At 46.2% G+C, this 72,089-nt stretch overlaps 1 protein-coding gene across 4 annotated transcripts; it reads right to left on the reverse strand.

The window, feature by feature from the left end:
- Positions 1–19,853: 19,853 nt before the first annotated feature.
- LOC146199554 (neuropeptide receptor 15-like) lies at positions 19,854–49,547 on the reverse strand. Of its 4 annotated transcripts, none has more exons than XM_084595072.1 (5): positions 49,435–49,547; positions 44,976–45,680; positions 27,633–27,879; positions 24,687–24,860; positions 19,854–21,709 (listed from the first exon to the last, which is right to left on the reverse strand). In XM_084595072.1, the coding sequence occupies exons 2-5, from the start codon at positions 45,383–45,385 to the stop codon at positions 21,407–21,409; spliced, it is 1,134 nt and encodes a 377-aa protein (XP_084451198.1). In that variant the 5' UTR covers positions 45,386–45,680; positions 49,435–49,547; the 3' UTR covers positions 19,854–21,406. The 4 variants fall into 4 exon arrangements, with proteins under 4 accessions (XP_084451198.1, XP_084451199.1, XP_084451196.1 ...); XM_084595073.1 differs by lacking the exon at positions 49,435–49,547 and adding an exon at positions 49,091–49,401; XM_084595070.1 differs by lacking the exon at positions 49,435–49,547 and adding an exon at positions 48,835–49,401.
- Positions 49,548–72,089: the final 22,542 nt, after the last annotated feature.

The following is a 72,089-nucleotide window of genomic DNA, read 5'->3' on the forward strand; positions in this document are numbered from 1 at the left end:
AATGGCTGGGGCCGCAAATTCGTAGTGCTGGCGGTCACCTTATGACGCCGATCGGACGATGCACTGCCCGAGTAACCATCGCCGATTCAGCCTTTGTAGCCGTTTTTGTTATCCTGCCGCACTGCTGCAAGGACCTCATACTCGGCATGGACTTTTTACGTGAGCATGGGGCCATTATTAATGTTCCTCGCCATACTGTCACCTTTTCGACGCCTGCAACGGCGACCGCTGACTCCGAACGACGCCACGCACCTTTGCGCATCGTTGACGCGGATGTATCTATGCCGCCACGTTCGTCTGCTCTCGTCACAGTCAGGTGCGACGACCAGTCCTGTGCTGCCGGCGTTGCCGAACATAACACAGAGCTTCTGTTATATCATGGAGTCTGTGTTGCACGCGGTATAGTTCATCTGACTAATGGTCTAGCTCACGTGCTGATTACGAACTTCGGGAACGAACGGCAACGCATCGCTAAAGGCACCACGGTAGCCTACTTTGAAGGTGTCGCAGAAGCAGCCCCCGACTGCTTTGTTCTTGAGACCAACACGTCTGCCAGCCAAACGCCCAACTTCGACCCTGATGTGAATCCCGCTCTATCACCGGCAGAGAAGGACATAGTCGTCGGGCTACTCTTTCAGTTTCAAGACTGCTTCTCATCCGCCTCCGCGGTTAAACAGACGCCCTTCACCAAGCACCGCATAATAACCGACGACCGCACCCGACCAGTCCGACAGAACCCCTACCGAGTGTCACCGCGGGAACGCGAAGTCATTGCTCAACAGGTAGACGAGATGTTAAATGACGGTGTCATACAGCCATCGAGGAGTCCCTGGGCTTCGCCTGTGTGGCCCAAATGGCAGATGTGTCTAGTCTACCTGGACGACGTTGTTGTGTTTTCACCAACGTTCGAGGAACACCTCCAACGTCTCTCCGCTGTGCTAAGGGCTATCAGGTCTGCCGGCCTCACGTTAAAACCACAAAAGTGTCACTTTGGCTATGAAGAGCTCCTGTTCTTGGGCCACGTCGTCTGCCATCGAGGAGTTCGTCCCGATCCCGCTAAAACAACATCCGTCACCAAATTCCCTACTCTATGTAACAAGAAGACAGTTCGCCGTTTCTTGGGCCTCTGCGCCTATTACCGCATTGTTATTGAAAACTTTTCGCGCATTGCCGCTCCGTTGACACGTCTCACCCGGGATGATGTCACCTTCACCTGGACGGACGAAGAGCAAAAGGCATTCGACGAGTTACGGCACCGCTTGCAGACAACACCTGTGCTTGCCCATTTCGATGCGAATGCCAAGACTCTGGTCCACACAGATCTCAGCAACGTGGGTCTAGGCGCTGTACTCGTCCAGTGGCAAGACGGTGCCGAGCGAGTTATCACATACGCCAGCCGGACTTTGTCCCGTACCGAATCGAACTATTCCACCACCGAAAAAGAATGTCTGGCTGTTGTATGGGCGGTGATGAAATTTCGATCCTATCTTATGGCCGGCACTTTCGGGTTGTGAGTGACCATCACTCTTTGTGCTGGTTAACGAACTTGCGAGACCTCTCCGGACGCCTTGCACGATGGGGTTTACGGCTACAGGAGTTCGACATGACCATCGTGTATAAATCTGGACGTCAGCACAACGACGCCGACTGCTTGTCCCGTTCACCTGTCGAGGCTGCGCGGGAAGACGAAGAACCAGACTTCCCCCTTATCGCAGCCGTCGATGCGCTCACTGTTTCGCAGCAGCAACGTGACGACCCGGCTCTCGCACCACTTATCAATTTTCTGGAAACGCACTATACAGAAGTTCCCCGTCTCTTCGCCAGAACGCATTCATCGTTTTGCATGCGAAATAATGTTTTATACAAGATCAACTTCGCTCCGACGTGAAGAGATTACCTCCTCGTCGTACCACAGTCTCTTCGCGAAGAAATCTTACAGGCATGTCATGACGAGCCCACCGCGGGTCACCTGGGGTATGCTCGAACTCTGGCCCGAATTAAAAAGAGTTATTACTGGCCAAACCTTGCGGCCGCAGTACGACATTACGTGAGGACATGCCATGATTTCCAGCGACGGAAAACACCGCCTGTGAAACCGGCCGGTTTACAGCATCCTGTTCAAGTGCCAAGATACCCATTCGAACAAGTTGGCATGGATCTGTTGGGTCCTTTTCCAATTTCTGATTCGGGCAACAGGTGGATAATTGTCGCTACAGATTACCTCACGCGTTACGCTGAAACGAAGGCTCTCCAGCGCGGTACAGCAATCGAGGCAGCGAAATTTTTCATCGAACGCATCGTCCTGAGGCACTGCGCCCCGACAGTTATAATAACGGACCGAGGCACTGCTTTCACTGCCAAGCTACTGGAATCTATCATGCAACTAAGCGGCACTACCCATCGCAGGTCAACCGCCTACCATCCACAAACTAATGGCTTAACATAACGTCTGAACAAAAATCTCGCCGACATGATGTCCATGTACGTGGATGTTGAACATCGGTCGTGGGATAACGTCCTGCCGTACGTCACGTTTGCGTACAACACGACGCAGCAGGAAACTACGCAAATGACGCCGTTCTCCTTATTGTATGGCCGCGAAGTTTCGACAATGCTCGAAGCCATGTTGCCCCACGACGGCCGTGACCTCGAAGTTGGCGCAGAGGAGTTCACTCAACGCGCAGAAGCGCGACAACTGGCGAGGGCACGCATCCGGAACCAGCAAGGTCGAGACGCCCAGCGTTACGATCACCGCCACCGTGTAGTGACTTTCGAACCGGGCGATAGAGTGTGGCTTTGGACTCCGATTCGACGTCGGGGACTATCCGAAAAACTTCTGAAGCAGTACTTTGGCCCATACAAAGTGCTCTGTCAGCTGAGCGACGTCACGTACGAAGTGCTTCCGGACGGCTTTTCTTCTGCTCGTCGCCAGCAGAAATCCGAGGTTGTCCATGTCGTGCGCATGAAGCCGTACTTTTCGCGAGCAAATTAGCCCACCGCCTACCGCATGTTTCTTGCTTTATTTTTTTTATCTCTGCTTTCGAATTCATCAAGGTGACATTTATTTTTTTTTAGAGAGGGGGGTAATGTAGCGTGTGCAACAGCAGCCGCTAGGCGGCTGCTCATCGAGAGTCTCGTGCACGGACTCGAAGAAGTGCCCCGTGGCGTTCGAGAAGAAGCTGAATTTAGCTGCCGTCTCTCGGTGCTCCGACCCTGCTCTTCTGCGCCTGCTAGCTCAACCCCCCATTAAAACCCAACCTTCTGGTTACGGGCCTAAACGGCTACGTGACAATATGAACATAGTGCTTTGTTTTTTCGCGCAAAGTGCTAAGAGTCGTTCTTGGCAAAGCATGCACCTTTGTTGCTTTGCTAACTCGTTGTGAGTCTCATTTAGCCTACATTGGGTAGCAGTGGCATCGCATTTCAGGCATAAAATATTATTTTCCTAAAGCGTTCAAGTGACGATGTATTCTGTGCTCAGCGCTATGAATATTCCTCTTTTGCGTTCCTTGAAACACGGTAGGTAATGGAGAAAAAAAAAAAACTCGAATCTTCCTATTTACAACTGTAGTTCGGCATTGTTTCAAGCCTTTCTAATTTTTGGTTTACCATGACTGATTTTCGTGCCAGTTGAACGTGTTCGGATAAACAGAGTTTGTTCCAGCGTAGGCACACGCAAGCGGTGGAGCTCTGGACACGACTGTCCAATGCGACATTTCAGTAGTGCATATATGCTCACAGGCATGAAGCGACTTTTTAAGTTTCAAATGTTCAAAATAGAGTCAAATCGATTGTAGCCGGAAACCCAGAGTAGACACTCTATCAGGCGTTGTGTTCGCCGTCACATAGTATGGCGGCGTTACGTGTAAAAAAAGGATCTATTAAAAGACCTTAAGGGGTATCACGCGCATTAGATAAATTCTCTACAAATAGGACGGTTACACATTCTTTCACATTCGAGGATTACTCTTCATCCCGAGTCTAGAGAACTGTTCCATTCGTTCGTGCTCCGGTTGATAGAGGCATGGCAAATACGCAGTAGGCGTTCGAAAAGATTGCGTACATCTTAAATTCTGCCTACCGTAACGTATTGATTAGCAGGCCATGCCCCACAAATTAAGAGCGAATCACTGTCTAGAATCTATAATCACACTGTTATAAACGTTCACCTCATTACATTTCTGTGAACCAATTCAGGGGTTCCAAGTCAAGGCAGCGAAATTGCGAGGAAATAAGTATGCTGCCGTATGATATGGCATGGCACAGTATGGTAGCTTAGCAACGTTTGTTCCTGAACTAGTTGGTTCATATATTTAAGGTGGAATTCTTTTCGGTCCAACCCACAAGGGGAAGGAAAAGTGACCAGAACTGCGTTATTTCCTATGTCACTCTTCGGGCTGCACATAGCGTTTCTCGCACTGTCTTCTTTTGGCTCTTGTAGTAGAGAACCCAGCCAGTCATAAAATAGGCCTACGTTTTGCTATAGCTCATATCGAATGATACGGTTGATTCTTTTGTTATGGCCCAAGATGGCTTGAAAACTCCCAACAGCCACCTTTGGCCACGTCAAGCGAATCCACCGCATTATTCCTTCGGAGCTTTGGCGCCAGGCGAGCCTATTTTATGACTTGCTGCGTGTCCTATGCTACCAGGACAGCCAAGAAGAATAAGCAGCAAGCAGAACGCTCGCTGCACTCCGACAACTTGCAGCGGCAACTAAGAAGTTCTGGTTGGCACCTGCCTTGTCCCTTTCGTGTTGCGCTAAAAGGATTCCACCTTTAAAAAAATGGCACACTGTGGTACGCTTCGAAATCTTATGCCATGGTATGGTATTGTATATTACGGCGCATTTTGATCTCTGATGGCACGGTATTATATATCAGGCATAATGTGCAAAAGGCGCACGTGCTGCTGGGCTAGGAAGATGGCCCCGTAGCGCTCCGCATCCGCATTGTGACCCAGCGCTGCCAGTTGCCTTGGCGGTATCGATGACTCCGAGTAAGACGTCGATGAGATGAGCAAAAGGGGTTTTATTACAAAAGCAATATTACTGCAGGTTCAGAGCCTTCAGCGTGGCGCGGCCTCACCCACGTGACGCTGTGACGTCACACCCCACGTGACACTAGGGTGAGAGCTGGGTTACCAACTCAAGCGGTCGGCGTAGCGCAGTCGTAGCCATGGCGCAGCGCGTGACGTCACACCCCACGTGACACAAAAGCTGTCGGCGTGGCGCGCTAGAGGCGCAGCTGGTGCCCACGCTATACGTGACGTCAGGCACGTTCATACGACTTTGTTAAAGCGGAGATTTATATGTGGGCTGGCAGGAGCTACCAACATGGGTCTCTCGTTTCACATGGGACAGTTATGTCAGAATTAACCTGCTAGGAACCTGGCATTGACGTTACCCTTATAGGACACTATTGCACGTTCATACAGGGTTGATTAAAGCGGCGCTTTATTTGTGGGCTAATGATGAAGAAGAACGCTCGGTCACCCGCAGCTAATGCTTTCGCTCAATATTTGGTTCAGCAGCGTTGAACCCTTGTAATATTTTACACCACTAACAGGGAAATGTACAGAAAAAGATCAAGCGTAGCAGCGGAAAGCCACTTGAAGTACACGACTGTTCGCGCAAAGCGACTACCGGCGGGACTCCGCTGCCAACCACCACCCAGCTGTCCTCGCGATCAGCAGTCGACGGACGCTCATGGATGTCTCTCTATCCAAGCAGCAACGCTAGTGTTACGGCCGGAAAACGGTTCTCACTCAAAGTACGCACTACAGCACTTGTCAGCAGCTGGAGATATTCTGGCAGGGAGCGCGCAGGTCACCCGCTTCGACCGCAAGGAAATTGACGCCTCAAAGTCTGGAAGCTTGCCGCATGTTGGGACACATCGCTTGACAATGTTTCTTTCCAGAGCGCATCCGCCTTGCGGCGAAGCACCGGTGCTTGTCTAGGGGGTGTCGACCTAATAAGAATTTGGGCGGCTAGCCGAGCACAATTATCAGCATGAATGCTTGTAGTTAAAGGTTCCAAACTGATTTAGACCGCCAGTAGGTTTTTTTCTGTACGGTAACATCATACAACAATAAAACGATTAAGATTTCAACTCCATCGAAATCCGGCCGACGGGGCCGAGATTCGGTCCGCAGAATCAGGCGCCCCCGAGATTCGGGACCTCGGGTTTGCAGTAGAGCATCATGGCCCCTGAATCACTTTAGCTGGTAACTTATCAAGAAAACAAAGTTCATAAGCGCCGCCTGACTTAGCCAAATGTTTCTTCTCACACTTGCACCTTTCCTTTAATAAGAGGACCAGTTCTGACTCCCAAACAGCAAAACTACATCGGACTCCGTACTTGGTGGCCCTGGAGCAGCCCGGCAACACTTGAAAACACTGCCGCTTTTCATGATTGCCTACCAGCACTTGCATATTAAAACATAGAGGACGTCTCAACGGCGTCGTACTATTTCATCAAGTGCTTTACGAAAAGCAATCATTTATATGCAAGATATGTTTCACTGAAGCAACACAGCTTTCTTTGCTATAGCCATGCAAATGTACGGATTTCACTAATACCAGCAAACTGGCAAATGAGTTCTTCTAGCAAAATGACCAGTTGTACGGTTTTTATGTACTTTTTTATTATTCCAGATAGGCGACTGGTTACTGCCAGATTTGCATCTAGCCACCAATAATGGATCATTATTCCGGATTAAAAAAGCATGATTACTTTTCCTGCAGTGGCTTAGCATATTGTGGTCATTTCGCGATCGCAGCGACGTTCAGTCTGCCACTTCTCTGCGATCAATTTTCCCACATCACCTTCTGTGGTTCCCCATAACAGGAGCGGCGACAACCATTGCGTACCGCAGTGCACCGCAGTGCACCGAAAAACTGTTCACTTGAAAAATAATGGCGGGCATCCGTGAAATGCCTGCAGGCGCTCAGCATTGAAAATTTTCATTTTTCGCGTAAAGGTTCAAATTTGGTCACTGAGAAAGACGGAACGTATAGTCTAAGTTGTTATAGCCTTAGAACAACATGTCAATAGTAAGAATTGTGGTAACTGTACGCGGGGTATGAATACAACCTAAATAACATGGGCCGAGTGTTGATGACTCGTTTTTTCTTTCAATATGCTTTGGTCTTACAATGTTCGATTTTATGGCCAAGGTTTTACTTTCCCTTTGGCCACCCATGACGATTCGATTTTGTCTGTACGTGATGTTTCTGCAACTCCAGACCATTAACTATACACCCCGTCCCTCATCACAGCAACCTCGCTGCTATTTCGCTATCACAATATTTCTCTGTAAGCAAAACCATAAACTCACAGGAGGCGTGCAGGTCGAGGAGATGGATCTCCGCGGCCCTTTCTTCAAACTTATAGCGCTCACCTTGTGCAGCTCGGGCTAGGTCGATGTTTTCTTCTGCACTTCGATTGAATACGATGACGCCGGCAAATCTCAATGTGTTTTCATCCCTCTCATTATGAATTCCACCTGTCGGCAAAACTCGATCAGTTGTTGCGATTGGCGCATAAAAAACCATATGCGCGGCTAAACTGCACAACCTATCGTTGAACCTTCTAGTTGTACCTACTTTAAAAATATATAACGTCACTTCCTATGCAGCAGAAAGTGATCCAGGTTAAAGGAGAGAGATGTGCAAAACGTGACAGTGTTGAACTTTCCTAAATACTCGCTGTTACTGAAATTATCCGGACATCACTCACGATCCACCCTTGAAAAGTAAGCACATGATGAACTTCCCTAAGAGGAATTTTAAGGAACTCACTGCAGTGCCCCAAAGTCTAGTTTGCTGTCTACCGCAGTCATGGCCGAGTCGTTTGAGCGCCCGTCTCGGCTTCGGGATGTGGTCAGTTCGAAACCCGCTGCCGGACACCCACCGGTAAAATGGGTACAAGCGTCCTCCGGCCTGGTGCCCGGCTCTCTCAGGGGTGTGCGTTTGGAAGAGGCTCTGCTAACCCTGCTGTGCTCCTTCGAGGGCTTAAAGTTTCGAACAAACTAATGACCTTCAAAGGTTGGGTTCACAGGTCGGGTTTCCAGCATGGCTGACGTAGGGCTAAGAAAAAAAGGGCCACATATTGGGCTTTTGCCGCACAAGGCGGAAATAGTGCTGTCCGTTGGCGGAACTGATCACTGCCGTATCGGAGCAACTATTTGAGACCTATGACCCCTTTCCCAAACATTTCACCCCAGAAGAGCCGAGTACCAGGCCGGGGGAAATCGTGTACCCATTGGAAACCGGTGGGTACCCGGCGGCACTGGGGATCGAACCCCGTACCTTCCGAAAGCGAGGCGGATGCTCTACCACAAGGCCACGTTTCTTTTTCTTTTTTATTGCCTGGTCTTGACCAGAAAACCAAATATACAAAAATCACTCAAATGCTGTTTACAGACGCTATTTACATATGACACGCTAAAATTCACGCATACACAACAAAGGCTCTAGCCTTGAGAGCCACTCGGGAGGTTATGCTGTAGCTTTCTGGATTGCCAAATACCTGTCCACGCTTTCCCGAAAATAATTCTGGAAGGCCGTGCATCTTCATAGCAATGGTAACCTGCCATTCTTGAGCGCCATATACAGTGGAGGCCCATGAGCATAATTATATAAAATTGTATCCCATCCTCACTTTGAACGCATATGTACCGAATGCCGTGCGGGTCTAGCGGAAAATCATTCATAACGTTCTTTGCAATACGTCCTAAAAATATACTCCTTCCCAACAGTGTAAAAAAACATTGTCTATGGCTTCAGGCTTCCTGCATATTAAACAGTGTGATCCCCAGGGTGTGAATAATCCCTTTTCTCCAAAACTGTTTTCACCGGCATGGTTCCGATGTGCAATTTAAAAAAGAAGGTTTTTGCTCCTGACGTCAGCTGCATTCTTTTTACCGTTTTTAAAACATCTGCATATGGGCCTCCATCGTACATGGCTCTGTAAAAAGGCACGGAGAACATAATGTCACACAATGCACGATATAATTTCTTTCGTTTTACTGTAGACAAATAATCCCTTGACAAACGCGCTGAAAGGAACCGAACACTTGCTATGACTTCTCTATAAAAGCCCTTAATTCCTGCGGAAAAGTCTTCCGTTGAAACCACGTACTCCGGTAGCAGCCGCCTCAGCCTGACTTGGCATACGTTTCGTAAGAACGGGTCGGTTGTGTCTCTAAAAAGCAAAAAAAACGACTGACCAGCTGTCGCAAAACCAGGTGGGCCAATCCTAGCCCACCATCTTTTACTCGTCTGAACAAGTTAGTCCGATTCCACCGCTCCCATTCAGATTATCAGACAAATACAGCGAAATTCCTGTGCTGTTTCTGAATATTTAACCGAGAACAGTGCAACACCTGCATAATATACCAGAGCTTACTGATAAAGAACAAATTGCAAAATGTGGCCCTTGCAAAAATAGATAGGTTGGTCCCTCTCCACTTTTCAACTTCGGTGAACACAAGCCCACCGTTCACCACTTCTTATTTATTATTGTACTACCTGCAAAATTAATTGCCCAATGCATTATGCAAGGAAGGCATCTGCATTATCAGAAGGAGATTCGCAATCCTCAGCACGGATCTACTTACAGTACAATACGAGTTATCTTGCGTTCTGCAGGATGAAATGGAGAAACAAAGAAGCAAGCTAGACAATTCTGATAAACAAATCGGCGCAAGCATGATAAAGCAAGCGTAATAGCTCCGTAAATTCATACGACACTATATCTTTAGGAACAATTTTCTATTTCACCTTATCCAGAAAAATAGGAAGGTTCAAATAATCTCCCATATTATGGTATGCTCTGCTTAGTAGCGATTGTTCTCGCCATCAGTATAATTTTTTACTAGTGATCTTGTTGTTATTGTTAGTGCTGAATAAGAAGATTATTAGGATCTTCTTCAGCACGCGGTTCGTAAATCATACCTTGTACACGAACTTCTGTACAATCGTATATTATATGATCCACTATGTATGCCACCTCTACATGCGTCCGGTGTTTTATTCACTATGTCCTCGGAATGACCACTTGTAGGCAAGTTCTATTCCAAAAATAATGCCAGGTTGCAAAATGCAGGAAAGAAGTCTTTCCTCACAAAAATTGTCATTGATAACAATGAATAAGAAAGGTATTTACACATTTAGAAATAGTCAGGTGACTGTATATTCAGCCCTACGTTGCCTCATGGAGTCTGTTGTCTGATCGAAAATATTTCTTACTCCGATTGTTAAATTGCACACCTCAATAAAATGTATAATACATTTCCGCGTTCACAGACCACCGTCAGGTTTTTGATTGCAGAAACACTTGGAAAGTGCATAGGAAGGTCTTTTTCAGTTTCACTTGTCGAACAACTTATTGTGCTACGCTGGGGTGAGCTTTGTGCAGGTCCTTAGTGCTTTGTTTCAGTACATCATACGCTGAGCTTAAACCTTGGACGAATCAATTGGTTTACTTAGTTCCCCCAGGTCGTATACGGTACATTTATTACATCTTTGGTGTAGTGTTATTTGTTTGCCAATAAAATATATTTCTTGCTTAATTTCGAACTTCTTGCATACCATGGATGAAAGCCTCTCAAACAGTGCCTAATAAAAAAAAAACTCATTTATTTATAGGAAGGGAAAGGCGCGGTAATTGTCTCACTTGTTTTCTGTGGATACAGCAAACGCGCCGTAAGGGAAGGGAGGAAGATGGGAGTGAAAGTGGAAAGAGAGAAAGAGGAGCCGTAGTGGAGGGCTACGGAGTAATTTCGACCACCTGGGGATCTTTAACGTGCGCTGACATCGCACAGCGCACGGACGCCTCTTCGTTTCGCCTCCATCGAAACGCAGCCGCCGAGGTCGGGTTCGAACCCGGATACTCCGTCACAGTGGTCGGGCGTCTTACCACTGCACCGCTCCGGCGGGGCGATAGGACTTAATATTGAGGGCGCATCCAAAAAGAAGAGCAACAGGCAGGAGCACGTTTGTAAAACTGGATTACGTTTATCATTCAGTTTTTTTTATTAAAAGGGTCCAAAACTAAGTACTGCTTATTTGCTTTCTTATGTTTTTATTTGTAGCCTTCGCAGCTGCTCTTTATGATGAAATGCGGGGCGAATAGAGCCAGTGAAAGTGATAGCCTACTGTGATGCGAGGTGCCGCCATTCAACATAACGTGATGTGCCGGCGCTCGAGTTTCAGTGATTTAAGTAAAAAAACGAGTGAACTTAATGTATCCACGACTACTTCTGGGCACTTCACATGCATTCCATTTTACGGCGGCACTTGAGAGTGCTAGTACTGGCTGTCGACACTCATTTTGTGCCCCTTTGTGCTCGAGGCAATATAGTGACGTACACGCAAGCGCACACGTGCCAGGCCGCTCCAGTGTCACCAAAATCATCAGAAATTTTGCTGCAGAAAACGCACTGGCAGCGATTTCATGCTTTTGAATCCATGTCATCGATACTGCATCCAGGCTAACGGTGTCTGAAGTGTGGGGTACTGAAATTCTTTGTGCATTCTCCGCGTCCCCTCTCCTCTGAGACGGAATGCGCCATGACACGTCGATGAGATAATTGCTTTGAAAACGCGTGTGAGGGTGGGGGGGGGGGGGGGTGAATTGGCCGCCGCAGCAAGAAACAAGGTGCGGCCAGCCACCGTCGCCGCCGCCTCGGCACCTGGAAAATCTGCTGCTGGAGAATGTGCTATTGGAGAACCTGCGCGAATCTCGACCGGAGCTCCGGTCACAACACCATCTTGGGTGCTCTGCTCGTCGCCTTACTCTGCAGGTGCTTAATTTCTAGGGGCTCTCACAAGGCAGTCGCCATCGGTGTGCATGCGAGCGGACTTGAAAATTATCATGGCGTGAACTCCTGCATTTAAAGCTCCCACCGAGCAAGTCGTCCCTCATGATCTCTGAGAGTGCTGAGCTATGCATAAAGAGCGGGGTTGGTTAGCCACCTGAAGCGGGCGTCCGTACTAGTAGGGCCTAAAAATTTAAGCACCAAAACTAAAGCGAACGAGAGACTGTTTACCAGTTGTCAAATAGTCGGTCTCGGCTCTTGATAATGTCCGACTACACTGTAAAAAATATTCGTCACTTTAACAGTCACCTTCTGCTCGGTTTTGATGGAGAGCCGAAGCCAACAGAATAAAAGACGCCGCAGTGTCAAGTAGCGGGAGAGGAAGAACAGACCAAGAGTCCTTAAAAACAAACACAATACGCGCAGCGATATGTTTTTGTTGGACTCCCGGGTTTCTTTGGGTGTGTTGTGCCATTTTGTGCTGAGCTTTGCACAAGGACGGCGGGGTTTGAAGTCAGCCCCGCACATGAAGCTGCAGTCTCCGACCGAGTCCACCTGATTACGGTAAGGGTACTTCGTGTTTTTTATTTACTTGAAGGCTTTGTGGAGCTTGTGGTGCAGGATACAAGCGCTTGCGCGGATTTTATGCAAAACATGCTTCTGAAGGCAGCCGGCGTGCGCTCGTATCGGGCTCCACATGACGACGGAAAGCTGTCCGCTAGCATTCGATAAGGGAAAGTTGCAGACGCGAGGTATTTGTATAGAGAACGTGCATTTTTCGCGCGTGTTTTTGCAAAGTTTCTCTGGTTTGGTTTGTGCTGTTTGACGTCACAAAGCGACTTAGGATTTGGGAGATGCCGCACGTATGGAGGGCTCGGAATAATATTGACCACCCGCTGTTTATTAATGCGGAAACTGGAATTGTACAGTGCACAAGCCCTTTGCGCTCTTGGCCCCCATCGAAGTGTGGCCGTTGCTGCTGGGACTGTCCGTTGCGCTCCCGATAACTTCTTGAGCGTTGTTATTTCTTTTTCGCTGTTGAAAAATAATTACTTCGTTCTGCTGAGCTGTTTTCGACATAAGTGGGGTTCTAGGCCCAAAGCTCGGAGCGTCGAGCCGGATTACTCGCGGGTTCGAGCCTGGCCGCGGCGCCTCTGTTGCGATTTGAAGAGGTGGTTAGAAAGAAGTTGCTGGGGAGATATATGGTTGCTGAATAGTTGTGCGAATGGCGTGGCTCACGGCCATGGTGCGGTGAGCATGGACCGTACTTTGGGCGATACAGGCTCATATAAGTTTAAAGGTACGTTGTTCGCGGTAATTGAAGAGCAGCAGTCACAGAGGACTCTCGCGTGCTCGCAAGTACAAAACCCAGCAGCAGGCTGAAATATTGCGTTGACCGGAGTAATGTCACGGGGCTCATATTTTCAACGTGTGCATTCGCCTACTAAAAGCACAGGACAACGCTGGCTGTTCTTTTTTTTCTGTGCTGTTTTCTTTCTATCAAAAGGCACTGAGCATCTTTTGAGTATTTTGTTGATGACTGGAGACATCGAAAGGATTAACATACGGTGGCTGGCGAGCTGCCGTCTGTTTGAATATCGTTTTATCTCTCTGTGACGCCTAGACGCCAGGGCAGGGTATGTAGCGTGCGTGGATAATTTGGTTGGAAGATGGCGTCTTGCTGACGCTCATAGGGTCGAATTGCTCAAGCGGCGGGGCCTAGGGCCCGCCTGAATACCTGCCGTCCTTCGGCGCTCCTCTTGTGAGCTATCATATAACTCGCCGCTGCGGGCCACAGAGCGGCCACGTCGCCCCAGCTTGTCGTTCGTCTACCATGGTCGCCTGCAGTCCGCAAAGAAAGGTGTTTGATAACAATATTTCCTGTCTCTTTTTGCTTTTTGCTCTGACGATGTTCGCTGAAAGCCTCAGCCAGCTTTACTCTGTACTTTAGTAGACGAATGCATGCGCGGAAAAAGCCGCGTGTCAAGCGTTACACGACCTCTGTCAACATCACAGTAGAGCTGCCCGCTGCTGTTTTCCCCAGTCGGCCGCAGAAAGCCGTCTGCGTGGCAGCCCCGCCACCATGGTCGCATGCGCAGAGAAAGGTGTTCGATAGCAGCATTTCGTCATTCTTTGGCAGCAGGGGCACCTTCTTTTGAGCCCAAGCAAACTCAAATATGGTATGAGTTCGCAGTGCCTTTACTTTTAAATAATTTTGTATCTAGAATTGGAAAATATTGTAAACATTTTTTTTATTTAAGATTGGCAAAGTTGTAGCTGTAATCCTAATGGTCTGTCAGTAGTCATTTTCCAACTGAGTCTATTTTGTGTAAATGTAGTATTATATTTTCTTGTAAATAGATAGCCTCATTTTGATAAAGCAGTGTTCTTGCTAGAAAAACTTGTTCGAAATTAAGAAAGGTAGGTTGCACAACGCTGAGAATCTTACAACTGGACAGTTGACGTTCATATAGAAACTATAGTCTTGTATGTTATTGCAGATAAACAAAAGCAACTAGTCCACCAGATTCATTTCATATTTGTCAGTGTACTTATGCAAAGTATGTTGCAACTCATAATTGTTTTGTGTACCCGTGATGATGATTTATGTGAAGTAATTTGATTTTCACATGCAGGTTCAGACATAGGGGACATCCTCGAGTTGTGCTGGCAGTAGATGAAGAGTGGATTAGCATTGCAAGCATGGAGAAAGCAATGGCACTACTACATGGAGCGTTCTTCGTGCCCATATCTCCTATCCACCCGACGGCCTCTTACTATGGTGTTTTCGCAGAGGTAAGTGAGTTTCAAATGATGGAAAAAATGTCTTCATGAAGGGTTGTAATTTCTGTACAGGTTACATATTTAAGACATAAGTGTTACTATAAGGATAAAGCCCTTTGGTTGCTAGGAAACAAATAGAATTTCATCTCTAGTTTTTGAGCAATTTAATCATTACTGAGACTTTGTATATATTGGGTTCCGTAAAACAGCAATTGCACAACTGATATTTTTTATTTTGATGATTAGGAAAGGTGAATAAACACTCAGCACTTGGATTAACTATGCCATCATGAAACTGTTGATTCACTCGGGATGCGTTGCAACTCATATTGAGTGCGACAGTACATCCTGTTCACTTTGTGAATAGGAAGCACCCAATATGCGACAGTACATCCTGTTCACTTTGATGAATAGGAAGCACCCAATTTGCTAATGGGATCTAGTAGCTTCCTTTAATGAACTCTACGTTAAGTTCACGTAACTACCTGAAGGTTTTGAGTTTGCTTCCAGTGTTTTGGACTGATATTTAAGGATTTTGATGATTAGGAATGGTGAATAAACACTCTGCACTTGGATTAACCATGCTATCATGAAACTGTTGATTCACTCGGGATGCGTTGCAACTCATATTGAGTGCGACAGCACATCCTGTTCACTTTGTGAATAGGAAGCACCCATTGTGCGAGAGTGCATCCTGTTCCCTTTTATGAATAGGAAGCACCCAATTTGCTAATGGGATCTTATAGCTTCCTTTAATGAACTCTACGTTAAGTTCACGTAACTACCTGAAGGCTTTGAGTTTGCGTCCAGTGTTTTGGACTGATATTTAAGGCTTGCATGGTAATAATGTGAAAAGTTTGTTTCATTTCTGTCGCTCATCATCATATGTAAAGGTAGCTTCACTTTCTTTAGTTGCATCGTTATCTAAGTTTAGCCTGTGGCCCTAACTGCAACCTGCTACTATTGAAGATTAACCTCTTTTCCTCTTGAAGCATGATTAGTTGGAAATGATTGTGTATAGTTGAGCATAATAACAATGCGAACATGTCCGCCGTCAGGATATTCCAAACATGTTTCTCTTCTCCACTTGAGCATACTCAGCCTCAAAGAAGGTTATGCAATATAAACATTCAAGGCATTCTAGACAACTATATGCCAAAATATATGAGTCACAGTATTAGACGCGGAAATTAAATTTCAGTATATCAAGAATTATTTTTCTTGCCTCCTTTCTAATCACTCTTGCTTTGTTAGTGTTTGCGAAAATAAAATATTTGTTAAACCTAGCTTGCCATTATTTTTCAGTTATCTCATGGGCACATGTTCCATATATTGTTATAAACTGGCCAAAATTCCCATAATTGTTTTTCACCTTTCCCCCGACTTTATACTAGCCTGTATCTATGACGTAATCAAACTTTGAACACTATGCTGCTCAACAAAAATATTTTGATTTATTTATGCCATGCATTAGTTTTGATTAGGATAGCTCCTGTTACATCAAACATCTCCATTACTGGCCTAGCCATTTTCCGACAAATTATTCAGTATATGCTGGAATTACTCCCTGCATATCTTTACTACTTTCTTGCTTCCCCGCCCCCCTGCTTTCTAATGCACCATTGTTAGCAGCATCGCTCGCCAAATCAATTGAATTTATTTTACTATTCTTATTTTACAGGTACTTTGGACCAATAAATCCTTTAAAGGGCCTAGAAAAAGGCCCCGCGAGCGGTATTTCACCGAGGTTGTTGAGCCTGCTACGGGTGTTTTTACACTGGTGAGTTGACCTTTGAATTGATACCAGTCACTGTTATGTGGCTTGTGCTACTGTGATAGCTTATAGTAGTGGCTAGAGTTAATGTACATCTACACAATGCATTAGGATTTCCTTTACTCCTCTTAATTCAAGGAACCTCATTGCTACATGAAAAGCTTTTTAAAGAAAGGGTTGTTCAGTGTGCCTTAATTGATGCACCATAAGACATGAAAGGCTAAGTTGCAATTTGTGTAGTGCATTAAGAACGCATTCATTTGTATTATAAATTCGTCTGAGAATAGGGCAAGGAAGTATTTGGCGGCAGTTGTTAGTTGCTGTGGTAGTTAAAGTACATTGCAAAGAACCCTTGACTATGTGATTATTTCTAGCAGCTCCAAAACTTTCAATATCAATATCTGTAGTTGCAGGGACTTGAAGCAGGCAATGTGCAAAACGGCCAACTATGTAGCAGTCAATGGCGAAATTTCTGTCCTGTGAAGTTTCCCGACTCTCGATTATTTGGACATCTTTTAGAACCACAGCAGTAGTCATAAAACCAACGTTCTCAGCTTATCAAACATTTCATATTAGCCGCAGTGCTGCTGCAAATAGGCAAACCACTATATAATATGCGCAGAGGAAAATCAATAATTCAGTATTCAAGGGGGCCGAAAATGTGATCAGACAAAAAATTTAATGCAGAAGGAGCCTAATAAATGCAAGTCTAGTATCAGTGGGTTCATTCAGTGCATACCAATGGCTGCAAGCTCTTACTGTTCTGAGCTATCGTCTACTGCCAAAGCTTGCACTGCTCAAAGCTCGCAGAGCTCACATGTGCTTCCTTTCTTTGCGAATACAACAATCCTGATTAATACATCATTAAAAAGACGAGGTAAATGTGGAGAATTTTTGAATCACCTTATAAAACTGGCAAGAACTGTCAAGAACATACAGCATCACAGTACTTTTGTCTAATGAACGCTCTAAATATTATTCAAAGCCATGCTTCAGGACCATTTTTTTCCATTTCATCTTGTGTTCTGCTTTCGCACACATTCTTGGGGATGTTCAAGAAATGATCCAGAATTATGAGTGCCTTCGAACACCTTTCTGCAGTGCAACGCAGCAGCAGTGATGCCTTTTCATAGCTATAACTGCCGTATTTTGAAAGTGGTTTGCCACATTGACTAGAAGACTATGCAGGGAAGTGTCCCACAAAATGTGGCCGCTTAGTGAGCTTAAAAGAACAACATGCAGCGCAAAAAGACATGGACACAAGGAGGAGAGATACACAGTGCAACAAATGTTTATTTTAGCAAAGAAAGGTTTTTGGTACCTTCACATCACAGTGGACCATCAGGCATGCACTAGCAAAACGTATCTGAAAGATACACAAGTTCCCTTGACAAAAGTGCGACCAAAGGGCGGCTTGCATAATTTTTTTTCAAACGGGAAATTCCAGCGGCCGGGCTTCAATTATTTCACGTGTTAACCTGTTTTATGCATTTTTAAAATCACACGTTTTCTGAGGTGGGGAAATGCATTCACACACGTGGTAGAGGGTCGACAAACATTTCCCGCACATGCTCTTAACGCCCAGCCCATGGTCCCAAAGCTTATCACTCAAGCATCTGCCCACTTTTTCTATATATTGTTTGCCACCGGAGAGAGAAATTGGATGAGCAAAATTTTCAGTGCAATAAGTGAATTTTTCTCCAAGCTTCTTTGTGCAGCTAACTGCCTTATTGAGTTTTGAAAAAGTATTCGTGCGCAGATGACTCAACTTATTAGGAGCCGGAAAAAGCACTCAGTCGCTGGGTTGCTGGCCTCAAAAGAAAATAGCGCAGTGATCTAGCAGCAGAGCGGGTTTTTCCGCTCTTAATAAGGTCAGTCATCTCTGCACAACAACTTTTTCAGAACTCAATAAGGCGATTGGCTGAACAAGGAAGCTTGGGGAAAAATTTGTTTATTGCACTGCAAATATTCCCTGTCAAATTCCTCTCCCCTGTGGCAAACAATATGTATGACAAATGGGCAGATGCCTGAATGATAAGCTTCGGGACCATGGGCGGGACTATGGGCGGGACCATATGGGCCATGTGCGTGAATGCATTCCTCATCTCAGAAAGTGTGTAGTTCTAAAAGTGCATTAAACAGGTTAACATGTAAAATTATTGAAGTGCAGTGGATTGTACCTTTTCAAAGCCAATTACGCAAGCAGCCCTTCGGTCGCACTTGGTCAAGGGAACTTGCGTATCTGTCCGATATGATTTTCTAGTGCATGCCTGATGATTCACTGTGATATTAAGGTATAAAAACCTTTCTTTACTAAAATAAACATTTGTTGGAAGCTAGCACTGTGTGTCTCAAACATGTGTCCATGTCTTTTTGTTCTATGATTCCTTCCTTTTATGCAATGAACCAACAAGCCCAAGCATCTACCCTTCAGGGAACTCACAGTGGCAGGTTCATTTCGACTCTAAACTTCGTTTAAGCCCATGTTTGCCCTAGGCACGCAGAACCACTACAGCCATTGTCATCGGTTACGGCTTGTCGTTCATGTAAGCAGTGTGCTGAGACAGTCAAGCATTGGAACAGAAGCAAAACTTCGAATCTCTTGATCCACCATGGTGGCAATTAGAAGTTTATGTGAAATCATTTTTTTCTAGAAAATATAATTTTTCTGTCCTTCTTGCAGCCCTAGTGAACCTGAAAAGTTGGTTGTCGGTCTAGTGGCTGTTGCAAATGTGCCTTGCGGAAGGAACAATTTATTTCTCGGAGCTGGCCAGTTGAGTGAGATTGTACTGATGCGTTCAACTAAGACTGTGCCTAAATTACACCATATGGGGTGCCCCAGAATTGAAAGTTTGACCTTGAGGAATTCTTATTAGCATATGAAAATAATTTTAAGCCTTTGTGTTCTCTAACTGAAATAATCAGGCAAAAAGGAAAGTGACCAATATAGTTGCTTTTACATAAGAAATATAAAAGTAACTGCATGAATATTATTTCAATGGTTTACAGATGAAATGGTAATGAAGTGCGGAAATGACGCCATTCCTTTCGACAGTATAAAGTTTTTACCTGAACTACAGTGCTAAAAAGAATTTGACTGTCATCTCAATCTTTGTTGTTCATTGTTCAAATTGTTTATTTTCTAAGGCTTTGGGAGATAACAGCTGGGAAAAGTGGACTTGGAAACTGTAATGTCAGGCTAGCTTGACAAAATTCATATCTCTCGCAGAGTCAGGGAACATGCTGGACAGAATGACTCAAATTTCGTAAATATGTGTTGAAGAGGTTTCCGTTGTCACATTTTACAGAAATTATTGGTATGCAATGAGGGTAACAGAATTTGACTTTTGAACAAAATTAGGAATGGGTTTTTTAATAATCATTTTTGAAAATAACTCATAGTCAAAAATGCGATATTTTACATAAGATTTCCTATGCTTCCATTTAATTTATAAGAATAACATTTAGTGGCATTAATTACTGCATAAATATCTATTAGCCTAGAAAATTTCAAGAAAGTGCTATTTCTAGTTTTGAAAAAATAATTCGTAAACAAGGCCTAATTTCTTGTAAATTTACGTTTTGAATTTTTCGGAAGCAATAACTTCCTTAGAATAGAGACAATACGCCCACCTTATTCTTTGCCACCTGTAGTTTGAGTGCTCAAAATATATTAACCATGGCTGGAAAGACTCTACATGTATACGCCATTGCAAAATCTGAACACAGCAATGTGCGCGAAAAGTCTGCCTGAGGCGTGCAATCGTTTTTATTTTTTTTTTTGCCCTTAATATCAATGTTAGAAAAAGAACAAAACTTCACTATTGACATATTGAATACTACGTGCATAACATATCCAGTAAGAAAATAAATTAAAAATATAAAATATTTAGGGAGTTTGATCTTTCGTACAATAAACCAATAATTACATAATCTAGCAATATTTGTCTCCAAGCGTTGTGTTTAAATATTTTATCACTTAGATTAAGTAATTTATATTCAAATGACGGATTGAGGCCGCACTAGCATTTAGCTATAGTCCAGCGCAGCTACTGCGGCATGCGCAAGAAGACTTAAGGCGGAAATAAAGTAACTGTTTATTAGAATCTTGACTCCACCTAGCCAAATAATTTTTCAAATATTATTGCAATTTTTATTTATTTCATCTCAGTAAAATGCAACAATCATATGAAAGACACAAGGCAGGGAACTTGCGGCAAAGCTTTATAACATATATGCTCCTCTGTATGATGAAGACATGGTGCAATTAAAGCATACAAATACGCGCCAACAAGAATTCGCACTGGGCAGCGGGCAGCAAAACAGTCACTCTCACATTTTCACTGTGACAAATTTTGAATTTTAGTGCCAGAATGAGCTTAACTTTGTTTCTTGAGCCATAATAAACTTTTTTCTTTGTGAAGAATTGGAAAATTGATGGCTTGCTGCGTTCATGGTAGAGTGATTGCCTACGTGCCAACGAGATGTCCTTGCTGCGTCCTTGGAACCTCACGAGTAGCAAGCATCCTGGATGATTTTACATGCACCGCTTCCAAGTACAACAGGCATCATACTTTTCAGACACCAAATACATGTCGCTAGAATATTCACGGCAAAGGACATGCCTCATTTATGCATGGATAGCCCGCATGAAGAAAATAAAATTCATAATGCGTAATTTTTAGTTGAGTAAGTTAGATACTGTTGCACCAAGTCATGTCCCGTCTCCATTGCGTAGCAAGAGGAAAGTTATTTGACTTGAGCGTTAGCAAAGATTCTGTCGCATCAAGTCATGTCTCGTCTTCACTGCTTAGCGGGAGGAAAGTTATTCGACTTGAGTGTTAGCACTTGTCACAATATTCTCTTTCACAGCGCACCACGTAATGTCCACAGAAACACCGGGGAACTTCAGGACAGTTCGCAGTGGCGATCCGCGTCGCTCTATTCTCCTGATGGCGTTGCCTTTGACATCTGCGCTTTTTGTCACACCCACACTGGTCGCTTGTGGAGCGCTCTTCGTGGACGTCACACCTGCGTGAGCGACGTCTTGCAGGACTGGCCGCCGACTCCTCCACGGATGATGGGCGAAGAGGACCAACGCCGGGCATCGCTCTTCTTGTTGGACGAAGTCAGACCGGATCCCCTGACCGCTCGCCGCCGACGGATGCCCAGGATGGCAAGAAACTTGGCGCGGAACTTGTGGCTGAAAACGCTGTAGAGCAACGGGTTGCAAGCAGAAGACGTGTAGGCCATCAGATTGACGAAGATGAGGTACGTCCAAGTCTCTTCGAAACGTCGCCCAGAAAGAGTGTTGTAGAGCAGAAGAACCTGCGCATAGCGAAGTGAGTTCATAGTAGGTAAACTTCCGCTTTTATCTCTTTCGCTTTGTTCATCGCTTTGTCCAGTATCGTCCACGATCACTAGATAACATGCGCGATACAATCAGAACTGCATGAAATGGAAATGCACTTTTCCCTACGCTCACCGTTACATATGGTATACTCTTGAATATTTCTCCAATACCCTTACTGCGTCTCGTCGATACGTCAATGACAATCTCAAATTTAGAACGCATTAAGGGTGCTGGGCCGCTTTCCTCTTACTACTTCCGGGTCGTGGTTTCTGCTATTTTTGTAACGAATGGCACCCCATAATTGGAAAAGCATTCGTGTCTTGTCGCGGGCATTATTCGAGTGTCGCCTGCGCTGAAGATGGGGTTGAGGATTTTCTTTTTTTCTGCAGCTAACTGCTGCAAGGACAATTCAGGCGACGATCCCTTTCTTTCTAGCTGCTGAACGTTCAATTTGTCGCTTTTGCAAGAGGGGGGGGGGGGGGGATAGAGGAAGTAATCATGCTTCCTCCGGCATATCCTTCACGTACGTGTGCCCTGCGTGGGGTGCCGAACTGAAATTGTTTTCCTTTCAAAGTGGCAACCAACTATTTAGACGTGGTTAAGCCATATTGCTGATTTCTAAATGGGGATGAATGGCGGCGCCCGCCTGAGCCGTTTGTGGCAGATAGGTCTCCCCCCCCCCCCCCCCCCCCCCCCCCCCCCCCCCCCCCCCATGCGCACACTATAAACACGAAAACGACTTCGCAACGCAGCCTTTTTGTCCGCGCGTGTCCGGTTCTCCTCTTTTGTTGTTACGGCCCAGCGGCGAGCAGGACGGAACAAGTCTCAGGAATTTCACAAGACAGGGAAGTGTGAATGGGTGACGGTGTGGGGGATGAAAATGGGAAGGAGACCCTGAACCCTGAAGGGAGAGGGCGCGTACACTCTCAATGGAGAGAGTAACATTTCATTTAATTTGAATGGCTTTGTTTTGTCAGCAAGGTCCTGGGTCCGAGGTTAAGCTCAACCCACAGGGCAGTGGCCGCCCTGCTTAACCTTTTTGAATGGTTACCTCACACAAGTGGGCGGCCACCAAAAATTACTGCTCCTGCCTCTTTGTCTACCGTTGACTTAAAATTTGAAGGTAACCGAAGAGAAGTGAGTCTATGTTTGTTGAAGCTCTGCGCTTAGCAAGTAGGTCTACAAGTGCCTATACTTCGTATCACAAGATGTTTTCAGCACTGCGAAAGACAGAGGCACCCAGTCCAATTAAGATGCGCACTATAATAGGCAATTGTGCTCCTACGCGCCTCTACCCCAAATTTGCTGGGGTAACAGTAGAAACACAATTCTCTATTGTAGTGCGCAAGGGCGAGATGCACTTTGGAGCACAATTGCAAGGGCTCCTCTGCCTTTCGCAGTGCTGCAGATATCTTGTGAAACGAAGTATATAGGCTTCGTCTATAGGAAGTATAGATGAAGTATAGGTATAGACGAACTGTAGATCCTGTAGAAGAGATTAGTATCTTAGTGTTTGTTTCTAGGTTACAGTAGCTCATTTTCTCTGTGTGACGTTCCATGTGTAACTTCAGTTCGTCCTGTATATACACTTTGTCTCAAAAGATATATACAGCACTGCGAGAGGCAGAGGCACTCCGCTCCTATCAGGATCACATGCACTAAAATAGGCAGTTGTGCTCCTAAGCGCCTGTCGCCCCTCAAATTGAAGGGGGTGACAGTCGGAGCACAATCTTCTGTTAAATTCGCTGGAGCGAGAGGCATTTAGGAGCACAATTGCAAGGGTACCTTTGCCTTTCGCAGTCCTGCAGATGTATTGTAAGACGAAGTAGAGCCTATATTGAGGCTCCTTGCTTAGCACTTAAGCCTACAAGTATCTTCGATAAGTAAGTTTTTGTAGGCAGTATCTCTGTGTGAGATCTGTATATCTGTGTGACATTGTGTTCTGTTAAATTGCAATTATTTATTTTGTGTCTGTGACGTTTTATTTGTAATTTGCAGTTTGCCTTTCCATTTTTGTAAACACAGTGAACACGTTTTTCATCGTGTTCTGCATCATCACCTCCTGCTGCAATATCGCCTAATCACCACGTTTGGAGAGATTCTCAGCCACTCTGAAGAGAACGAACCATCGTTTAGAAAATTACTAAAGGCGTACAACTTACACATTCCCAAGACTGGGATGTATACCCCACACAGACTTCAATAAAGGGGCAGCCAACACATTGCACCAGTAACAAAACTGTCTAGACTTGCCAGAGAAATTTGCAATATGTGATACTCTGCTAATATGTTCCTGTTCACTAAGTGCTATATATACCAGTTTCAAATCAGTAGCCACGTGACAAATATAGATACATAATCTTCTGTTCAGCAACTCAATATTATGTGCTAAATAAGGCACAGAAAATCAGGCGATTAATGCAAAAACTTGCCGAACTTGCATATTGGCATAATTTGCGAAGCCGTATTCAGTGGATGTCGTAGCCACTAACCGTACTCTCACCCAGGGATCCCGGTTAGGCATCTGTCTTTCGTTACGTTCACGAATAATTTTCGCGTTATCCTCTGCCAACGAATCAGTAGCAGCCTTCATTTGAAAGCAACGCGCATGATCTAACTAATGTTTTCAAAACTACCAACGTGATAACACATATACGCTGACTCGCTCTGTACGGGAACGGAAGTGCACGCTAAGGCTTCCATCATCTGAACGGAAATGATTTCCCTGCGCTGTGCATCAGTACGAGCTGAGGCCCTTTGTGGCAGAGAGCCATTTATGCGTACATACATAGCCGTTTGACCAGCTTGATGAATGCACTGCATATATATATACACACTGCCGAGCAATTGAAATGAAGTACGGCAAGGATGTTAACGATGGTTCTCCTTTGTCTTCCGCTCACTGCCAGCTATGCATGAGACAATGTGCACTGCAAGTAATACGCCGTATACCTGATGAGGCGAGAAACTGATGAAGTAGACGGTCACTCCGGCCACCAGCATCTTGATCACTCCTCGGCGGGCCTTCACCGAGCGTGCGTACTTCTCGCGGCCTACAGCTGGGGCCATCGAGCGGAAGGACTCGGCGCTGAACAAGCGTCGGCCAACGATGGTGTACAGCACGCACTGTAGATAAAGTAAACATTTATGGTGCGTCAGAAACAAACAGATGTATCAGTTAATGATAAGTATTCACAACCAGAGCAGACTAAACCTGACGAGTTATTTCGCTTTTACTGCTATTTAAATTCGATCTTTTCCACACCTGAAACTTCTTCCTCGGACAGTGTTTCACCTATTTCACAACTGAATGTTTTAGAACAGCAATTATCATCATGTCACATGGTAGTATGTAACATTCTGAGCTGCAAATCTAAAACAAGAAATAGCAGCGTGCTGAGCCGCAAATTACAACAAGAAACAAAATAAGTATATCCCTGTTGCTTTTTACGTGTTTTATTCAATATCGAGGGGTGACATGTTGAACTGAGGTAAAGTCAGAAATGAAACTTACAGAACATGCAGCATAGCGTGACCTAGAGCTATTACGATAGGCGCCCCGAGAATCTAAGCAAGAAATTTTAAGTGCCTCAATATAAAAATGGTCACCTCTTCTCTGTCCGACAGCTAGTGTTTTCGGAAAGCGAAGCGATCGAAGGAGTAGCCGGTGCTCGACAGGTACACGCCTCTTTTGCTGCCAAGACAATGCGTGTTGCGCGAGCTACGTTCACGGCTGACATTCAGTTTCTCTATGTGTGCACGCAACACGCACAATACTTTGATTTTATCATTTTAGTTCTAGAACGAATGTGAGTCTTCAGAATTTAAGCATCTGATATTATTTCAAGAGGTGCACGTATTAAACTTTGTATTGAGTGAGGTATATTCTAGATCACATTTGCTTGTGACAACTTTTATACATAAAGTGTGAAATATAATAAGATCTAAAATCATTTAACAGCCGTATTTACCTAAATATCAACTAGATGACGAGGAATGAATTATCCTTGAAAATATTTAATTAGAATATGCTAAAATATAAACTTTCGAAAATTCCGTCCACATACTGAAAGCAGGTCCAAGTTTAATTTCTGGATGTTCGTTTGTGTCAACTTTGTCAAGTTTACTACAGCAAGGCTGATCACTATAAGAAGATGCTGAGAGGTTAGAGGAAAGAACACTATATTGGCCCTCAGCTACCTACATTTCATCCATAGGCTCGCCATAATGAGCGCCAGTTTTCGCGTGGCTAAGCAACTAAGAGCAACAAATCAAAGCTACCAATTTCTAGAGAACACCTGCCGCGCCAGAGACGAAAGAGTTCTTATTCGCTGAGCTCTTTACCCCGAGGCAAACAAGTACTGTTGTATGTATTTCGGTTCATTAATGGTGCAGAGATCTGTGTTCGCGCCAACCCTAGCTGGCATGTTCTGCTGTGGAGTTAGGCGTTCTCAGAACGTCAAGGACGAACAGAAATCCGAATGAAGAAAACAAGATTCTGCACACGATCTCAATCACCTCTCAATAGTGGAAGGTTTTCGCAATGCTAGGAATCACCGAAAAGGGGGATAAAACGCGAAGGCAGCAAGAAAGCGTGGAACTAGATAAGGCACAGTGCTCAAGGAAAAAGGATCAAGAATATCAAATCAAGAGCAGAGCGTGGGAAAGAGGCCTAACTACGCTAATAAGGCGCCAGAATAAATAGCGTGAGGAAACTGGGAATGCGCGGTGAATGTGAGACACAGAGCATATATCCGAAGTTCCCAGCAGTTAGCTGAAGGGATTCCCGAGAGAATGAAACGTTGCTTGGGAGCAGCAGAAATTCAGCTGGGAGATGATGAAATTGGGATATCTTCTGGAACTAGCCTAAGTTGCCGCTCCCAAAAGGTAACTGCGCATTAGGGGCCTTCATCGTATTCGGCGTAAATATGTTGATTACAAAGCTGCTAGTCTTGCTGCTGATTATTATAGCACTCCGATTGTACAGGGGAGACGTGAAAGGACCTCCGTAACAATGGGCAGAGACAATGATCCGACCTTAAACAGCATTTTAAAAATACACTGAGCACACGTACAGGAAACGATGTACACTCGTTATTTTTTCTCTTGTTTTTCTTCGCGAAGGGGGGGGGGGAGGGGGGGGGAGTCGAATGAAGTTAGGCAAGCATGAAAATAAGATCACAGTCAGGCGTTCCGAGTGTCGTGTACGGTCACATCGCTGGCTTGCATACCAATATGAAGAATCCGCCAAACACCCTTCATCAGTTTCGCAAGAATAATCACTAAAGTTTCTTATTCTGCGTCCCGTGTGCGGCCTTATCCAGCGGGGGAACGAGTGCAGGCCAATCGAATGCGTAGCTTGCGTTTGCCTTTTCGGCTACATAAACCCCTGTGGTGCGCGCTGTGTAAGTGAACCAGGTGCTGCTGTCACCTATTCGAAAACTCGCAGTGATTACGCGTACTCACTCAATATTTATACAGAAATCCTACGTGCATACCGCGTTGCAGCAAAAACCTCATCCTTGGTCTTGGCCCATGCGCTTCTCTCTGACACGCACCAGGACCTGCAAGGACTGTTCTGTCATGTGTAATGTTCTCTAGCACCATGGATTGTGAATTACTGGTGGTTACCCTTTTCTTGTCCCAGAATAAATAAACATTTCGAGGTTTTTGCTGAATAATGATAGTATTTTTTTCTATAAGTAAATTTCACCCGGACGCTCTAAAAATAAGGTGAAGAATTGAGCCAGCCACCCCCGGTGCGCCTAGAATTGTTGGCATGACATCAATGTCGTACCTCTTCTGATCTTCTCTGCTGTAAGGTACGAATGGTATTGCATGTCTGTGTGAGTTTTGTTTTGACTGCCACCACATCGAAAAAACGGGAGGCGAGCTCACCTGCACAACGAGCGGTAGCAGGTAGAAGAGCAGGAACTCGGTGTACTTGAAGAGCACGAACGCGTGGAACGAGGGGAAGTTCATCACGCAGGGGGCGAAACCCGGCCTCGGGTACTGTATCTCGTGGTAGACCAGGTTAGGAGTAGCCAGCAGCGCAGACAGCGGCCACAGTGCGGCGATGACCAGGCGCACGCGCTTCCGGCAACAGAGCAGGTGGGCTCGCATCGGGTGCACAATGGCCACGTACCTGGAGAGGGGTGAAAAATTTCATGCAAGAAAATTCTGTATGAAGAATTTATGAACGTATATTAGGCAGATACATTTTAGATTCATATCCTAATATAAGTATTGTGAAAGAAGGCTACGTTGAGACAGCAAGGTCGTGACGGCAAGGCCAGCTATGCCTTGTCAAACGTTTTTAATTCGATGACAAAAACCCAGGCGCGTGCCGTAGCCGGCGGCACGGGACGATGATGACGGTATGTACAAATGAAAGAGGAAGATCATGGCATGAACAAATTAAAGAACATCCACGGAAGGCTCACACAATCTGCCCGGGGGGTTGGAAGCGGCCAGGGTGGCCGCACCTAACTAAGCGCTGCATCGCGGCGCACAAACGGTTTCAAGCGAGACACATGAATAATTTCAGTTCCACGGTGGCGTCGATCAGCTGGGGGATGAACAGGCGTCCCTTTGTAGTTCACTGGGGAAGTTTGGCTTATGACCTCATAGGGACCTACGTAGCGGTGGTGGAATTTGTCACTAAGGACAGGGGTGAGCAATGGTGTATAAAGCAGTACTTCGTCGCCAGGACGAAAAGAGACCACTCAATGTGTAGAATCGTAGCGAGTCTTGCGGTCTTCCTGGCACGCTGCCGTGTTGAGGCGGGCAAGATGACGGCATCTGACAACACGAGATAGAAAATGGGTAGGTACTGATGTGGAGTAGTCGGGCGTAGAGAAGAAGGAAGCGTCGAGAATTGTAGTGGGAGGACGGCCATAAACGAGGAAAAATTGAGAATAACCGGTAGTCCGCTGTACTGCTGTGTTATAGGCGAATGTTACGAATGGTAGAATAGTGTCCCAATTTCGATGATCTGGTGTGATGTACATGGATATCATGTCTGACAGTATTTTAATGGCACATCATTGGTTTTCATTTATGACAACGATAATTACTAGTCCTATTTCCAGGAATTAGTATCAGAAGCACATTTTGCCACTATCTGGAGCTTAGACCATTCCGTTCAACCTGAGTATAATAGCCACTTGTAGTATCATGCAATTTCGTCGCAATTAAAAGCTTTCCCAAGAAAGCCCACTTCCAGAAACTTCTCAGTTGCGCCTCCGCGTAGTTGCGAAGGGGAAGGACGTTCAAGGATAAAAAAAGAAAGCAAAACCTCAGCTTTGCATCAGTACGTGGTATACATTGCACATTTTTTGAGGATATAAGATTGAGCAATTCTTTCAAAACTGTTCGTGTTACTACAGTGCTATCTACGTCACCCCTCCGCACACATGTAATACCCTCTGAACAATGATTTTTGGGGCTCTCAAAAGAATTAATGAGTTTTAAATTGCCATACAGAACAAACATTAGAGTGAATTGGATTCTTCGGGGCGATTAGCAAGTAGTGTTAGATATGAATCTGAATTGTGGATCCGCAATCTACAGTCTTAAATGTACATCTAAACCACGTAACACATCGCAGTGGGGTGATCTGCGAACGCAAAAAAAGGTAACCCCTTTTAATTATTATTTTTTTATTTAATGAATTTTACCAACTTCCAGTGTTGAAAGTAATTTCTTTGTATCTTTTTAGTAGTGTAATTGTTGCTGAAAATATACACCTTTAATAATTTTGTTTAAACGGATACGACCCACCAGGCCAGCTTTTGGTAGAGGCGACACTCTTCACCTGCCTTTTTAATGGAATTGTACTCGTCGCAAATGAAAGGTTTGTTTTACAAGTGGAATGAAAACAAATCTGGCTACAACTTTAGAGTCCTTTGATCATATGCTGGTCTCTTAGTCCTTCAAGAGGAATCTTAAGCAGCAGTATACAAAAGATGGATGTCTAATTCTGGAGACTGTGCAAACACTCCTTGGAAGCAATATAGCAAAATCTTGGGCTCAGGATGTCGGTGAAGTAGCTTTTGGCCGCAAAACTCTGCCGATTGAAAGAAGCTGACCGGCGCCGATTTTACTTTGCTGACTTAGAAGCAGAGAGAATGAGAAAGCAAACCAAGAAAGCTAAACGACTAGTGAAGGAACGTAGGTGAATTAACTATTATTATGAAGGTAATGTAAATTGGTCACTTAATATCGGTGTCCATAACAACCCCCTCGGTAAATAGTAATCTGCCAAAACCATTTCCTGCGAGGGTTGCTTTGTGCGCCGATATATTTTGTATCGCGCTTTATGTTTCTTTTGGATCAAAGGGATGTATTTTTAAGGACAGTGCTTCAATTACCGTTGGCCCGTCTGCTGCCCGTTTTAGCTTCTTTGAAACCATGAGTGGGGCAGTGAGAGGTACCTGCGAGAAGCTGCGCTCTTTTACAGACTGTTGCATGTGCGGTTCTTCATGGACTACCTGAGTAATGCCACGAGGAAAATATTGTAACGAGTATTGCGCCAAACGTCCAGGCAACGCCCTGAGCCTAGAAGACTGCCGAAGTCCGAGAGGGGTCCGAGCAGCGGCCTGAGCGCTGTTCCAGGCAACTAACTTCGTCGTCTACGCCAACTAGCAACCACTTCCTCGTCCACGTCAACTAGCCACTGATTGTCTCCGCTTCGTCGTCGACTATAGTTTTTATCACTGCCCACCTCCTCTGTAGCATCGACTCGATGCGACGCGGTGCCACTAGGAAGAAGTCAGCGGAAGGGTGCACTAAAGTGTCACAAGGGCCCAGCGGCGTTGACGAAAAGTTCAGTCATGTACGATCATGATAGGGCTTCAGCCGAACCACGTGCACGACTTCAGGACGCTGTCGCCTTCGGGATGGAGCTGAAGCTACGGGAACAACGGCGTAGGTGACTTCACTGATACGGCGAACAATCTCGTAGGGGCCGAAGTATCGGCGGAGTAATTTTTCAGATAGGCCGTGATGACGAACAGGTGTCCAACCCAGACAAGGTCGCCCGGCTCGTAAGTGACGATTCTTTGGCTGAGGTTATACCGAGCAGCGTCATTCGCCTGTTGTCGGTGGATTCTGAGGCGTGCTAGTAGCCGCGCTTTCTCAGCACGCTGAACAAAGATGTCGGCGTCAAGTTCGGCGTCAGAGCCGCAACAAGGACTAACTGGCAACATGGCATCCAACGGCGTGCTCACTTGGCGACCGAAGACAAGTTGGAACGGGGTCAGTCGCGTCGTCTCTTGAGTGGCGGTATTGTACGCGAAAGTCATATAGGGCAAAATCACATCCCAGGTGCGATGTTCTGCGTCCACATACATAGAAATCATGTCGGTGAGGGTGCGATTGAGGCGCTCCACCAGCCCGTTGGACTGAGGGTGATACGCCGTCGCACGTCGATGGCTAGTGTGAGTCAGAGTCATGACCAACCGAATTAGGCAAGCCGTAAAAGCTGTTCCACGGTCAGTGATTACCACGGCGGGGGCGCCATGACGTAGGACAATGTTCTGAACGAAAAATTGAGCAGCTTCGGCTGCAGTACCTTTAACAAGGGACGCGGTCTCTGCGTACCGTGTTAGGTAGTCTGTCGCGAAGACTACCCAACGCTTACTAGACGAGGACTTCAGAAAAGGGCCGAGAAGATCCATGCCCACTTGATGGAAAGGGGTCTTCGGCGGACCAATAGGCTGAAGAAAACCAGCGGGTTTCAATGGCGGAGACTTGCGACGTTGGCAGTCACGACATGAGCGTACATAAGCCCGCACCGATGGGAGTAACCTGGGCCAATAATACTTTTGACGAATTCGTGCAAGTGTACGGCTCACCCCCAGGTGGCCGGTGGTGGGTCATCATGACATGCGCACAATATATCTCGGCGCAACTCGGAGGGCACAACAAGGAGAAACGTCTCTTCACTGTTAGCGAATTTTCGCTTGTAGAGCACGTTACAACGCAGAGTGAATGTTTGAAGCCCACGATGAAAAACACGGGGAATACGGGCGTCGACGCCCTGCAGATAGTCGACGAGTGACGCTAACTCTGGGTCCATTCTCTGCAGCTGCGACATTTGGGTTGTACTAATTGCCCCCAGAAAGGGAAAATCATCGGCCGTTTCTTCTGGACATTTGGCGATAGGCGAGCGCGACAGACAGTCAGCATCCTGATGCTTCCGTCCTGATTTGTGTACGACTGTTACGTCATACTCTTGTAATCTAAGGCTCCATCTAGCCAATCGTCCTGAGGGGTCTCTGAGGCTGGCGAGCCAGCATAATGAATGGTGGTCGCTTATAACGCGGAAAGGTCGGCCGTAGAGGTATGGTCGGAACTTGGTGAGGGCCCATATTACCGCCAGACATTGTTTCTCAGTTTTTGAGTAGTTGGTTTCGGAGCGGGTAAGTGTTCGGCTCGCGTAAGCGATGACCCGTTCTGCACCGTCTTGCCACTGAATTAGTACTGCACCAACCCCAACGTTGCTGGCATCAGTGTGAACGTCAGTTGCGGCGTTTTCGTCAAAATGGCCTAGAATTGGAGGATTCTGTAGGCGGCTGCGAAGCTCAAGGAAAGCGGCCTCTTGTTCACTTCCCCACAGGAACGGCGTGTCATCTCGAGTCAGTGTGGTTAGCGGTTCTGCGATGTGCGAAAAGTCTCGTACAAAGCGTCTGTAATAGGAGCACAAACCTAAGAACCGTCGAACCGCTTTCTTGTCAGTAGGGTGCGGAAAACCAGAAACGGCAGCTGTCTTTTCAGGGTCCGGGCGAACACTTTTTGCGCTGACCACGTGACCAAGGAAGTGAAGTTCCTCAAAGCCGAAGTGATATTTCTCCGGTTTGATTTTCAGGTTGACGTCTCGGAGAGCTTTTAACACAAGGCGTAACCTTTCTAGGTGTTGGTCGAAGGTGGTCGAAAATATGACGACATCGTCCAGGTAAACCAAACACGACTGCCACTTCAAACCGGACAGAACGGTGTCCATCATGCGTTGGAACGTGGCCGGTGCCGAACATAGGCCGAACGGTAGCACCTTAAACTCATACAAGCCATCGGGTGTCACGAAAGCCGTCTTCTCCCGGTCTCTATCATCCACTTCTATTTGCCAGTACCCACTTTTTAGGTCTAGCGACTAGAAGTATCGGGCATCTCGCAGTCGATCGAGTGCGTCGTCTATGCGGGGAAGTGGGTAAACGTCCTTTTTAGTGACGAGATTAAGTTTTCTGTAATCGATACAGAACCGCTGAGTATTGTCCTTCTTTCTGACGAGAACAACCGGCGAAGCCCACGGGCTTGTAGACGGCTGAATGACATCGTCGGAAAGCATTTCGGTGACCTGTCTCTGAATTGCTGCTCGTTCCGTTGGAGAAACGCGGTATGGGCGTTGGCATACGGGGCGCGTGGTATCGTCTGTTATTAAACGGCGCTTGGCGACCGGAGTTCGGCCCACTTTGGAAGACGTTGCGAAGCAGTCTGCAAAATCTGCCAAGACAGCCGAAAGAAAATCCTTCTGAGCCGGCGATAACTCGGTGTTTATTTCGACTGGTGGCAGAACGTGACGAGGTCCAGTGTCGTCTTGAAGGACTTCTTCCACGGTGCACAAATGTGGACACTCCGCAACGTCTTAGAGGAAGGAGATTACCGTGCTTTTGACGAGGTGCTGAAATTCGTTCGAAAAGTTGGTGAGCAGAACGGTAGTGCAGCCATCCCGTAGGTGGACGAGGCCTCGGGCAACAATGAGACCCCTCTCAAGCAGCAGCGGGATATGACCCTCCGCCATGCCCTCAAAGTCATGAAATGGGTCATTCTGCACGCGCATTACGACACTGCAACGTGGTGGCACCGTCACATCATCCTCCACAATACGCAGAGCATGGCTACATTTGATCGCGGGTGTCTAAGCGTGCCACTGCCCGTTTGGTCGAGAATGTGACTCGTGCCTCGTGTATCAATATAGTTTGTATCAATATAGTATAGAGACTAATGTGTACATAATGCTTCCAGTGCCGTTGTACCATTGGCCGCACTGCGGATGCCCAGGAAGAGACATCCTCAAGAGAATTAAAGGAATGCTAATCTTATGGCCAGTAAAAACCTTTTTCTTCAAACTTCACAATAATACATTATCAACCAAAACACAGATGCATGACAAAGAATGTTTTTGTCCCTCCGTCGACAGACTGTTTCATCTGTAAAAAACCTGAAACGATAGAACACGCAATTTTGATTTGTTGGAAGGTGTTTTTTTCTTGGGGAAGGGAATATTCTTCATATCACTTCAAAGACAAAGTTTCCGTTGCACCCTTATGGCACTAGGTTCTTACCAGTACAAAGGGATAATGTGCTATTTGATGCTAATATGCTCCTAGACCTCCACAGTTCGTGGAAAAGGCGGATGCAGTACAACAACACAGATATTAAAGTGCGATCTGTACGTGGGCTATTTATTGAAAGTATCATACGGTTCAGAGCAGCGTATAGAGTACGTCCTGACTAGCCACCATAGATTGATGTGCATGAGGATCTGGTGCTGATTAAAAAATTTAACCCTGACATGCATCCATAAAACCATTACGTTTTGTACCTGTCCCATGTCAAAGTCGCCAATAAAGAAAACGAAAACCCTTGCCGCAAATGATGTCCTCGCATTGCTGTTTTGTCAGTGTCTTAATGTTCATGTTTTAAGTAGCCAAGGAAGTGCTGTTAGAAACTGCCGAAAGCTTTTAACTATGTGCTATAAGAATTTTTGTTATGAGCAGCGCGCAGCGCTTAATTCATGGTTAAGAAAAGTGAGAAAAACGGTAAAGCTCCACAAACTAAGAAACTTTGTTGACATGGAGAAATTGTGCAAAAGCTGTAAAAGCTGACAGCCTAAACGCGGATATGACATCCCCAGCTGCGATGCACGTTTCAACGTATCACTGCGATGTGGTTTGCTTCCATGATAACTTAATATGCTGAAAAAAGATGTCCCTCTTTTCCCAATCGCCCTATATAATCTTCTGTTTTCTGCAATATGTGAGCACCTAGAAAACATTAATTAGTTGAATTCGCTGTAGGCTTTATGCACCGTAAAACTTACAAATGACAGTAGTTGTAAAGATACGCGTGCATCAGGAGGAGATCCGTTCAGAAAATTTTAATACCAGCGTTAACGACGTGTTAGTTAAAACTTTTCTTTTCATTCGCATTAACTTTCACATCAGAACTAACAAGGCAAACAAATCGTTGCCTGTAAAAGCACGCCTTCTTTTGATAAAAGCGCGTCGCTTTTAACTGAAAGCGCGTTGAAAGATGACGTAATGGTCGCCTGAATAGAGGAATGAATACATAAACAAAATTAAGCTTTGCCGTCATTTCTGGAGCACCGAGCTCACCTGAAGTGGACTGTTACCCCAAAGTGAGTTCCAGAAAAACCCTCCCAAAGATGATGTCATTGCTTTCTTTATGCTACTCTTATCCTTTTACGGAGAGAAGAGCGACAAAAGGTCTTCTTTCGTCGCAGAACGGAGTTCTGCTTCGCGTCTCTGCGCATGCTGCTCGCTGCTGAGCATTTCACTCCAAGCAACGCCCACAAAAACCCTCCGTATTTTTTTTTCTATGGGCATGCGCTTATATCTTTTGGCTTCCCCATCTACTCCGGCGCCCACTTGCGCATTTTGGAGATAAGTCAGGAAGAACGCTCGGAATCGGTCTCCCTGGGCGCTGAGGCGAACGGGAAGCAAGCACTCCAGTTTCGGTGGCGATGAAATCGAAATGTCTCGAATGCTTCGCTGAGCGTGTGATGCTCGACTGTCGCCGAAATGAGTGTTTGCAGAGAGCGTGGCGCCATGAAAAGGACAATCTGATTGCGAAATGCAACGACGGCAAGTCTGTCGCCTCTGCGCGGGCATTTGAGATGACGGGCGTTTCCTCCGACCTTGGACACAAAAGCGGCGAACGCTTGCTCAGTGGAAGCTTCGAGGCATACGGTTTCCAGCTCCCGACCGTCATAGGAACGGAATGCTATATCAAAAAGCAAGCTGCGGAGAGTGAGATTACAACGAGTTTTGAAGTCCCACTAGCGAAACATGCAATGACTCTACCTTCTTTTTATTTTCTTCGATAAAATGTGTTTAGCTAGCTATGAAACCATTTAATACTGGAATTTCCTTGACACCTCAGCTCGCTGAAGCTCACCTTTAAAGGAGTTGCCGAACTAGACTCCTTTCAATTGTGATAATGTCCGAAAAAAAATGCCGTGGCGATTTCATCTTTAACAACATCAACATAACAAAAGTAATCAGTATTGCCATAATCGCGAAATTGAAAGTGACCACGCCTGAAAAGAAGAATTGGGAACCGCGTAAGAACTAGACTCCTTTCAATTGTGATAATGTCCGAAAAAAAAATGCCGTGGCGATTTCATCTTTAACAACATCAACATAACAAAAGTAATCAGTATTGCCATAATCGCGAAATTGAAAGTGACCACGCCTGAAAAGAAGAATTGGGAACCGCGTAAGCTCTGCCTTTAAGGGTATGACGCGAAAGATTTAATGGCTTCCATCAGCGGTTCCCCGTGCTGATCCTCGTACTCTCGACCCTAACTGAGGTGCACTTTGCGACGAGCTTAATAATTGCTTTATTAATTATTACCTTTCTAATATTGCATACTCTCACTTGCCTACAACCGTAAGATACCGGTTAATTTGAAGACTTCATGGCGTACACAGATAAGAAGCCCGATAAAGCTATGTCACACGAATTTTTCTGTGTGGTGTGGGATAAACCTGTCTGAGGGCACTCTCAAGCGTCCGGTTTCGATTCACATCCCACAATAATTTTTCTTCTCAGCCCAGTTCATTTATTTTCCACGTTCAACACGTCCTAATGACGTTTGTTTTGTGTTGCGACCTCGCGATCTCACTTTATCCATGGCTTAAATCCCTTTTATGTTCTGCGGCCCTACGCATGACGTAAAACCTTTTTGGCAAATCCGAAATCTCGCTACAAGCCACCAGATGCTGCCCCAGTCAGGAGCCTTATTGACGTAGCGTTTCAACCTTGGTTGTCGTCACTATTGTAGCAAAGCCAAGAAACATAACTTTAATATAACAATTGGGGTGCACTAGCTCCAATTACCCTGCGCAGGTACGCTTGTTTTCTAGCCCATGTAAGCTTAAGAAGCTTGTTTATAAAATACGCATCCAGGTCATGCACGGTACCTTTGTTGGTTTTGGGGCAAGTATATATATAAGGCTGGGCCGAAGTTCACATCTGGGAAACACACGCATGATTGTGCGTCCTTTCGACAAGTAGACTTGTCTTCGTCTGGGCTAGATGAAGATAAGTCCACATGCGGAAACATTGGCTTCGCTGGCAAACTGAGGCTCCTCCTTTATCATGTTTCAGTGCTGATTTATAATGGGGGGACAGTTTTATGAATGCGTAAATTACCTCGTCGGGTGTGTTTCTTTTTCATTGTGTCCGTTGTTGTCACCTTAGTCTCAAGGATCAGTGCCAAATCCATATAATCACTCCACCGTGGTGGTGCAGTGGTTAGGGCGCTCGACTATACGGTACCCAAGGATGCGGGATAAAATTCCGGCCGCGGCGGCCGCTTTTTGACGGAGGCGAAAAGCAATGCGCCCGTGTGCTGTGCGATGTCAGCGGAGGTTAAAAAACCCTTGGTGGTCGAAATTTCCAGTGCCCTCCACTAAGGCGTCTCTCACAGCCTGAGTAGCTTTGGGGCGTTTATTCGCGCAAACCAAACGAACCTAATCCCTATAATCACACCATGTCCGCACGAACGATATGAAGCAGTCCATTTACGATTTTATGGTCGAGTTATCTTTTCTACAGAAAGCGTTACCGGTGTACGCCTAGAGCGAATCTTTAGTTATAACATCTATGCGAAAATGTTTTTTTTCAACGCCAAAACGGGAAAGATTTTCTTGCCGAATGGTGCACATTCCCCAATTCAAGCGAAGCTTGACAGCAGTGGTCAAACTTCTCTGACCTTTAATGTGCAGCCAACAAAGGAAGATAACATAGAATGGGGAGAATAAGTGCCATCACTAAAACAGAAAATGTACACAAAATATTAATCTGAATGTTACAGCAATTTCTTAAATTCGTGGGCTCATTGCTTTGAAATAAAAACTAAGTTTGCGCCACAACCGGGCTGATAGTCCAATGAACATAAAGAAAACGTAGCAGCAAACACAATGAAATGAAATCTATCAATAAATCTCCTCGGGTTTGTTTCTGATCCACTTGGAAACTAATAATCCTAGAAGAAGACGTTATTTACGGCAGTGTTTTTTTTTTTCAAAGCTTAACATTGTTCCCGCAAGACATTTCCTCCCCCGTAACCATGAGAACGCTAGAGTTGTGTGACTGCTAAATTGCTTTGTATGCTGGCGAAGAAGCCCCACCAGGCGACGTGTGCGCGAGAGATTGGGAGGGTGTATATTTGTGCAAGATGTAAGCCACCAGACGGGTGCCATCCACTCTGATCCTCGTTTGACCAAGACCTCAGTCTCACTGTAAGGCAGCAGGCCTGTGTGAACGACTACAGCTAATGGCACACACCGGGAAGACGGGCTGGACGAGAGAAGCCTGTTGTCTGACTCCAAATACGCGAGCTTTACTTCACCGTACTACCGCTGCTTCTGCTTTCCCAAGAAAGCTCGAGTAATTGCAATCCTCTGACCCAGGCGTAGAGAAAGCACGGAAGTGAAAGGCGAAGCACCACTTTGCACTGCGAAGTTGGAGGCAATACTGGCGGAAGAATGACGGGCTTGCAATTAGCTACCATTCATTAGATTAGTTCCAGGCAGCGGCCCCGGTCTGTTTGGCACCGACCAACCGTTCTGCCCACATTATCGGCTTTTATTATTTTTTTCTTAGTCTTTTGGCAGCCGCTTAAAGAGCTCGCTGGAAGTTCGCAGTCATACAGGTGACAGACAATGTAATGACTCCTGATCACCCACCTCAGCACGGGATTGTCCACACAAGCAAATCGGCCGTGAAAATATGGAACGTGTGCCCGTGCCTTGACCTTCCAAGAACATAATATTTCATATAATGTCTCCTCGGTAGGTTTTTGTTTTTTTGCGATTGTCAAAATTGCGTCATATTGGTCTTTATTTGGCCGCCTGACTAATAGCTGTGAGCTAAAGACAAACATTGAGAAACAAAACGTTGCTACTTATTGTGAGCTTAGAATATTTCCCTCAGTGTGTTCATAAAAAAACGTCATCTTACAGTATTCCACAGTTGCTTCATAATTATTTCCACAAATACAGCACAATAATTTGCTACGAAAGTTACAACTCACCGCAGTGAGTATAAAAATAATAAAACCAAATTTTCCGCCAAGCATCGAAACTTAGGTCATTCCACACAACATTAGCACAATAGCCTCTTATAATATTCCGCAGTTGCCTCAAAACTAAAAGCTGTCCCAGAATTCTGGACAACAGACACGGGCTATGGCTTAGGCTGCGCTCCCAGCAGCGAATATTGCTGCTGCTAATTTTTACGCAGTTCCTTTTGCCATAGAGCGAGTAAATGGTCTCAGGTATACCCGGTGCAAAGAGCGCTCTGATCTTAGCATTTTCATTATTTACAGCGCATAAAAGGCGGGAAAATTTGGTTCGTCGGAAAAGTATAGAGCCAAGCCCTTTGCATGACTATAAATACGGTTGGGTTTCGGGCAGTTTCTAAGGTAGAAACAAAAACTTTAATTGGTATTTGTTGGCATCAGAAGATTGAATTGTCAAGCGAGTTTTATAGTTCAATAATTAAGTTGCAGCGTCTTTTTAACGTCACACTTTGGCTACTTTTCTTGACCTGCGCTGTAGAAGAGGGGCAAGCGTTTTTCTCCCTATGCATGGTATGTGATGTTGCTGCGAACCATCTCTCAAGCTAAGCCTTACTTCTTTCATGAATGACGCATTCACCACTGTTAGGGCCATAATGCCAAATACCAATAGCCCAAGAACCGAAGGGTGGATAGACTTCTAAGGCGGTTATGCGCCTATTTAGCTAACTTGTGTCGGCAACGGTGAATAGGCGATCAGAGTTTACGACGAATTTAGTTTAGGTTTCTTCTCATCGCAGCATTTTTTGCCCCTCCATATTATATATCTGGCTTTAGGAAATGTTCTGCCCAAAATAGTTCGACAAAAAAGGAAATCACCAAAATGCGAAGCACAAAGAGAAATGGGGCTTTGCCTAAGGAACGAACGTCGCGCTGGGTGCTGCTCCTGTACTCGGAACAAAAAAACAATTATGCGTAAAATTTATGACCGGATTTTCTTAAGCGACTGTATATAATGAAGAAATCATGAAAAGGTAAATTACCTTCCAGATTTTTCATGCCTTATAAGACCCTCGCGGTGCATATTACACACAAAAACACGGCTAGTACTATCACGACGGCGTTATAAGAGTTTTGACTTTTTTGTTTTGTTTGGTTTGTAAGGTTTAGTGTCCAAGAGCGACTCAGGCTATGAGAGATACTGTAGTGAAGGGCTCCGGATATTTCGACCACATGCTGTTCTTTAACGTACACTGCCTACATTTTTTTTATAGCCCGCTCAGCATCTCCAGTATGCAACAGACTGCTAATTTTTCATGATCCGGCATTTCTTAGTTCGCTTAGTTACACTTTTTATAATCACAGAGCGATTTTTTAAGCTTTTCCTCTGTTCAGGACACCTCTAAATCCCTTCACTTGAATGTTGTACACGAAAGAACTTAAAGGGGTCATGATACCATTTTTGCAATGCAAACTGTTTTCTGCATATTATTCCCGATGTGCCAAGCAACTAAACCTCAAAATTTCATCTCCCTCGGCGCTGCAGATATTTTTAAAACGAGTATTTTTGTTTCTTTGTGAACAGCTGGCTCATCTGGCCAGCGGCGTAACCGGTGACACCATCAACCGACGCCGCATCGTCTGCTGCATATTCTGTGTACGATTAGCGTAGACCGAAGCTCTGCTATTCTAGACACTAGTTACGCAAAGCCGATTCCGAGGACCAAAAAGCAGTCATGCCGCTAACCGCTAAATTGCTTTCCGATCTCTGTCAGCGCTTTAAACCTAGGAAATAGCGGCGCCTGTGGGCGGCATTCAGGAGCACGTCGGGGCCCGAGTACGAAAGCCGCATTGCTGGTCAGCTCGAACAACGTACACACTGTACAATGCAACACGTCTCAAAAACAACACAAACAATGCACACGGAGTGCCGTCCGACGCCGCTGTTGTGCAATATTAGAGTACTACCGGACAGCGCAGCAGCGTAGTGCGCACGCTACATTGAGGCACCCGACACCCCGTCCCGTCTTAGCGGCATCATTTTGCTGCTCGTTCTCAGGCCTAAGTCTGGCCCCAGTCGTATCATGAAAGTAGACGATAAGCTCATGAGTCTTACAGCAGCACAAGATGCCCGCAATTCTTAAAGCCATGGTGCCACACGCGAGCGTAGCTGACGACGGCGCTATAGGCTTCTGCTTCTCCCTAATCGTCGCTAGGCCTAGATTGCTTAGCGTCGAAGCTACAGCGGACGGCACTTTATAAGTGATCAGCGAGGCGTTTAATTAAAAGTGCTACTTGATCATGAAACTTTTTTTCAACCCCATTGTTCTGTAGTGAAGCAAATATTGATGTTTACCTACGAGCCATAGGCACGTAGGTAAACATGTTTGATTCACCGACAGGTCTCTATTTAAGGAAAAGAAAAGCCTATAAAATTTATACCAACTATTTCACTGCATCTAGTACAATTCGGGTTAGCTGCGATGTGCGCATTGTGTAAAATAGAAAGCAGCATCCAGTACCGTTCACAGCTTGTAAATGCGGCTTTTAGACGCCTACAAAACTTTTAATACTGGGTACCTACTGAAATGCAGTCACGAGGAAATCTAATTGAGCACTTCTATTCGAGATAGCTGCACGCGAAAGGGGCCTGGATCGTTGCAAATGCAGTTAATGCAAGTGTTTTAGCAGTGCAACGCAGGGCCGGATTATGCAAGGATCAAAGGGTTCAAATGAACCGGACCCTATGTTCTGAGCCCCCCCCCCCCCCCCCCCACCTCCCTGAGAGCTGGGAAGATTTTGACTGATCCGAAAAATACTCAAATCCCATGTTTCCTGATTTGCCACGATTCAAATTAGACCTTATATGTGGCAATGTCGAATGCTTCAAAAGCTTCTCACCGCGTCGTGTGCTTAATCCCAAAACCAGCCTCATATTTCGCCCGTCGAAGTACAAAGCTTTATACTCGCCCAAATCAATGAAAAAATAAAATCCAAAATAGTTTTATTGCTTCTAAAAGAGTTATGCTTGTCCTAGCTGGTACTCAGTTGGCATTAACTGATTCCAGCTGCCTACCAGGTGGAAGTCAGTGAGTCCCATTTCGTGATCAAGTAGAATCATTGGGTTCTAGTTTGCTTTCAGCTGGGAGCCAGAGCATAACAACTGGTAAACCAATTGACTTCTGTCATGAAGGCTGTTGAGAGAAGTTTTGTGTTTTATTTATCTGGGCATAAGCAGTTAAAGCCGTGACGAAAGCAGTAAATTGTTTGATAGGGAATGTCACTATTGAGAGCTGCCAGCCGGCTTAGTAATTTGTTGCTGCTGTAAGTGGAGACGCGTGGTTTTTCAAACTAGATTACGTTGAAGAGGCTGATCAAGAAACTCCCAGCAAGAGGATCGAAAACGCTTACAAACGTAAATACTTTTCTCCACTTGCTTAAAAGTGGAACTTAAAAAGCAGACATGTTATATCAATACGTACCTATTTAAAAAGTGAATTCCTGTGAAATGTTTAAACTTATATTGATTATATTGTATCAAGTTTATATTTCTTGACTGTGTAGACATGCGACATTTCTGTGAAACATTACGAGGAGGCTTAAGCTTTTTATTGTAAACTCAATAAGATCTCTGTAGTGTTCTAGCTATATTGAAGGAAACTGCATGTACGTGAACAAGAATTTGCATAGGTAATCGGCGAATATGTACCATAAATGTTTTAATACACTCATAATACACTAAAGGCTGAGCTAAAGTGTCCACCATATTTTCAGTGCGGCGTCTTCTTGATGAAACCGGCTGCATACGCTAACTCTTGAAATGTAAATTTGATATGTAAACTTAAACCGCAGAACGTGCTATTAGCAAAAGTGATTGCCATTCTTTTAAGCGTCGAGATTATGCGTCGAATATAAAACTATTCTGTACCGTAAATGTGGCCATCTGCATAAATTTAAATATATACTACGAACTGAGCGTGTTAAATGTTTATTTTTGTGCCTGTTAATGAGCAATGGCATCTTCTAAAGTGCCACAATTTCGAAAATATTTAGCTTCCGGCAATATGACAGCGTTCGGAGTAATAAGGATTATCTGGTGTAGCGTAGGTCACCATGCATATATAACATAACGGCGCAACTTCTGTAGAAACAGGGCTTTAGGCAAGCTTCCATTCGTCTTGCTGAATAATTTCACAAAACTATTAGGTAACTGGTAGCATATTTCCAGTGAGACTTCCTTAACAGTTTATAAACAAGACCCATCTCTACTTAGTCTCTGCTTACACGAAGTCAATCTCCCTGCGCTATCGAAATGACCAAGAAAATATGCACTCGAGAAATTTATTTTTCATGAATGCACGCCCTGAATTTTAAGGGAGGATGAAAATTCTGCTCTCAGCTAATCCGGCGCTCGTGTTCCATAGACGAATTTCATTTGGATATCTCACTAAACTGTCAACTGTGTTACTAAGGCGCTATGACCTTTCATAACGGCATTGTCAACGGTGGAATCTTCCACGAGTATTGCTGCTGACCGCCGAGAATGCTATCACCGACAACGCGATCGCTTTTGTTTATTTAAACACAACAATCGTTCAGCACGTAAGCATTCCTGAAGCGGAATAATGTAAGCGTAGCACGGATTGGATCGCATCTTTTTCCCTGCTGTTGAGCAATGAGATATTAGTAATATAGTAATTTTATGGCTGATCATTTAAAAGGTGGTGGAACAAAAAGAACCCCATGAATCTTGTGGCATCCGAACCCACGACTTCTTAATTTCGCCTCCCGTGCCCTACCAACTGATATATGCTGACGGCTGTTTAGCCTTCGTACAAATTTAGATCCGTGCAAGTCTTCACCTAAGTCAACCTTATCCATAGCGGCTGCCGTGGAATGTTCTATATTACCGCGAAAGTCACATGGAAAGTTTTGTTTTTTAACGTAGAATACGGGAGCTGAGCGATAAGCAGTGCAGCTAGCTAATTGTAACTGCCAGAAATCATCTATCTGCAATGTCGTACCTGATCTAATGCCGACACAGAAGGATGACCATTCTAGACATACAATAATCTTGCTTAACGGGGGAAATCGAATATACACCCGCGACATTGGAAGACCATGCTTGCGCATCCCGAATTGTTGCTGCGCTTTCGACTTCATTGATCCGGCTGTCGTAACATTGTGCTTCCAGTATAACTCTTCCAACGCATACATAAGTACACGAGAAATAGCGAAAAATTCGGTATTTAAAAATAGTGGGACGCATGTTTTCAATTTTCGCCCTGTAAACATCTACGCGAACATTATTAAAAATTACGATCGAATATGTACCTTCTTTTCATATACTATAATACACCTGTTTGTGCTAAATGTTAATTTTGTTGTATTTGTTAAATGTCAAGTGAATTTGGCATTGCACTGTGTAACAATTGTTGCCCTTTTGAATTTATAAGTCAAAGTTACCTCACGACACAACAGCGGAGGCGAATTCGCAACTTTCACTTGTAGACTTTTCAGAGGAAGCCAAATACCTCGAAAGTAGTTTTTTAACCTTCAGTACTGATAATGAAGAATGAGTTAATCCCTTCATTGCGTTTTGTTTTCTTGTTGCGTGTCCTTATCGCACGAAGCAGGGAGAATCGTTCTTTGACATATAAACATCAGCAGGACATACAGCGAAAATTATTGTTTTTTTTTTTAATATACGGATCACACAACAATATGTGCATCTTCTCACTGTGGCGGGCTTAACTTGCTTAACTCACGGGAAATGCGATAGGTTGCACTGGCTAATAGTTTAATGTGTGACACTGCAAAGCTTACGCAAGGCTACATTTTTATTATACTCAGTCTGGCTTGGCCTATGAAAAAAATATGAAGCGAGGTTCGCCGTGCGAACCAGGACTCACCGTTCGACGCAGACACTGACGAGGGTCATCACTGACGCGTACAGCGCCATCACCTCGACGAAGCGCAGCGTGCGGCAGAGGCCCAATCCCAGCTCCCAGCCGCGGTTGCGGATGAAAAGTACGATATCCGGCACACACGCCAGCAGGATGGTGAGGTCGCTCACGGCCAAGTTCAGGATGAACAGATTGGTCACCGAACTTCGCATGTCGCGGTCTCCCAACACGGCGCACACGACGAAGGCATTGCCCAGGACCCCCGAGAAGCCGATGGCGGCGAACAGGGAGGCCAGCGTAGCGATGCTGGCGGCCGATGCCACGGGCTCTTCAGCGGCCACGGCTACGCTAAGCAGAGAGCCATTGTTCAACGTCGGCGGCAGTGCACTGGGAAGCATGCTCTCAGTGGGTGACATGATGTTGTCTTGCGCAACGTCAGTGCAGGGGCATGCACGGCATGTAAATAGAGGGTCTTAATTATCTGCGTCCCCTGGTCTGTTCATTCGTTCAGGCGAGAGCGAGGTTCTTCCTGCGTCGGAGCGTCTTCCACGTTCGGTGCGTAATCCAAGGTCACGTCCAGGCAGCGTAGCAGGGTACTGGAAACCCAGCACGTCACGACAACAGCGTCGTCGTCAGCTCCGCAGCAGAATAATGGACGACTGGCACTTTGACTGCGATGTCCTGGAGCAGTTGCCATGAAGGCGACATTTTCTGCGCGAAAGAGCAAAAGTGGATGTTGGAAATTGGATGTTGAAGTCATAATCGCAATTATTCAAGGGATATAAGGTACAGATATTAAAAAGGGACCAGTGTCTCTCAAAGACAGCAAGTGTTATGTTTACCTTGCGAAACAGGCTCCGATGCCTGCAACACGATTGAGGTAACTGAGATTTCGAGAGCCCGGTTCCTGGCGCAACTTTAGCTCTCGCGATCCAGCAGCTCAACGAGATTCTCAAAAGTATCATCAATGAGTTCCTGCTAATTTTGGTTTGGTAAATACTCTCAAAGGGCTATTAATGAGGCTTTCATTTTCAAAAACAAAGCAGTTTTCTGTGGTCCTTGATCCACCAAAGCCCAAGCTGCTTAATGATGGTAACATTCTGTTCGTGCGTCTGACAAGTCAAAGTGAAAACTTCCGGTCGTTTTAATATTTGTTTCACCTGCTGCGTGTTAAAAATAAGTTTGCGGTGATAATAATCAGCCAATAATATTTGAATTACCAGCTGATGTTTAGCAATAGAAAGCTTAGCATATTCGGTTGAAGACATTTGTTCCTTAGAATATACGCAATGAAACCAGCTAGTGCAGCTGTATTCCCAACTTGTGCTTTGCCGACAGAGTGTCATTTTTGTCTGCATAAAATCCCTTCAGGAATATATAATGCTGAGCCTAATTAATGCTCAATCAATGCGTAAAAATGTACATGGCCGACAGCCTTTTAAGTTTCGACCCATTACATTTATATATGCAGTATTTTAAAATATGATTTAAAAATTACTTGCAGAATATTGTGTTAATTTAGTTAGACATGCTTTATACCTGCGATTGATGAACTAAAGTTTAACGTATTTTTGTGTAATGTAATAACTTAGTGACTTGCCGGAAATCTCGATAAACCTTAAAAAATCTGCTTGCATAGCTATATCCCGTGAGCATTATTATATTTTATTATGTCCTGTGTGACGGATTTATTTATCTAAAAAAATTAAGTTTGCCAATCGTTCTAAGTTAAGCTGGAAATTTTCTTTTTGGTTAGACCGCATGATCGTGTTTGATTTTATACTATTCAAGCTTGACAAGTGCTAAATGTGGCGGGAATGTTCGCAGGCCTTGAGCCGGTCTCAGTCACAAATATTGTCACCCTTTGAAACATTCAGTAATCATTTAGCAGTATATGACGTGATGCAGTGGAAACATCGCCTGCTGACGGAGCTTTGTAATCTTCTATTATCCACCCTCGGCAGCTGCTTTGTTACATGGGCTCTTTTTTTTGCACTTCAGAGCCCACTGACTCAAAATTTACAAGTGCTGCGACAAAGTGTATTGTTGTGGTGGTCTCGACTATAAGAGGCCGTTGTTTCGCGGTCCTCAAAATGAAGACTGTTTGATTTGACGTCTTGCTCCACCTGGGGGAAAAACATTGCAATGCTGGCATGAAAGGTTGGCATTTAGAGCTCAACTTCTACTCGTGTTTCTATCCTACAGCACAGTAATGTAACCTTTTTCGAAAGGCACTGTTCTGCTAGAAGCATTTTGTGTCATTTATCGTAAATAGAGCGAACAAGCTAGAAAACAGCTTGAGAAATTTTACTTCATTCCCGACCCTAGCGGGAGTACTACATTATATCACCAACCCCGCCGGGGCGGCGCAGTGGTTAAGGTGCTCGACTACTGTTCCCAAGAACGCGGGATCGAATCCCGGCCTCGGCGGCCGCTTTTCAATGGAGGCAAAAAGCAAGGCGCCCGTGTGCTGTGCGATGTCAGTGCACGTTAAAGAACCCCAGGTGGTCGAAATTTCCGGAGTCCTCCACTACAGCGTCTCTCATAGCCTGAGTCGCTTTGGGACGTTAAACCCCAAAAACCAAATCAAAACCAAACCTACATTATATCACCGAAGAAAAAAACTAATTGATCCGTAAAAATTATTATTCTCTATAGAAAAAAAAAATCTCATATGAGAAATAAACAGCATAAAATGTTTGCCGAATTTGCCGAAAGTGCAGAAACGAAAATTCCCTCCCGGCAACTATGCAACGTACTGTTTTAATGGTTTATTGCCATAACCAACTCAACTATTAATATTGAACAACAGTGTATATATTCAAATTACCTATATTATGAGAATGGTTGATCGACCAAAGTGTAATTCAAGCTTGAACACTAAATAACCTAAGCCCTGTAAAAGCAACTCAGAAACTGTTGAGAGCAACGGGCCTAGTCTCCACTCAGTTTGTTTCGTTCTCCAAGATGATTTATTAGTACTGACTGACTAACTTAACTGGCCTATGGAAAAAGTTTCAATTAACGAGCTGAGGATCGTATTGAAAGACCGTTTCTGAAACGTGTGCACAAAGGTTAGCATTAACGCAGAAATATTTACCGGCCCTAGAAGAGAGCTACGGTGCGACCCCCTGCTAGCTCCAATCTTTCGTTCAAAGCTCTCGAAAAACTCCACTGAGAAAGCTATAGACACGAAAGCATCTTCAAACATTCATTTTACCCCGCCACGCTTGGAAGATTCTTATGGTGCCTTTTATATCTGGAGATAAATACAGTCTTGAACTTATTATACTGAACTTTCTAGGCAGAAAAAAATATTGTTTACGAGGCAACTAAACTGCCTCCATCTGCGTACACTCGGTTTGGATACTTCCTCTCAACAAAGCGTTTGTTTAATTTAGCTCAACAAGCAGTATTTTAATAAGTTCGTAAAAAATTACTGAACTTCTTCCGGGACAATTATTACAACTAAAGAAACTACAATTATGCGAAAAAGTTTTCTTCTATGGATATTACTGTAGAACGGCTTTTAACGCAAATTTTAGGCACTGAGCACTGCTTACGGCCTTCGGGATCTCTCAATATTCAAGAATGCTTTCGTCTTGGTACGTTAAAGGACATCCTTTGCTCATGCTAATATTCATGCCAACATGACTTTATGCCTTCCGGCAATGCTATTATCATGAAACACAAGACAGACGCTTGAGGTTAGAGACGCGAGTTGCACATATGATATCTTCTTGATATCCGACATTTGAGAACATAAAAAAAGAAGAGTTAGTAATAGATCGAATTGCAATAAAAATGTTCCCATATTAATGCGCAACTAATCATCTTCCTCAAATGCCTTGGAAGGAAGTCTTACCTGCGAGGCCGCGTTCAGTAGATGCGACAAATCCGCACTTTCCAAAAAACTCCGCGCAGAAGTTTTTACGCGAAGAACCAAAGTTTCATCGACGATATTTCTTTTCTCTGACACCTTTTCATCAAGGATCAAAAAAGAACCTGAGCATAAATTTTCACAAATTCAGAGGGCAGTTATCTATTACCAAAGAACAAATTATCAGACAGGGGCGACTTTTCTCTGCCCCAAAAGCCGCGGACGGGAGCTCACTTCTCACCTCGGCGCGCGCCGGGCACTGTCTGAGCGGCCGATGAGACCCACTCTGGAGTCGCCGTCGCACCGTGCCGGCGCTCGCGTTCCCGAGTTTCTCCTCTGGAGTCGCTGCACTCGCTGGAGAGGATGACGGCGCCTAATATCCCAAGCTCCCTCCGACCCTCTCTATCCCCTTTAGGGAATCCCTCTCCATCGTTGTCGCTTGCGTGCCTCTCTCTGCCTCTACCTTGTCCTTTTCTTGTCCCCTCACTCTCTCGGTCTTTCGACTTCGCGATCTTGGCCGCCCGCAATACTCACGCCCGTAGCCCTTTCTGACACCTGCTATGACGCGTCAACACTCAGCCTTACCGTGTCTTAGAGCGGTCTTTCCTTCTTTTGTTTTTATTAACTGCTGCTGCTCCAGCCTTTTACTTTGCTGTCTTCGCCGCGAACGACGCAAGAGGCTGATTTCCAAGAGCTGCCGAAGAGGCAGTGAATTCTGAATTACTGCGCCGGGAAGGAAATGCAATGAATAGATCAAGTTCATTAGATCAAGCCTCAATTTTTTAAATTTATTAATACCTCAACTACCTTTGTGTAGGGGTTTTAAATGAGGGGTGGGGGCTTCACAAAAGAAGGTTTTTGACAGCTGTCTTGACATTGATCGAACTGGAGAGGTGCACTACTCTTCAGGCAGACCATTCTAGTCCTTCCCTGTAAGTAAAAAAAAAAAAAACGAATGAAGAGGAATGATGTGCGGCGCGCATGCGGAGAACATACCGACTTGAAATGACCGGTGCAGGGATGAGTGACGGCGGCAAGGTGACATGTCGTTGTGAGCAACAGGTACGGGATAAAGCTTGTGATAAAGAGCAAGCCTAACTACTGTACGTCTTGTTTCTAGTTCAGCAAGGTTCACATTAGATTTTTCGGCTTTGACAAGGAAGAATATTCATGAAATATAAATCTGGCTCAGTGGTTCTGAATTATTTCAAGGGTGAGAGAAATAATAGTCTTTTAAATGTTTCAAAGTGAGTATTCATCTTCCATTTTCGACCTGATAAAGAATTTTTAAGTGATGGCATTTACTGAAGGGGAGGCAAATTGAAGATTGGTACGGTTTGCTTCGCAGCTACTTTCGTTACGAGGGAGGATCATTGAAGATTGTATATGCAGTTGAACCCCTTTATAAGAGACACGTACGGGAGAGCAGTTTTTTGTCTCTTATATGAGAGGTCTCTTATAAGCAGGGTACCATGTTTTTATTTTCTGATCAGCCCTTATTTCAAAGTAGGTACTTTTAGCAGGGACAGGACACCTGTGATTCTTGATTGGGAGCTGTGCGAACGAGAGTGCCCACCTCACGCTCTCGGTATTGCTGCCTCGGGCAGACGCTCGCACGTGCGGTCGCACTCGTACCCTTGGCGGTAAGTTTGAAGTGCTTTCCTATGTTGCATTCCCATTGCAGGGGCTTTTCGTCGGTATTTTATAGCTGACCGACCCACTCTGGCTTTGCTGAAGTTATAATAAATAGTGACTGCGCACTTCTATCGTCCCCCTTTGCTTTCACAATAGGTTCAACTGCGATTAGCGACCGATGGCACTGCATCGAAGGATAAAATGTCTGCTACAAGCGAGATTGTTGACCACAATGCAAGGATAACTTGTCGTTTATAACCAGTTGTCTTTTATGTCTGATGTCTGTTACAAAAGAGGTCAAATTAATGGGAGAGATAGGGCAACCAACCAAGTGGCTGAAGAGTGTCTCTTATACCCGATTGTCTCTTACATCCGTTCCTCTTATAACGGGGTTCAACTGTATATATATATATATGTTGCATTCCCATTGCAGGGGCTTTTCGTCGGTATTTTATAGCAGACCGACCCACTCTGGCTTTGCTGAAGTTATAATAAACAGTGACTGCGCACTTCTATCGTCCCCCTTTGCTTTCACAATAGGTTCAATGCGGATTTTCAGAAAATAGCAAGGTGAGATAAGAATGCCTTCCTGAACATACAGTGTCAAGCAGTTGAGGACAACAGCCAATTAAGGAACACAAGAGCTCTGTATAAGACAATCAAAGATATCAAAGGAAGCTTCTGTGCTAAGCTGGGCGTGAGAAAGGACAAACGAGGCAAGGACCTCACTGAAGCCTCAGAGATAAAGAAGAGGTGGCAGGAATACACAGAAGAACTGTACAAGAAGGACCCGGATGTGCAAACCCAACATAGGACGGTTGTGATTACTGATCTCGAGCCGGGCATCCTGAAGAGTGAAGTTGAATGGGCCTTAGCCAGCCTTGCTAAGAACAAAGCTAGCGGAATTGATGGTATTCCAGCTGAGTTGCTTCAAAACCTCAACCACGACGCTGTTAAGAAACTGCATACATTATGTCAAAAGATTTGGACAACCCTGCAGTGGCCACAGGATTGGAGGAGGTCAGTTTACATCCCCATTCCAAAGAAAGGCAGTGCCAAAGATTGTTCCAACTACCGCACGATCGCGCTTATTTCGCATGCTAGCAAGGTGATGTTAAAAATCCTGCAAGGTAGGCTGCAGCAGTATGTGGATCGGGAGCTTCCGGACGTGCAAGCTGGGTTTCGCAAGGGCAGAGGAACTAGAGACCAAATTGCCAACCTTCGCTGGATCATGGAAAAAAGCAAGAGAGTTCCAGAAACCCATTTACTTCTGCTTTATTGATTATGCGAAAGCGTTTGACTGCGTAGATCACAGCAGATTGTGGCAAGCTCTCCAAGAGATGGGAGTTCCAATTCACCTCATCTGTCTCCTCAGCAACCTTTATGAAGGGCAAGAGGCCACAGTCAGAACTGGGCATGGTCTTACTGATTGGTTTCCGATTGAGAAAGGAGTGAGGCAAGGCTGCATACTGTCGCCCTGCCTATTTAACCTTTATGCAGAGTGCATCATGAGAAAGGCCGGTCTGGACGAGTCTTCAGCTGGAGTGAAGATTGCTGGAAAACGTATCAACAACCTTAGATATGCGTTTGATACCACTTTAATGGCAGAAAGTGAAGTGAAACTCAAGAGACTTCTGATGCGCGTACAAGAAGAGAGTGAGAAGTTTGGGCGTAAACTGAACATTAAAAAGACGAAGATCATGGCGTCTTGCCCTATCAAGTCCTGGAGCATCAATGGACAAGAAGTGGAAGCTGTAACAGATTTTCTGTTCTTGGGCGCCAAGATTATCTCGGAAGGAGACTGCAGCCATGAAAATAGGAGACGCCTGCTTCTGGGAAAGAGTGCAATGGTTAGCCTTGACCGCCTAGTAAAGAGCAGAGACATTAGTCTGCCAACCAAGATCCGTATAACCCGTGCTATGGTCTTTCCAGTTGTGATGTATGGATGCGAGAGTTGGACTGTGAAAAAGGCTGACCGCCGAAGAATTGACGCGTTTGAATTGTGGTGCTGGCGAAGACTCTTAAGAGTTCCTTGGACTGCCAGAAGATCAAATCAGTCGATATTGTCACCATAAACCCTGACTGCTCATTGGAGGGTCAAATTCTAAAGTTAAAGCTCAGCTACTTTGGTCATCTGATGAGAAGAGAGGAGTCGCTGGAGAAAGATTTGATGTTGGGAAAGGTTGAGGGTCGGCGGAGAAGGGGTAGGCAGCGAACGTGATGGTTAGATGGCATTCTCGAGGCATTGCAGATGAAGCTATGTGATGTTAAGAAGATAGTGAGAGACCGGAAAGCGTGGCGTGACATGGTCCATAGGGTCACGAAGAGTCGGACACGACTGAACGCCTGAACTGAACTGATATATATATATATATATATTGTGATGGAGAAGAAGCAGAGGCGCGGATGTTCTTTCGAACGCCCAGCCTTAGTCTATCTTGCTCGTCTTCTTCCGCTCCGCTTCTCCGATCTCTACCTCATCCTTGTTGTTTCGGCATCACACTCGGCCATGACTGCGGACCTGAAAGAAAGACACCACAGTCCCTTACACGTAATGCGCTTCATGGAGGGAAGGATTCTACGAATGTCTGTGAAAGCCCAAAGACGACAGATACCAATCATGAATTGACGCACAGGGCTCATATAGGCACTGCAAACGACTGTGACCGTAAGGACAGTTGCGCTGAACACCAACGCTTCAAGCGAACCATGCGAACACTTTCGCTTCAGGTCTGGCGTTCATGGTAGTAGGAAGCGGCACTAAATCTTATTCCGTCCATAACCTAATCAGTCTTGCAGGCGAACGACCCTTTTCTTCACCCGCGACACGTGCTTTACGAAATTGTTCTCCTCCTTCCGTCCGAACCTGCCTGAAACGCTGCTGTACACATACACCACATATTGTCACTTCAGCACTCACTGATTATGTAGGGCCCATCATATTTTGCGGTCAGCTTACACCCTGTTGATTGTACCCCGCGTCGCACCCAGACTTCGTATCCAACTCTATAGCGAGGAGCTGGTCAATGTCGGCGGTCATAGTTGCGTTTGTGTGCCTGTTGCGCACGAGACGCTCTTTTCCGTGCTTCCGAACTGATGCGCTGACAAGCTGCCTGTCGTGGTACAGGGGTACCGATCTCGATAGGTGGTTCCAAATTGCACGTTCCTGCAAATTGAGACTGTTGTCCGTATACAATCTTATACGGCGTTTTTCCTGCAGAACTTTGCACAGAAGTGTTGACAGCTAGGCCGCCGCTCGCAGGTGCTGGCCCAAGTATCATCATCATCGTCATCATGATCATTTTCATCATCATCATCAGCCTGACTATGCCCACTGCAGGGCGAAGGCCTCTCCCATTATTCGCCAATTAACCCGGGCCTGTGCTAGCCGCACCCACGTTATCCTTGCGAACTTCTTAACCTCATCCGCCCACCTAAATTTCTGCCGTCCCCTGCTACGCTTTCCTTCCCTTGGAATCCAGTTTGTTACCCTAAGCGACCATCGGTTATCCTCTTTTCGTACTACATGGGCAGGACATGCCCATTTATTCTTCTTGATTTCCCCTAGATTGTCAGTAACTTGAGTTATTTCTCCGACCCACTCTGCACGCTTCCTATCTCTTAATATTACCCCTACCATTTTTCGTTCCCTAGCCCTCTGCGTTGTCCTCAACTTAAGTAGAACCCTCTTTGTTAGCCTCCACGTTTCAGCCTCATAGGTGAGTACAGGTAAGATGCAACTGTTGTATACTTTCCTCTTGAGCGATACCGGTAAGCTGGTAGTCATAATCTGCGAGTGCTGGCCAAATGCGATCCATCCCAATCTTATTCTTGTTATTTCCTTTTCATGGTCCGGATCTGCGATTACTACCTGTCCTAAGTAGACATATTCGCCTACTACTTCCAGATCTTCGCTACCTAACGTAAACTGCTGTTCCTTCCCGATGCTGTTGAACATTAGCTTGTGTTCTGCATATTGATTTTCAATCCTACCTTTCTACTTTTCCTGCCTCACAGTCTGCCTCCCCAGTTTTGTTATTCGTGCAGAAGGGAGCGAGTCGCGACTGTATGGTATGATTCATCCTCTCGGTGAGACCATTCGCTTGAGGATGGTACGCCGATGCGAAGTGGTGCTCAACTGCCACCTGTGGCAGGTAGGCACGGATTTCGCGACTCCGGAAGGTGGTTGAGCTGTCAGATATTAGTTTTCGTGGAAGTCCGTGCCGCCATTCGAACCGGTCTTGTAAAAATTTAACAACGTAGTGGGCAGCGAAGAAGGGTACAGCAGCAACCTCTAGAAATTTTTACTGATAATCTACAGCCACTAATATGTACCGGTTGCCCACTGCTGATGTAGGCAGAGGTCCAATGTTGTCGATCCCTATGGTGTCAAATACAGTCTCAGGCAAACGGATTGGCGTTAGAAGCCCGGGTTGACAACCTGGAAGACACTTGTACTGCTGGCAGACTTCGCAGCTGGCAATGTACGCGCGAATGTTGCTGCTCATCTTGGGCAACCAGAAGCGTTCCTGCGCCTTTCATAACGTGGCTCACTGACCAATGTGCCGTCCTGTGGGGAAGTCGTGAATAGGGTGGAGCACCTGCCCGTGAAGAGCAGCAGGAAGTACGAGGAGATGCTGTTCTTCCTTGCGGTTTTTGAACCAATGTCGGCGGTAAAAACCTAGCATCCCGCAGGACTAACTTGGAGTTGATTCCAGTGTCCCCAAGGGAAGCCATGATAGCCGCCAAATCTCAGTCCTCGCTTTGGGCTTTGTGAGGCCGCGGTGGCCCTTTCTTTAATATTTCTGCGATGGAATGTTCTCCAAGCTACGAGAAAGCTACGCGACCGATTACGTCATCTCGGCCGCCGGGCTGCGCCTCCTCGCCCTCGTCGCCATGCGCGGAGTCAAGCGTGCATTCCCCCGCACGGTCCCGGCCCTCCTCGCTTCGCGCGGGAGGGCCGCGCGTGCTGACCATGTTCGAGAAAATTCGAGGCCTCTCCAGAAGGCCAAGGGGGGAAGGCATAGCTTTGGCAGCGCTAAGCTGTTTTCCGTTCCTCCTCCGCGCCTAGAAGGTTCGGCGCTGGCTATTTAAGAGCGCGCCGCGCAGCCATCGACGGTTCTGGTTCTGATTCGATTCCCGCTCGGAGAAGACAGCGTAGCAGGTAGGTCCCGACTGAGAAGTCGTAAAAAGAACGATGCGCTCAGTTTGATGTTAGTTTTTCGCTCAGTCTCTTTTGTAAAGTGTGTCGCCTCTCTGTCTTGTGTAATTAAGTTTTCTGTACCCTGTGCTTCGTGTTCTTGTTATATAAAGTTAATTTTCGTTTTGTTACTGCAGGCTCGTCGGCCTTCGTCTCAGTGTGTTTGTGTGTGAACTGCACGTCGCCTGCCGAATCGAGGAGCACCTTGGAGAGGTGTGGAAGATTTGAAGAAAGAAGAAGCAGAACCTTTGACGTTTTACTGGCCTTCTTTATATCCTGCTGACAAAATAAAAGCCAACTTTCGCTGTACCGAACTCGAGGGTAACCGTCACCACTGGGGTATCGCAACAAGGCATCTGCGATATAATTAAGAGCCCCGACCCGATACCGCACATCATATGTATATTCTTGGGGCGGGATTAGCCAGCGAGCGAACTTGTGCTTGAGGTGCTGCTTCATGAACATCCAGGCGATTGCGGAATTATCCATTACGATGGTGCATTTCCGTCCGAAAAGGTAGTGGCAAAATTTATTGTCGACTCTCCAGACCACCGCCAAACAGTCTAACTCGTTGGAGTGGTAATGGCTTACGGCGGCGGACAGTTTGCGGCTAGCGTATGCAACGGCGTACTGAGCACACTGTGAGTCGCGCTGCAGCAGAGCCGCCCCCAGGCCGCGTTCGTATTGACGGTCGTGTAGTAGATGGTAGCGGTAAGCGGTGTGCCTAGGCTAAATGTCTCTACTGACTCCCGCCAGCGGCCGACGTGTGGACTCTCATTCGCGCGCATTAATTTCGCTATTCTGTTTATCACCAATTCCTTAAATTCGGCCCGCTAGCATACAGTCGTAAGCTACCAAATATTTGTATGACCACCTAACATTGATATTGTAGCGTATGCAACAGCAGCCGCTAAGCGGCTGCTCAACGAGAGTCTCGTGCGCATACTCGAAGAAGTGGCCCCGTGGCGTTCGAGAAGAAGCTGAAGTTAGCTGCCGTCTCTCGGTGCTCCGAACCTGCTCTTCTGCGCCTGCTAGCTCAACCCCCCGTTAAAACCCAACCTTCTGGTTACGGCCCTAAACGGCTACGTGACAATATCATGTCTCGCTTTAGTGAATTAGTTACACAGCAAAGGATGTACGATCGCCGTCAGATCGTGCATTTGCAACCCAGGAGTATCGTGTCCGCCCAAAGTTGGGATTAAGCTCCTGCTAACTCTTTTTTATGAGGCCTAGGGGTGTCAACCCAGCAGCCAGTCATGTCGAGCAATGCAACCTGCCAACCACCTTCCTGAGCAATTCGCGTGATTTGTCTGATGCCGCCATTACTAAATTTTGGAGAGTGTGCCTCTAACGCTATCGCGGTAAGCTCGCGTTCAACGCCGTCCGTCAAGGCGCCCGCCCATTCAGCACCTACAGAGGTTTTATTGAAGCGGAGTTGGCTCGAGCAGGCTTTTTCTTTGTTACGCTCGGTACGTAAATGTTGAGCGCACCAAATGACTTGGCCATCAAAACTGCTTAAGCTGCGCGATGGAATCAGTCGACAGGAGAGCTCAGCTAACAAACTCATTTAGGCTCGCATATGTTCTGGATTACGAGACAGATAAAGTTCTTCGTTTTATTGAGAAAGCATGGTTAAAACATTTATTTAAAAATCGGACTGGTGTGGTTGTAGTAGACGTTGTAAGCACTCCATGTCACCAATGAGTATGGCAGCGACCATGACGGCCGGCAAATTCAAGTAATTCAGTAAACATATTGTGAAAGAAGGCTATGTTGAGACGGCAAGGTCGTGACGGCAAGGGCAGCGATGCCTTGTCTAGCGTTTTAATCCGATGACAAAACCCAGGCGCGTGCCGGAGCCGGCGCCGCGGGACGATGATGATGGCATGTACAAATGAAAGAGGAAGATCATGGCATGTACAATTAAAGAACATCCACGGAAGGCTCACACAATCTGCCTGGGGGGTCGGAAGCGGCCAGCCTGGCCGCTCCTAAGTGATGCATCGCGGCGCACAAACGGTTTCAGGCGAGACACATGAACAATTTCAGTTCCACGGTGGCGTCGATCAGCTGGGGGATCAACAGGCGTCACTTTGTAGTTCACTGGGGAAGTTTGGCTTGTGATCTCATAGGGACCTACGTAGCGGTGGTGGAATTTGTCACTAAGGCCAGAGGTGCGCAATGGTGTGTAAAGCAGTACTTCGTCACCAGGACGAAAAGAGACCACTCGATGTGTAGAATCATAGCGAGTCTTGCGGACTTTCTGGCACGCTGCCGTGTTGAGTCGGGCAAGATGACGGCATCTGGCCACACGAGATAAGAACTGGGTAGGTACTGATGTGGAGTAGTCGGGCGTAGAGAAGAAGGAGGCGTCGAAAATTGTAGTGGGAGGACGGCCATAAACAAGGAAAAATGGAGAGTAACCGGTAGTTCGCTGTACTGCTGTATTATAGGCGAATGTGACGAATGGTAGAATAGTGTCCCAATTTCGATGATCTAGTGTGATGTACATTGATATCATGTCCGACAAGGTGCGATGAAATCGCTCAGTCAGACCGTTAGTCTGGGGATGGTAGCTTGAGGTTGTCTTATGAAGGGTGGATGAGGCGTGAAGAACTTCGGCAACGACTTTCGATAAGAAGGCTGTACCGCGGTCACTTAGGAGCACCCGAGGAGCGCCATGTCGTAATACAATTGATCGCAAAAAGAAATTTGCTACTTCTTCAGCGGAACCAGTCGGTACAGGTGCTGTCTCAGCGTAACGTGTGAGGTGGTCGACAGCTGTTATAATCCAATGGTTACCCCCATAGGAGAGAGGTAGGGGACCATATAAGTCGATGCCGACTACGTCGAATGGCGTGGTGGGACAAGGAAGAGGTTGTAGAAGGCCAGCGGGCGAAGAAGTCAGCCGTTTGCGACGTTGGCACAGAGGGCAGGGTGCGACGTATTTGGCAACGGTGGAAGATAAGCCACGCCAAAAGAATCGTTTTCTCACGCGGTCGTAGGTTTTGTCAAAACCAAGGTGACCTGCAGTAGCGTCATCGTGGAGAGCCGCCAATATACGTGGGCGAAGCACACGCGGCGCGACTGGGATCCAGCGAGTTCCATCAGGGCAATACACGTAGCGGAGTAGGATGCCATCTTCGAGCTTGAAATTGCTCAGCTGTCGGCGAAGCCTAGCATTGGGCGGGTCCGAAGCGCCGATAAGGCGGTCGATGATAGGACGGCAGTAGGCATCGGCTAATTGCTGTGAGCGGAAAGCGTGCTTGTTCTCAGAGTCGTCAAAACAAACGGTTGTGATATACGTCGGGCAAAGAGATGGTTGGCTCTGGTCAGAGGTGGAAATGAATTGTGAAGAAAAGCAGCAAGCGGATTCCGAAAGGGGACAGCGAGAGAGAGCGTCGGCGTCTTGGTGTTGGCGACCAGATTTATAAGTGATGTCGAAATGGTATTCTTGCAGGCGTAGAATCCAGCGACCAAGTCGGCCTGTCAAGTTTTTGAGTGAAGACAACCAGCAAAGAGCATGGTGGTCGGTCACAACTGTGAAGTGCCGACCGTATAGGTAAGGGCGAAATTTTTGGACAGCCCAGACGACAGCAAGACACTCCTGCTCGGTAATGGTGTAGTTTTTCTCAGCTGGAGTGAGAGTCCGACTGGCAAAGGCAATCACTTTCTCACGCGATGTTGCATCACGCTGCAGAAGTACAGCGCCAAGACCGTGACCACTGGCACCGGTGTGCAGGATAGTTGGAGCGCTGTCACTAAAGTGGGCAAGACCAGGATCTGATGTGAGGGCGTGCTTGAGGTCATTAAAAGCAGTTTCGCACTGCTCAGTCCACACGAAAGGGCTGCGTGCTTTAAGTAGCTCATGAAGTGGTGCAGCTATAGTTGCAAAATGCCTTATAAAACGCCGGAAGTAGGACGCGAGGCCGAGGAAACTGCGCAAATCTGTAATCCGTTGTGGACGAGCAAAGTTCAAGACCGCGATTATTTTTTCAGGATCTGGGCGAATGCCGTCATGGCTGACCAGATGTCCCAATATTCTGATTTCCTTCTGTGCAAAGTGGCACTTCTTGGTGTTGAGCTGAAGGCCTGCCGAAGCGAGACAGGTGAGGACTGCATTCAGGCGCGTGAGATGGTCATGAAAGGTTGCCGAAAAGATGACAATGTCGTCCAAGTAACACAAACAGGTTCTCCATTTGAGGCCACGAAGTACAGTGTCGATCATTCTTTCAAATGTGGCTGGTGCGTTACAAAATCCGAAAGGCATAACATTAAATTCGTAAAGGCCATCGGGTGTTGCGAAAGCGTTTTTTTTCTTTGTCGTCCTCGTGCATAGGTATTTGCCAATACCCTGAGCGAAGGTCCAAGGTCGAGAAATATTCGGAGCCTTGGAGGGAGTCAAGGGCGTCATCAATTCGCGGCATCGGATATACATCTTTGCGGGTAATTTTGTTGAGTGCGCGGTAATCAACACAAAAGCGTACCGAGCCGTCCTTTTTTTTAACTAGCACTACTGGGGAGGACCATGGGCTTGTTGAAGGACGAATTATATTGCGATGAAGCATGTCATTTACATTTTCTTCAATTACTTTTCGTTCAGAGAGGGAAACCCGATAAGGCCGTCGTCGAACGATAGAGTTACCTTCAGTAATGATGCGATGGTGCGCAACACTAGTCCGTCCCAGTGGTGTGGAAGTGGCATCAAAAATGGCTTGGTGGTGTCGAAGCAATGTCAGCAGTTCTTGGCGTTGGTTCGGCGTGAGTTTAGGATTAATAGTCTTTGCGAGAACAGAAAGAGAGACGTCTGACGAAACACGTTGCTGAAGCGGAGGGGCGGTGAGCACCATCAGGGAAAAAGGTTGAACATCCACCATACAATTCAGAGAAGTTCCTTTTGGGAGCACGAGGGATTCACGGGAAGTGTTAGTGGCCACTACTGTCGCTGAGCCGTTGTGGAACCGGACAAGACTTGACGGGAAGGCGATGCCGCGTGCAAGATGACTATATGATGGTGCTATGAGGACGTCCCGTCAGTGATGTGTTCAGAAACAACAGTAAGTAGTTTTTCGCACTGAGGAGGCAAAACAGTATCAGCGGCGGCAACGAGGGGATGATGTCGTTCAGAAAAGTCAGATGAAAAATCGCTGTCTGTCATATGGATAACACGGTCACCACAAGAAATTAACGCTGAAGCGGTTGACAAAAAATCCCATCCGAAAATCATGAGATGCGCACAAGGTGAGAGCACAGCAAACTGCACATGATGGCGGATGCCGTCGATAACAACTCGTACGGTGCACTTCGCTGAAGGGCGCAAAGGGACGTTATTGGCTCCACGGAGTTGAGGCCCATCATATGGGGTTGTCACTTTTCGCAAACGGTAGCACAAATCAGCGTGAATGACAGAAATTGCAGCCCCTGTATCAATAAAAGCTTCAACCGGTATACCTTCAGCGATAACACCAATAACGTTATACGGGCGATCAGGAGGACTTTTAGTAAGTTCGCAGCGTGCAGTTTGACCTCCGGAAACTGCAACACTTAGTTTTCCGGATGGCGGACAGGGAGACCGGTTGCGGGGCGGAGAGGGGAAACTGAGTGGCGGTATGGGGATGTGGACCGGCGTCGGGATACATGGTTTCCACGAGGCTCAGAGGAAGATACTGGAGGTGGGGAGGATCGTCGAGGTGGGCTTGGAATAGACCGGCGTTGATAATATGAGGTTGAAGGCATGTCGCATTCGAAGGTGTCGTAACCACGGCGCTCGTTCTGAAGGCGGCGACGACAGAAGCGGGATATATGTCCTCTAATTCCACAGTAATAGCAGACTGGTCGGGGGGGATGCCAAGGTGCGTAATTGGGTTGTGTCGGTTGAGCCATCGCCATTGCATTGATGTGATTGTATGTTGGTGCCGGTCGGGGTGGGGGATCCAAAGAAGGGGGGGATGCAGCGACGTGCGCGTAGGTCGGCGCTGGGCGGATTGCAGAAGGTTCGGATGTCATAGGGCGGCTGATGGTAGCTAACTCTTCTTTAATCATGTTGCGGAGAACGGCGTCATTAGGAGGTGCGGAAGAATGATCGCACCCATGTCGACAGAAAGGATTGAGGGCTTGAAGCTCCTCGCGGATGATTGCTCGAATCATTGCCCGCAGATCAAAGTCAGCAGAGGTCTGAGCAGTTGCGAAGCCGGGCTGTAGTCGAGAGGACTGCAGCTGGTCGAGGCGTTGACAGGTCGTAATAATTGAATCGACACTTGAAGGATTCTGTGCAACTAAGGTGTGATATGCCATAGCATTGATCCCTTTTAAGACGTGGTGCACACGTTCAGGTTCCGTCATGGTGGGACTAATGCGCCGACAAAGTGCAAGAACAGCCTCTATGTAAGACGCATATGATTCGTCGGGACCTTGAATGCGGGAAGCGAGCTTGTTTCTCGCGATCTCAGACCGAACTGCCGGGTCGGCGAAGTATTGTCGGAATTGCTGTTTGAAAGTGGTCCAGTTAGTAGTGTGGGGTTCGCGATTAATGAACCAGTTTCTGGCGACCTCAGTTAGATAGAACGAAACGTTGAGAAATTTTAAAGCATCGTCCCACCGGTTATAGGCACTGCAGCGTTCATATGTGTCGAGCCAGTCGTCCACGTCTTCGTCACGACGACCAGCGAACAGCGGTGGGTCGCGTTGACGTGTGGGCAGAGCCGGAGGCGTCGGTGCAGCTGAGGTAGAGGGTCCGGCCGGGTCGGGATTGCTCTCGGTGGACATGATTATGGTGGTAGTTGCCAAACGACGACCGGAACGTAGCTCCAGTGAGAGGCAGCAAGGGGATCGAACTCGACCTCCACCACTTGTGAAAGAAGGCTATGTTGAGACGGCAAGGTCGTGACGGCAAGGCCAGCGATGCCTTGTCTAGCGTTTTAATCCGATGACAAAACCCAGGCGCGTGCCGGAGCCGGCGCCGCGGGACGATGATGATGGTATGTACAAATGAAAGAGGAAGATCATGGCATGTACAAATTAAAGAACATCCACGGAAGGCTCACAATATTGGTAGGTATTGAGGTTTGCAGTCAGAGCCTCAGCGCGCAAGGCAGGCACACAACGCTGAGGTCACAAAGGGAAGGTGATACAAGCGTTTTAGGAGTCACCTATTGAATGCCTTTTAGCTCGCATAACTTACAAACGTGCGCTTAGTTTGGTTTGTCGTGTTTAACGTCCCAAAGCGACTCAGGCTATGAGAGAAGCCGTAGTATAGGGCTCTGAAGTAATACGACTACCCGGGGTTCTTAACCGTGAATCGACATCGCACAGCACACGAGTGCCTTGCTTTTCTCCTCTACGAAACAGCGGATGCCGTGGCCGGGATTTCACCCCGCAGACTTGGGTTGAGCAGTCCAGCGCCGCAACCACTGAGCCACCGCGGCGGGGCTAAAGTGTGTTTTGGAAGTTTAGGAATGCTAGAGTAAAAATATTCATCGCATAAACCAAAAAACATGCGACTGCGCTAAACTCAGTGGTTAATATTTACAGGTCTCGAGGCAATAAAGCATTCCATTAAACATTAAGAGACGAGACCTGAAAATGCATTTCGACTGCGTCTTGCTGCCAGGCCATGCAAATTCGGAAACACTTTAACTTTGAAGTGACAAGGTCCAAGCGTCGCGTGTATTGTGCACAACAAACGCACAAACACGTTTTGGAAAAGTAATTTAAATAATTTAGAAACTTCATTGAAGTTACTGCTACAAAAATGTAATGCTTTCGCATCCTCACATGTAAGCAGTTTTAAGGTCACTAGTGAATATTTCATTCAACTTTCATTCCGTAAGACGTTACGACCATCTAGTACAGGGTTTCTGAAATTATTTTGTCTCAAGGTTTCAAGGAATCTCAGCAACCACCAATATTTGCCAAAGTACCCTTTCTTCCCTCCTCCACCAGGCATGTCACAATCGGTTGTCGCAAACATCACAATCGGGCGGTGTTGCTCGTGCATTTACTGTTTTTTTTTCACTTCGCTTAGTTATCTTTTCTAAGTTAATTTGTCAATGTTACTCAAGCAGTTGATCAATAGCATTTCTATAATTGGAGTTTAGTACCTAGGAAGATCTGTACGCATCAGGCTGATTTTCAAGATTGACTGCGTACCATCGTGCGTGAAGGTTGGGCAGTTTTGGCCTTTGATGCCTATAAGCCTTTATCGTTCAGGATGTGCAGTAGATCGGTCGTGTGAGTATGTGCGCACTCTACGCGCATTTGGTGGGAAAGGATTGCGAAAGTCGCTGCATAAAGCGTTTAGCACTTGAAATTAATTGTTTTCCCATTAGAAACGCGCAGAAAGTACAATAGCCAATGAAAATTTTAACAGTACCAGGAATATATATAAATAAAAGTACATGCATAGGTTTGTCTGTCTAAATTACACAGCTACATTTGAGTGCCCTCTGTAGCGAAAGAAAAAGCGCCTGTGTGCGGGTCACAGCAATTGTTCCAGAGAAAGAATATACAGAACTCGGTGCAACAACAGGCGAACAGTACTGAACTTTTTTTTTTCATTCCCTAATGCGTGCGCTTCCGGCGTGTATTTGAAAGCTTATGATGAACAGATATTTCTGCGGAAATCCAAAATTTAACGAAACCTTCTTCTTAAGGCAATGCCTTTTTAGTGTTGTGCAAATAACTGAGAATACGAAAGACCAGATCTGGCAGTGGTGTTAGAAATAAGACTGTTAAGAATTACCTTATAAAATGGTCTATTTTCAAAACGACAGTAACAAAAAAATGGGTAGTTATTACCACATCACGACAATCGCGTGGAAACGATACTGCTGCGAAGAAGTTCCCATCATTACTGCGGCTTTACGGAGGCCCACCGTTCCATATAGAAGAAAAAGGCGAGCGGGAAGGCAATATAAGCGCGTACTTTCATATACGCGAACGCCGTTTACAAGAGTTAAACAGTAATTTCAGCAAACTCGCGTCTTAGAAGATCCATTTTTGTTTTGCTTATTCCTAGTTCGTTCGCCTAGCGATAGACAGCGCGCAGAATACACATTGTGCCAAAACCCTGTTTCCCGGCTGGAGTCGACGCAGGCTATGGGTTCTTTAGATACAGTGTATACTTTAGATGAATTATGCGCTAACCCTGAACGCAAACATCGCAGTATTTCGCATAACGTTCGCGCATAGCCATGCTTCGAAGGCGCATTACGCGGGCTCGTTCGCACTGCCGGATCACGTGCCGAAGTGTATACACAGCGTTTCGGAACGGTGATCGCTTTTAAATTTTCTAAATATTTACCACAGAAGGATCGAGAAAACGTATTTTCGACTCTATGCTTTCAAATTGCACCATCCTTAATTCATTCGTTTCCCATTGTGTACAAAAATCGGAGAAGGTTTGTGGTGAACTCTACCTGCGTCGTGTCGGTTAATTGGGCAAATTGGGGTGCGCGCCCCTATAGGTTAACTCGTAACCTACTAAAGTAGTTTTTAATCGATTATAACAACAACACTTCTAGTACATATTCGCTCACAAGCGTAAATCATTATAAACATTTGTTTATGAGCTACACATCATATTACAGACCCTGTATCTGAAATTAAAATATGTTTGCAGCTGGGTTTTAATGAAAGAAAGGCAATTAACTTGGGATGCAATATCGCAGGGAGAACTGAGGATGAGGACGAGAATGAACAAGCACTTAGGCCATCTAGATTTTGTTCTCTTGTCTGCTCGCGCTATCCTTTCCGAGTTACAATGGATTACCAACCTTCCCATTTGTCGATCCTTCTGAACGGCATATGAGCAGTCCGCTCATATCAGGTTGTATTTTGCCTTTTTGCACCAGTAATCTAATTGCTCTTATAATTATATAACCTGCAGTGATTGAAGAGCAGTCATTAAAGCCAACACATAATAAGCGATGTACATGGTAGCTTAATCTTTGAAGTTTCATTTGTTAACCATAAAGCGTAAAACAAAGTTAGGGGGAAGCTCCGCCATAAAGTATAGAGGCAATAGCGTTTCACCCACGCTAAAGTAGTTTTCTCAGTTTTTATATTCATAAAAGCTAGCTAGCTGGCTTCTGATGACAGAAGCATCAGCGCCAGTATCCACGGGTGCGGTCGCACACAACAGTCGGCGGTTACACAAATTTCACAGGAAACAATGTGTTTGCAGCACGTCGGCAAGTTCGTCGGATCGGGTCGTCGCCGCTCGTGCCGTCGCGTCAAATAGTCCGGTGGAGGCTGCTGAATCTGAGCTGTAGCGGCGGCCTCACTCCCAGAGGGGGCCGTTTGTCTCTAGTGCCCAGAGAAGTATCAACTGGGTGAAGAAAAGCGCATCGAGATGACGATTGCGACTGCCGTTCGAGTGATGTCGGGTGCATCTCATGAGCAGACAGGTATTTCTCAATCTCCTGTAGTCTTTCGCCATAGCAGGGTCGAGGCTCGTTCGGAGGAAATCCTCTCAAACCTATTCTCTGATATGGGCAATTGCAACAAATATGGCCAGGCTCCCCGCAGTGATAACAGAGCGGTGCGTCACAAGTGCGCTTTGCTGATAGCGGGACGAAGTTCTTTCTGCGGCTCGATGGGGCGCAGGTCTTGTTGCTGCTCGGCGGGGCGCTGGTAGCGAAAAGATGGTCCTGGAAAGGGACGGAATGGATGTGGCTAGCGCTCAAACCGACGTAGAACATCACTATAAATCATAACGCATTGCTACGGTAGTGGTGCCGGTGGTGGCTGCACTGCTTGCCGGATTTCATCACGGATGATGTACCCGGTAGAAATATTCATTGCAGGTGGAACATCTAAGTGGGGGATCTACAGCTCTTCGCGGACAATGCTCCTCACAAGCTTTCGCAATGCCTCGTCCCTGGCTGCTGGCGTGGGCGAGCAGTAGTATGTAGCCGGTACGCTTGCCTTATGGCCGTATTAGGCACTCGGTTCCTGCACTGAACGTTCCATGCTGGCCTTGGCGAGCAATAGTGTGTAGCCGGTACGCTTGTCTTACGGCCGTATTGGGCACTCCGTTCCTGCACTGAACGTTCCATGCTGGCTGCTCCTTTCCTGAAATATGCGACGGTTCCCGGAGGGTCGCGAATGAGGTCAGTGAACAGCTGTGCCTTCACCAAACGCATGAGGTGCCGTACCTTTGTTGCCACAGGCATGCAGGTATCGGCCCGACTAAAAAGTCGCGTCATGTCCTAGACAAATATGCCCACGCTCTTTCTTGAACTCTGAGACCTCGAACCAATGGCAATATTTAAATTTTATATGCGCGCATTCGAGCTGAGTGTCGCAACCAACTCACGGCGAAAGGCTGCCCAGTTGACAAAGGACGCCTCGTAGTTTTTTAAACCACGTCTTGGCTGAGCCTTGCAGTTCGAAGTACACGCTCATCAGCTTCCGCTCGTGGTCCCATTGGTTGAACGCGGCCACACGCTAAAAACTGGCCAACCAGTCTTCCACATCCTCGAACCGGTCGCTGTGAAAAGATGGGGGTGATATAGGTGCGAGAAGGACGAACGGTGGGGCGTTGCTGGAATGCTGTCCTGTCTCTCTTCCCGTAATGGCTGGCACCGGTGTGGTCAGTGGCTCAAACCCGGTTGAAGGTCTCAGAGGCAAGGGCTCCTCCCTTTATGGACGGGAGTGGCATCCGCGTGTGGGTGAGCAGCGTCAGTGATGTCTGAGACTTTACCCGGCACAGTCTGCCAAAAGTCACTGACAAACGTGCCACGCAGCAGAACAATCGAGCAGGCTTTTTTAATGAAGCGAAGCTCGAGAGAAAAGAAAACCACGGTCAGCCACTTGCCAAGGCATGGCTCCGCCACTTGGTGGCGCCAGAAGATGGACAGCGGTGTGGCAATACTTTATATATTTTCTCTTATGACCTGCCGAGGTATGACGTCAGCAGTAAGCTCAAACAACGCTTCTTAAAACTCGATGCGTCCCAGTGCGCGTTCGAAGGTACGCGCTCTCTGCGTTCAATGCAACTCTGGCGGATTCCACCGTTACGAACGCATTCATTCATTGTGAATTTTCTCGTTACAACGAACAACAACGCCGTCATCAGTTTTTGTGCGACACAGGACTGTCGCGCTCTTGGTAATAGAATAAATAGCCTCACTGGTAGTTTTAGTGCGTAGCACTACTGGTCGAAATCACGTATTTCGCCGATGTCTGTCCGAAGCCGCTTGCTGTCTCTCTCTCTTTGTGAACTTGGAGTGGAGAAAGAGAGGTTGGCGACGCTCACGTCGCGCGCCTCAGCATAGAGGAGGCGGAGCGGCCGCACAGTTGCTCAAAAGCCGCTCTATCTGTCTCTGTTTCTCTCTGTCCGTCTCTCAGAGAACTTGAAGAGGAGAAAGAGGAGCTGGCGACGCCCGCATCACGCAAAGTGGTAGAGCAGCCGCACAGATGCACTCAGTGACAGAAGTGGGGCATGTCACCGTTGCGGACGTCGCAGCCGTCAACGGCGAGCATTTTACAAGCGTGCGTTACTCCGAACTCAGGAGCCGTGTGTCGCTCGCGCGTACTTAACTTCGACATCTCTCCCATACATCAGTCACTCCTCAGCCTTCGCGGACAGCCGACGTGTAGAGGCGGTGCTTTATGATTCTCGGCTCGGTTCCGCTCGCCGCGTCGTAAAAGAGTTTGTGCTCACCTCCGCGCCTTAACTGGCGCTCGCCTTCAAGCACATATATCTGCTCTTGGATTACCGTTTTTCGTCCTGGAAACCTTCTTTCCCTTCTCAGAATGTATTTAGGCCGAAATTCTGAAGTATCTGTTTTGCTCATGCCCTACATTGTCTTCATATCTCTTTTTCTCCAGGGTTTGATCTCGGAACGTCCAGTAGAAAAAACAGAACAATCCCGGAGTATCGTTCCTTTCTAGGGACTGGCGCTAGCAAAAAAACAATATTTGACAAGTATGGCTCCCTTAGTGGCCTGTTCAGAAGAATGTGATTGAGTGACGACAATTTGAGAGCGAACACTGGATTCTGCCTACCCCATGTTACCCCTCACCATGACCATGCTCCTTCCCATTCAATAAGGGACTTTCAACTAAACTCCACTCTCTTTCTCTCCTTATGATCCCACCCGAGACATTTCGGGCGCAGAGCAGTACATTATAATGAGGGATGGAATACACTGTGCCTACTTTCATTCATTTGTAGTAAGAACCACTGAAGATGGCATAAGGAAAGCTGACGACGTGGCGGCGCCGCGCGTTTCCTTCACGTTGCAATAGATGAAGCCGGGCCGTCTGGCACTACGGCGCACGTTCGACATGCTAAGTACAACGGTTACAAAGACAGCGGGAAGATGAGTGTACTCTTCTGATATTGCAGCTAAACGGCGTATATAATTTTGCGTTTTATTAAGTGTTTAAATCGGCAGTAATGGTTCTGAAACTGTACCGTCTTTACAAGGGTCACAGGGTGATCCGAAGGCTGCACGATCAGGCGCGCGGCCTTGGAGCGGTGTCGCGGTCGCAGGTGCTTGCATGCTGGCGCTCGTCAGCTCCGAAGGTACAGGAACTAACAACTCCGCACCCTCGGTCTCTCTTTTCTGATGATAAATTCTAGACGGATATAATGTGTGGCCAGCGTTTTGAAGTATGAAGAGCAAAGTTGTGCCTTGCCAAGTCGCTCAGTATAGCAACGGTGATATCCCTCTTTACGTCTACTGCCCTAAGGGGTAGAAGTCCAGTTTTTCATTATGTAATTACGCGTGGTTATGTTCTGTGTACCGGGGCTGAATGTACCACAAGAAAGCGCTTTTGTGCCCTTGATGTGCGAATACATTAATGGAGGGTAAGAGATATCGAAATTAAATTACGGTTTTATGGGATTCCTTCAATATGCTACCAGTTTATGCTGATCGAGTACAGAGATATGGGAATGGTTGTTAGTCCTTGAAGACAACTTATCTCCTTTTTATATTTGAATAGCGTGCCAATAAGACCCTTGGTTACATTCTGCATAAATCAGTAAAATAGTTAATTTTATTAATTTCTTGCATTTCCTTGTCTGCCAGTTTTTTTTTTTATTTAAGAGACAAACTGTAACGGCCTCACAAACCTAACAGATTCGTCATAAACCCCGCCGGGGTGGCGCAGTGATTACGGCGCTCGACGGCTGTTCCCAAGGATGCGGGATCGAATCTTGGCCTCGGCGGCCACTTTTCGATGGAGGCGAAAAGCAACGGCGCACGTGTGCTGTGCGATGTCAGTGACGTTAATGAACCCTAGGGGGTCGATGTTTTTGGTGTAAACCACTGCGGCATCTCTCGTAATCTGAGTTGGTTTGGGACGTTAAACCCAGCAAACCAACAAACCAAACCAGAATCGTCATAGATATAAATAGCCAGGTATCACGTTTTCAGCCGCCACGAGCTTTTTACAGGCGCGTCAAACACACAGACGAGCACTATTTGTTGGCGTGTTTCAACAGCGGTGTGCAAAACATAAGCACGAAAAATTTTCCGATATCTCTGCGGAGTCTGCACTGAAGAAATGCGTAAGACTCAGCGTTCTGTTGTCACCTAAATGTGTCAGCCGGATTCCGCGAGTGGCACAAATCATGCTTTTCCTTCCTGCAAACCATTCATAGAACGCGCGCCTCGAACACGGATTAGTTCAAAAGAGCGACAAGGGGCGTTCCAAACGTGGAATCCACTGCCAGACGTGACCGGAAGCTAAGAACTGATATCGCAAGATGACTGGCGGCCATGTACCCAGTCGAAAAATACTACAGAACCTTGTCAAAAATACGACAAAACATTCTGTAGGTCTGTCGTTAACGTCAAATTTTTATGTAGTTCTGTAGTTTTTCTGTTAGTAAATTTCAGTTGCCTTGTTTTGTACAAAGCCATGTAAATTTCTAACGACTAAACAATGCAATAAATGTTACAAAAATCATCTATAATAGTAATTTAGGACAACAACAAATGCAAATAAAGGTTGGAAACAATGATTACGCAATTTCACGCACGCCTTCTAGCCCCATTACGGCCTATGTGGGACCTACAGCGGTTTTGTGTCGGCAGCCCCAATTGGGATGGGTGTTGTTTCCGAACCTAGAGACCAACTTCTGTTGCACGTGCCTTCAAAGTCCCCACAAGGGACCGATTTTGGTACCAAGCTGGCACACCCGCCTTACTGCCCCATTACAGCCTGTGTGAGACCTAAAGCGGTTTAGCTAAGGCTGCCTCATTAGTGCTTCATGAGTGCTTGCCCAAACTGAGCTTTAGCTTATATATATTTCACCTGCCCTCAAGTAACCTACAAAGGGCCGATTGGGGCAGCATGTGGGTATGTCCGTTTTCTTGCCCCACTACGGCCGATGTTGGTCCCACAAAGATTTAATGGGCGCGGCATCATTTCGGTTCTATGAGGGCTTTCCCATAAAGAGCCTACATTTAGGTTGGATTGCTCTTAAATATCCGAAAAGGACCCTTGCGGTCTGGATGCAGGAATGGGCTCTGCATTAGCCTGAGCAATGCCGCTATGTGAACGATGCAGGAGGAACAGGGGCAAGCCCAAACGGGGCTTGCCCACTTTTGCCCCATCGGGGACCGACGCAGGTTTTAAGGTGTTTGCCCCAGCCCCACTTGCCTACATCGGACCTACTGGGGCCCCACATTCTGTGCTACCTGGGGTAGCACTTTTCTCTAGTAACTACAGAAGTTTATGATGTTACTACATAATATTCTGTTGTCACATGTTTCTCTTCAAAAACCGCATAGAAATTCTATCGTAACCCCACAATATTTTCAGAAGTTTTTTTCCGACTGGGTTGGCTTCTAATTTCACACCTAATTGGTTCTACGTAATTACCTAATTAACCCACTCCAGCTATTTCGTCACTTCCACACTTTTCCTTGACACTCCATTAGATGATACCATTCTTTTTGTAACATTCCGACTAGTTCCTCTTTTAGAGCTCCAGCAAGGTCCCACCCATACAAAACTCGCCTACACAGCTGTACAGTTCTTGCGCAAATAATAATTGTATCGCGAGATGCGCTTCTTATATCCTTCTGAAGACAGCTGCCGAAAGGAGCGAATAACACCGTTGGTATATTGAGCGTTGTCGCTCTGCCCAACCGTGCTCCGCATACGTAAAAACACAGCTCGCACATTATACCCGCCTAATTTTTATCATGCACACAGCGAAAGTGAGCACTAAGTTATGTCAGTTGCGGCGCTTCGGGAGCTGAGATCGCTGGCAACGCCGCCGTGTGGTGAACGCACGGCCGAGAACCTGCTCGCGCAGCCTTCGGAGCGGCCTGGTTACTTTCGGCAAAGACGAGACATTGCGTTAAATCCACCTTTGCCCATTATGTAGCAGTCTGCCACGCATACGACTGTCATAGTAGGAGCAACAACACAACTCCGA

The sequence above is a fragment of the Amblyomma maculatum genome, chromosome 2 (assembly GCF_055883805.1).
Source record: "Amblyomma maculatum isolate TAMU_Amacu chromosome 2, ASM5588380v1, whole genome shotgun sequence".
In the NCBI taxonomy this organism is placed as follows: domain Eukaryota; kingdom Metazoa; phylum Arthropoda; class Arachnida; order Ixodida; family Ixodidae; genus Amblyomma; species Amblyomma maculatum.

Coding starts and splice junctions, on each gene's coding strand:
- LOC146199554 (XM_084595072.1), bottom strand. CDS start 45,385: ATGTCACCCACTGAGAGCATGCTTCCCAGTGCACTGCCGCCGACGTTG. Junction 27,880..44,975: donor GTCAGTGTCTGCGTCGAACG/GTGAGTCCTGGT, acceptor ACCCCTCTCCAG/GTACGTGGCCATTGTGCACC. Junction 24,861..27,632: donor TGCTACCGCTCGTTGTGCAG/GTGAGCTCGCCT, acceptor CTTTATCTACAG/TGCGTGCTGTACACCATCGT.